General features: G+C 41.9%; 2 protein-coding genes and 1 pseudogene across 5 annotated transcripts; 2 read left to right on the top strand and 1 right to left on the bottom strand.

Moving 5' to 3' along the window:
- Nucleotides 1-20,101: 20,101 nt before the first annotated feature.
- On the top strand, nt 20,102-65,217 carry rufy3 (RUN and FYVE domain containing 3). 4 transcript variants are annotated; one of them, XM_056279303.1, is made up of 18 exons: nt 20,102-20,490; nt 31,494-31,667; nt 32,487-32,604; nt 32,752-32,853; nt 33,039-33,162; nt 37,088-37,152; nt 42,285-42,350; nt 42,460-42,529; nt 42,711-42,803; nt 46,685-46,768; nt 47,725-47,892; nt 51,080-51,177; nt 52,653-52,772; nt 54,645-54,768; nt 54,893-54,969; nt 55,112-55,139; nt 55,610-55,687; nt 64,812-65,217. In XM_056279303.1, the coding sequence occupies exons 1-18, from the start codon at nt 20,247-20,249 to the stop codon at nt 65,172-65,174; spliced, it is 2,196 nt and encodes a 731-aa protein (XP_056135278.1). In that variant the 5' UTR covers nt 20,102-20,246; the 3' UTR covers nt 65,175-65,217. The 4 variants fall into 4 exon arrangements, with proteins under 4 accessions (XP_056135278.1, XP_056135397.1, XP_056135334.1 ...); XM_056279422.1 differs by lacking the exon at nt 64,812-65,217 and adding an exon at nt 60,575-60,852; XM_056279359.1 differs by lacking the exon at nt 64,812-65,217 and adding an exon at nt 55,856-57,199.
- Nucleotides 42,967-43,065, top strand: LOC130127646 (U6 spliceosomal RNA; annotated as a pseudogene).
- On the bottom strand, nt 57,313-71,774 carry grsf1 (G-rich RNA sequence binding factor 1). The gene is made up of 9 exons (XM_056279560.1): nt 71,143-71,774; nt 69,984-70,128; nt 67,165-67,320; nt 66,271-66,405; nt 65,895-66,033; nt 61,079-61,182; nt 60,128-60,213; nt 59,876-60,011; nt 57,313-58,682 (listed from the first exon to the last, which is right to left on the bottom strand). Exons 1-9 carry the CDS (start codon nt 71,395-71,397, stop codon nt 58,630-58,632), a joined length of 1,209 nt encoding a protein of 402 aa, XP_056135535.1. The 5' UTR covers nt 71,398-71,774; the 3' UTR covers nt 57,313-58,629.
- Between the last annotated feature and the right edge of the window lie 315 nt (nt 71,775-72,089).

Genomic DNA, 72,089 nt, shown 5'->3' with positions numbered 1-72,089 from the left:
CGTGGATTCTCTCATTGTGTGACAGGCTAAGTTTGTCTAACTGTTCATTGCCTGCTATCAGGGCTTCATATTTTCGTCCCTCGGCCAGAACCTCTGCTAAGGAATATCCTTTTGGTTTGCTGTATAGATCATTCCTCAGGGCATCATGGGGAGTGCTCGCAATAATAAGCTCAATCATACGCTCGTTAAGCTCTTCGTCTGAAAACTGACATTTCTGTGCTAGTGTTCTGGCTCTGGTCACAAAATCATCAATATTCTCATCTGGTTTCTGTCTGTGTTGCATCAGTTGCAGTCTATGGATTCTGAAATTTACATTCAACTTCAGCTGTTTTTCAAAGAAGTCCCATAGTTTGGCAGGCTTTTTCTTTTCATCATCGGTGAGACCACTGGCGTTCAGTCTTTTTAATCCTTCATCTCCGATTCCACGACATATTTTCCTAGCTTGTTTAGCTGCGCCATTTATTTCTTCATCTTCTAAATACAGAGTCATTTTCTGTTTATACAGTGAAATTGCCTCACCCAGGTCCGGGTCTGACCAATTCATCGTCGGTAGATGCGATGCCATGACGTCTCCTGTTACTAGCTAGCTAGTTAGCTTTGCAGCTAGCTCAGCTCCGGCGCACTCTTGCTTGAATGATGACAGAAATTATCCACGGACAATTTTATCAGTCTATCTTCATTCTTCATAGAGAATACTTTACCGCTGCCACCATGAAGTAATACTTGGGGTAGTATTGGTCGAGGATCAATGACCACACCGGGTTATAGAACCCAGGTTTAATTGTGGCTCAGTAGGCAGACGTAATAACCATACATGGTAGTGGTGTAACCATAATAACAGTCCGGGTAGTACATAACACCTAGTGTAGTTCCAGTGTATATACATGGCGTTATATCACTACAGTTCACACAAGAAAAAAGAAAGAATACCCAAGATGCACTTGGATAACTCGCAGAAAGAGTACCCAAGATGCACTTGGATAACTTGCACTGAGTTACAATAAAAGTCCGCAACACTGCCACTTACTGGTCAAAACATGCAATGACAACCAAAACTATAAAAATACATTCACAATCTGCTTCACAATTTAAATACATCAAATGACATTTTACATGGCTTGACAGTGTAACAATTACATATATTAACAGTTAAACTATACTAAATTTAAGAGGAAAATAATTCAACATATTTAACAGATTTACCACCCGGCTACAACCGTACAAACAATTAAACTTTTGTTGAATACAAACAATTCAACCATACAAAAAATTTAAACCGCGACGGCTTACCTTTGATTTGATAAAGCGAAACTTGTTTTCTTTCAATAATGGATGGTCAAAGCAGTCTTGCACATGTCCATCAACAAAGTAATCTTATGCTTCTAAACATTTGTATGCCTTTATTGATTCTTTCGTAAATATACTTGGTGTGTCTATGAGGTATTCAGTCACGTCCCTCCAGCCGGTGTTTGGCAACTTCGTGATATCACTTGTCCACTGAGCTTCAGTAAGCATTAACGGGTCGGGAAGTTTTTCTCCAGTGCTTAGCGTAAGTTTCGACTCGTAATGCTTTCTGTCTTCCCTTGCTTAGACCTTCAACATATTGTAGCGAATTCGGGGGACAACGCAACCACAGGAACTGCCGCGGCCGGGAAGCGAACCCGTGTCGCCCGCACCGCAGGAGGCATCGCTAACCGCTCGACTAAAGGGTCAGACCCGCGTACTAGCGTGTCTTCTTATCCATGCACGTTACACTACCCCCCCTCCTTCGGGAAGCGCGTCCCCGCGCTTAAGCATATCAGCTCCTTCACGCCTCAGGGCGCCTACGCTTCCGATGGCCTTACGGTCGCTCCATCCCACTTCTGACACCAATGTAGCGAATTCGGGGGGCAACCACAGGAACTGCCGCGAATCCATATCGCCCGCACCGCGGGAGACATCGCTAACCGCTCAACTAAAGGGTCAGACCCGCCAGCCAGCGGTCAGCGTGTCTATTTATCCATGCAGGTTACAATATTCTGAGCTTTCCATTTTCTCAAATTTCTAACTTGTTCCCGTTTAATTTTAAGTTTTATACGTTTTCGTCTGTGAGTTTCATTGGTACGCACGTTGTTTCTTGGCCGTGTTTTGCCACACGTTCTGCGCGCGCATCTTGTTTACAAAGCAGCTTTTACGTGACACGATAAGGGGTCTATACAGTATGTATTCGGGTATGAGTCTTGAAAGTAAACGAGAAGTCGATCGCATTTCACAAGCCAGCAAATGATCACTGCTGATCTCAGCACAGGAGAACTGGAGGAATACTGGATGAACCAAAAACAATTCGCCTTATTCACCTCGGCGCCACGCGGAAGTGCCGTAGTCTCCAGTGTTAAAACTCCGCTATAAAAATACATTTCAAGAGTAGGATTAATCACAGTCACAGCGGGAAATCATCTCAGTAGCTACAATAAAACAGCTCCCATGGCTGAGCTGTTTTCTCGCCGTTTTATGAATGAAAGTCCATCAGCGGAGCAGCCATTCACCGTCATGCATTTATTATCATGAAAACCGCAACGGTTAAACACATTTGATGTCTTTTAATAAGGGCTTGGAAATTATGGTAGCCTGATCTCTGTCATGTCATGTCAAACTTGGTCGCTTTCGTGCGAGGGTCCGTCTAGGAGGCTGCACATCCAGACTGACAGACAAAATGTTTTATTAACCAAATCCCCTCACAATCCACCCCTCTCTCACATCGACTCCTGTCTGTCTGCAGTTAAAGTCTGGATGCAGCAAAACCTCCTCAAACTCAACAGTGACAAAACTGAACTCCTCTTCATTGGCTTCAAGTCCACTCTCAGCCAAATCAACAACCTTGCACTCACCATCGATGGCACTACTGTCTCCACTTCCCCCCAGGCACGCAACCTTGGTGTGATCCTGGATCCCACCTGTTATGTATGCACACATCGACAGTGCTGCATTTGATTTGGTGCTGTTCTATTGTGCTGGGATCGATTGGTGATGCCTGCGGGCTCTGGGTTGTTTGATCGGGTCTGCCTTTGATGCTGTGTCAGTCTAAATAAAGAATGCCACGGAGAGGTTGTGTCGAGCGACAGCGCTGTGTCCTGACGTGATTTCTAAATACAATATTGGCGACGAGGATGGCTGATATCTCTCTCCCACCACCTGCCCCCTTCCTGGCATTACCTGGCGAGCCTCCGGTACCATGGACTCGCTGGCTACATAGTTTTGAAAATTACATCATCGCCTCAGGGCTCGACGACGTGAGCCAGGCTAGGAAGACGGCTCTGTTGCTTCACTGCTTGGGAGCAGAGGGTCATCGTGTGCTCGGGACTCTGGGGAACGTCACAAGCTTTGCCGATGCTGTGGGACTTATGAGCACCCATTTCGCTGCTCCACAGAGTGCCCTCCTTCGGCGATTTATATTCCGTCAGCGACACCAACTGCCTGGTGAGTCTGTGCGGCAGTACGTAGCTAATTTGCGAGGGCTAGCTAGCTCATGCAAGTTTGGCGCGCTTCAGGACGAGATGGTTCGCGACCAGCTAATCGAACACACCAACAACGCAAAGGTGCGTGAGACTCTCCTGCTGGAAAAAGATGATCTGCTGCTGTCCAGAGCAATTACCATCGCACTACAGGTTGAGGGAGCAGCTGAGTATGCTGCTATGCTAAATACACAGCAAGTGGCTACCTCCAGTCAAGCTGCCAACGACTCCTCCCTCTACTCACGGCTGCCCCTCGGGACGCAACCCAGCCAGAGCGAGGCGGGCGCCGACTCCACTGGGGACGTCTTGCAACTGCAACGACGGCGTTCTCGGCCCCGCCCTCAACAGTCCTGTGGTAACTGTGGGTCTCGGTCTCATGTTTCAAGGGCTCAGAACTGCCCTGCCCGTGGCCAGACATGCCGTAGCTGCGGTAAGCACAATCACTTTGCCAACGTCTGTCGATCTTCCCCGGCTGGGTCAGAGGGCCACACCCCCCAGTCTTCAACCGCCGTCATTCACAAGGTGAGCTCTGGGCCAGTGTCATTCAAATCATGCACAGTCAACATTAATGATGTGTGCATCCCCCTGCTGTTGGACACCGGTGCAAGTGTGTCTCTCCTGAATGTTGATACCTACAGTCAATTTTTCGGTTCACTGCCACTGTCCGCACCCTCAGCTGTCCTCTGTGGGTATGGTGACTCCAAAATCGATCTGGTTGGCTCTCTCCAACTGACTGTCCGCTATGGAACCAAGCTGGTGCCCAATGCAGTTTTTCATGTGGCACGCCGTGGGGCCAACCTGATGGGCCTGGACCTGTTCTCCGCTCTGGGGTTTTCCCTCTTAGACACAAGGGGGGCAGCAATCCTGACTGTCGCCACACCTTGGCAGCAGAAGTGGCCATCGCTGTTTATGGGGCTGGGCTGCCTCTCTGCCTTCACCCATCAACCTCTCCTCAACCCTGCTGTGAAATCTGTCATCCAACCACTGCGCCGCATCCCGTTGGCTCTCCGTGATGGGGTCTCCGCCGAGCTGCAACAACTACTGGAAGCTGGCATCATTGAACCGGTGGACGCGTCACCTTGGGTCTCAAACCTCGTGGTGGCTAAGAAGAAGTCGGGGGGCCTGCGTGTCTGCGTCGATCTACGTGCAGTAAATAAGGCAGTGGTCCCTGATAAGTATCCACTGCCCACCTCAGAAGAACTCACTGCTCAGTTCTATGGCTCTGAGGTGTTCTCCAAGCTCGACCTCAGACAGGGGTACTTACAGGTGCCCCTCCACCCCAGCAGCCGAAACCTCACAGCCTTTGTGACACATGCAGGAGTGTTTCGCTACACCAGGATGCCTTTCGGTCTCAGCTCCGCCCCTAGCTGCTTCCAGAAAATCATGGTCTCCGTGCTGGCTGGCATACTGGGCGTGGCCATTTATCTGGACGATATAGTGGTACACGGGCCCACCAGTGAAATCCACGACAAGCGCCTTAACATGGTCTTCGCAGCCCTGTCCAAGCACAAGCTAACTCTCAGTGCTGAGAAATGTGTCCTCTCTGTACCAGCCATCGACTTCGTTGGGTTCCGGCTGTCAGCGAGCGGTGTAACTCCACTACAATCCAACGTGGACGCCATTCAGGCCATCCCTGAGCCCAGCTCGGCCGCCCAGGTCGCCTCCTTCCTGGGTATGACAAGTTACTACCTGAGGTTTCTTCCCCAGTACTCTGCGACCACAGCCCCCCTGCGCCAGCTGCTGCGTAAGGACGAGCCATGGGTGTGGTCAAAGGCATGCAGTGACGCTGTGCGTGATCTTAAGACTCAACTGACTTCACCACCAGTGTTGGCTCACTTCGACATCTCCAGCTCCACCTTTGTGACCTGTGACGCATCAGCCACAGCGATAGGGGCCGTGCTGTCTCAAACCCAGAACGGTGTGGAGAAGCCCATTGCCTTCGCCTCCCGTGCCCTCAACCTGACCGAGCAGCGGTACTCCGTGGGTGAGCGTGAGGCGTTAGCCTGTATCTGGGCTTGTGAAAGGTGGCACCTCTACCTCTATGGCCGCTCCTTCACCCTCAGGACAGATCACCAGGCCCTGACAGCGCTGCTGTCCACATCTGGGACAGGCCACAAACCCCTGAGGCTGCACCGCTGGTCTGACCGCCTCCGCCAGTACAACTTCAGCCTGCAGTTCACCCCAGGCAGAGACAATGTTGTCGCCGACCTGCTCTCTCGCTCTGTCTCCACCCCAGTTCCACAGACGGACACTGACTGTGTGGAAAAGGACATTGTCCAAATGCTACACACACCCCTCCAGGCCACTGTCTCTCTGCAGGAGCTGAGGGCAGCCTCCGAACAGGACCCTGTCCTCTCCCAGCTCCGCACCTACATCCAGAACGGCTGGCCTCACAAGGTCCCAGAGGAGCTGGCTGCGTTCGCCCGAGTCAGACAGGAGCTCTCCTGCTGGAACGACACCTGCGTGGCACGTGGGTTTTGCACAGTGGTCCCAGCTGCTCTCCGTGCACGTGTTTTGAATACGGCGCATGAAGGCCACCTGGGCATTGTGAAACTGAAACAGCGCTGCCGAGACCTGGTGTGGTGGCCGGGGATAGACAGAGATATTGAGGCTCTGGTGAAGGACTGTTCTGCCTGCCTTGTGAGTGGCAAGACTGGCCACCAGGCTCCCCCACCCCTGCAACCTCTCGCCTGGCCCTCTCAGCCCTGGGAACACCTGCAGTTGGACATTTGTGGTGAGATCCATGGAGTTCCCCACCACCAACGCTTCATGGTGGTCGCCTACGATCTACACTCAAAATGGCCTGAACTCACCACTTCCGGCACTGTGACCTCACAGATCATCATCGACTTCCTGGACTCTCTTTTCTCTCGCTGGGGCCTCCCAAAGGCGAGAGAAAAGAGAGTCCGGCCCTCAGCTGGTCTCTGCTGAGTTCACTGCTTATCTCGACAGCAAGGGCATCCGTCATATACGCACTGCGTACTACCACCCCCAGGCCAATGGCGGCGTTGAACGTTTTCACCAGTCACTGAAGAACGGCCTCAGAGCACACATGGCCCAAGGGTGCTCTTTCACGCAGGCCATCCGTCACACTCTGCTGCACTATCGGGCCACACAGCACTCGACCACAGGCGTCTCCCCAGCCTCTCTCATGCTAGGCCGGGAACTGTGCATGCCCCTTGACAGGCTCCGCCCCTCCACACCTCAGGCACCTCCCTCTGGGGTCAGAGCCTCAGTCACTCGTCAGCAGACGCGGATGAAGCAACGGTTTGACCAGTCAAAACGAACCAGGGTGCCAGACATCAATGTGTCAGACTGGGTCAGGGTCCGCAGGCCCCACAGGGACAATAAAATGGCTTCATACTGGTCCTCTCCTCTCCAAGTCACCCGTCAGCTGGGCCCAGCCACTTACCTCCTCAGCGATGGCACTCGGTGGCACTCCAGTCGTCTACGGAAGGTGTCAGCTCCGCCACACACAGCTGGTGACACAACCATAGCCATTCCCTCAGCATGGCGAGACGCCCCGGGGCTTCATGCAGCTCCTACACGGGCCCCAGACATTTCTGGGCCTCAGCTTCCCCTGCCATCTCCCTCCCCACCTCGGCCTGACCAGCCTCAGGCCGCCCCGCGACCTGTTCGCACACGTTTACGCCCTGGCCACCTAGAGGACTTTGTGTCAACCTTTCATGTTTGAAATCCTGCCGGGGGGGGGGGAAATGTTATGTATGCACACATCGACAGTGCTGCATTTGATTTGGTGCTGTTCTATTGTGCTGGGATCGATTGGTGATGCCTGCGGGCTCTGGGTTGTTTGATCGGGTCTGCCTTTGATGCTGTGTCAGTCTAAATAAAGAATGCCACGGAGAGGTTGTGTCGAGCGACAGCGCTGTGTCCTGACGTGATTTCTAAATACAATACCACCCTCTCCCTTGAGCCACATATCCGCCAAATGGTCAAATCCTCCTTCTACCACCTTCGCAACATTGCAAAAATAAGACCCTCTCTCACACGCCCTGCTGCTGAGATTCTGATCCATGCCTTCATCTCCTCCCGCCTCGATTACTGCAACTCACTCCTCTATGGCATCAGAGCTAGGTCTATCAAGAGACTCCAATTGGTTCAGAACGCATCCGCCCGAATTTTAACTTTCACCAAATCCTGGTACCACATCGCCCCAGTCCTAAAAGACCTCAACTGGCTACCCATCTCCCACCGGATCAATTACAAACTCCTGGTTCTTACTTACAAATTTGCTCCCCGATACCTCACCGATCTCCTCTCCCCCTACCAACCCTCTCGGTTCCTCAGATCCACCTCAGCCTCCCTTCTTTCTACCCCCTGTTCCAACCTCCCTGGCTTTGGTGACCGAGCCTTCTCCAGAGCAGCTCCCAGGCTCTGGAACTCACTTCCCCAAATCATTAGAGACTCAGAATCCCTCTCACTCTTCCAATCCCGTCTCAAGACACACCTTTTCTCCATTGCCTTCTCGTGCCCCCCCGTCCGCTCAAAAAAACCCTGGTCTGGGGCAGGCTGGGGACTGAGCGCTTGACCTGCATCTGTGATTTATGATGTTTGTTTTTGTTTCCCTTTATATCTGTCCAAGTCTGAGAGTACTGCTGGCGTCGTCTGTGGCTGCCGCTTCTCCCTCTCGTAGCCCCCCTTCCCATCCACCCCTGTATGTTTGTGTTATGTTCATCTGTCGTCTTGTTTCACTCCATTTATTGTAAAGCGACTTTGAGTACTTGAAAAGCGCTATATAAGGTTGATTTATTATTATTATTATTAGGGTTTTTTTTTTAGCTTGAGCGCTGCATATTAATAACTTTTTCCCCCAACTTTCCCGTTTAATCGACCTGGGCGCTACGCAAAGGTCTTATAATGGCAGAAAAAAACACTGGTTTTCCTGTACATGTTGTGCGTCTATTTCCCTTTTCCCAGTAAGTGAAAAAAGGGTTTGTCACTAAGTCTGAAGGGGCGATACGTACGCCTGGTAGAGATCTGCACTTTATTGAGTGCACTCCTCTAGTAGAATAACGAAATGCTTATTAAATTGATGCTTATTGTATTCATGGTAAATACAGGGGCAGTGCAGTTTAAATTCCAGGACATATCGAAGCCCATTTCCGCCACATGGTAAAAATGAAAACGGCTAGATTGCGAGTTTTTCTCATAATGATGAGCATAAATCTCATAAATTTTGAGTTTATTTCATGCAGTTGTTAGTTTTATCTCAGAGTTCAGAGAAATTGACTCATCAAAGTTTTGAGAAATTACCTCAGATTTCCTTTTTAACTCACAACTGCAGTATTATTCACCCAGAGTTGTGTCATAAGAATTCCCCTGTAGCTCCACTCAGTAATCACAACGAAGTAGGTCTTGGATAGGAACGGGGTTTATTCTTCGGGCCAACCCGTGAGACTCGTCAGCTGCTTAGTATTGAGAGGGGCTAAATTCTTCACTTCGTCTGGTCTCCGTCTGGATTATCTTCTTTCCTCAGGTCTTACAGGTAAGTATACAATTAAATCTTCTTGTTACCTTAAATTGTCTTTCTCTTAATTAGCTTTGTCTTGTGTGCTGCTATTTTCTTGTTGTCGCTGTTAGTGCTATTATTTTTGGCGCTTGATATCGAGTTGCTACATTCTTAAATTGCCGGTAACAATAGAGCCGCGGAAATTAGTTCCGCCCTCCGTACTACAATATACAGGTGAGAAGTAGGAACCAAAATTATAATGCAGAAAACAAAACTAAAAACTTAACTGACACTTGTAACAATAGGAGCTATTGTTAGGAACCATTGTTTAGTTCCTTGTTTACACAGGGGTCGTTTAGGTTGTTGCACCTGGAATAACGGACCGAGCATGATGCATAACCTTACGTGCCGAAGTTATTATTAAAGTTTATAGCCCCGTGGGGTTGAAACGAGTTGTAACGTCTCATTAGTAGAAGGTAACAACACACTTTAACATGGTGGCAGCGGCGGACGACTCGGTTTGAAGTTTGGTGCAGAAAAGTTTCTAGGAGCGGGAGAGCGGTTAGTGTTCCTAAGCAACGTTCAGTATATGTTAGCATTAGCTGCTAGCGTGAGACTGCCGTGTGACATGGATGGGCTTAAACCACCGCAAACGTTATGTCTGGACTCAAGCAACCTTTCGAAGACATGGAAGGCCTGGAGGGACGAGTTTGCTCTGTATGTGGATTTAGCCATGGCTGACGCCGATGACAAACAGAGGGTGAAACTGTTCAGCTATCTTGTCGGGGAGAGCGGCAGGGAACTTATGGACACGTTACTGGGCGACACACCGAAGGATGCATGGACGTTAGATGACGTTATCGAGAAGTTTGATGATCACTGCGACCCCAGCGTTAACGAGACTGTGGAACGTTATCGTTTTTTTTTACAAAAAACCAGGGCACCAGTGAAAATATAGACCATTATGTCATGGAACTGAGAGTGTTGGCAAGAACATGCAACTTTGGGACAGTGAGAGACTCGCTCATTCGGGATCGGATTGTGTGTGGAGGTAACAACACAATCGTAAGAGAAAGACTGCTCCGACAGAAAAACTTGACACTGGACACATGTTTGCAGCTGTGCAGAGCCGCTGAGCTCTCAAAGGACAATGTGAAAACCATCTCGGGATCGATGGTGGAAGAGGTACATGCAGTGCAAGGAGCACAGTATCGGAAACAGACGAGCAACACTGTGGAGTGCAGATATTGTGGAAAAACGCACGAGAAAAGTAAACAAAAGTGCCCAGCGTTTGGGAAGAAGTGCACAAAGTGTGGAAGAGAGAACCACTTTGCAGCAAAATGCAGAGTAAAACCAGAACTAAGGAAAAAGAAATATGTGAGTAAAATAACAACTGAATCTGAGAGTGATGAATATGAAGATATTAGCACCTGTGTAAAAGAAACTGAGAAAATGAAGAAAACTCAGCTTCTCTATGCTGGCATGCTTCTAGGCAAGGACATGATCAAATTCCAAATAGACTGTGGTGCCAGTTGCAATATCATCCCAATTAACCTGCTGAATCCAGATGCCAAATTAGAACACACGAAGAGTGTACTAGTAATGTACAATAAAACCAAATTAAAACCACTGGGAAAATGTAAAGTGAAAATAAGAAACCCGAGAAACAACAAGCTATATCGCTTAGAGTTCCAGGTGGTGAATGCAGCTGGTACAGTGCCTCTGCTGGGTAGGAGAGCCAGTGAGGCCATGAAATTGATAAAAGTGCAATATGAAAACATCATGACAATAGACAGTATTGTCACAACAGAAACAACAACAGGACAGTGGATAATGGGACAAATTAAAGATGAGTATGCTGATGTGTTCATTGGCGATGGCTGCCTCGAGGGAAAATACAAAATAGAGGTGGACAGCACAGTGAAACCAGTACAGCTGCCAAAGAGGCGGGTCCCAGTCGCCATGATGAAACCACTGAAGGACGAGCTACAGGACCTACAGCAAAGAGGGATCATAACACCTGTGGAATGCAGTACAGATTGGATCAGTGCAATGGTGGTGGTACAGAAACCAAGTGGGAAACCAAGAGTGTGTATCGATCCCAAGCCTTTGAACAAAGCTCTAAAGCGCAGTCACTTCCCACTGCCAACCATTGAGGACATTTTACCGGACTTGTCAAAAGCAAAAGTGTTCACAGTGTGTGATGTCAAGAGTGGATTCTGGCATGTGCAGCTGGAAGAGGAGTCCAGCTATTTAACAACATTTGCCACTCCATTCGGACGTTACAGGTGGCTGAGGATGCCAATGGGGATAAGTCCGGCCCCAGAAATCTTTCAGAGAAAGCTCACACAAGCGCTGGACGGTGTACCGGGCTTGTACATTATAGCTGACGATGTACTGATCACAGGCCAAGGGGACACACAGGAGGAAGCTGAGCGTGACCATGATGGAAAACTGAGACTGTTTCTTGAAAGATGCAGACAAAAGAACATCAAGCTGAACAAAGACAAATTCAAGCTGAGACAAAAGGAGACCACATACATTGGACACCGCCTGACGGCTGATGGACTCAGGGCGGATCCAGAGAAAGTGCTTGCCGTTGAGAAGATGCCGGCACCGACTGATGTGAAAGGAGTGCAAAGGCTGCTAGGTATGGTAAATTATCTAGCCAAGTTTTGTCCCCACCTCTCAGACCAGTGCATAGTGTTGAGAGATTTGACACGCAAAAACAGGGAGTGGAACTGGACAGCACAGCATGAGGAGGCTTTCCTCAAATTGAAAGAGACTATAGCAAAGGTCCCAGTACTGAAATATTACGACCCAGATGAGGAACTCACAGTGCAGTGTGACGCTTCAGACACAGGTTTAGGCGCAGCGCTCATGCAGATGGGTAAGCCAATAGCATTTGCAAGCAGAGCACTCACTCAAACAGAGCGTGGGTATGCACAAATAGAAAAGGAGTTCTTAGCAATGGTTTTTAGCATGGAAAGATTTCACCAGTACACATACGGCCGAAAAGTGACGGTGCAAAGTGATCACAAGCCGTTGGAAACAATAGTGAGAAAACCTCTACTAAGTGCACCCAAAAGGCTGCAGGGAATGATGCTGCGCATACAAAAGTATGATCTAGATGTAGTATATGTGCCAGGTAGAGACATGCTGCTAGCAGACACTCTGAGCAGAGCTTATCTTCCTGAGAGTGCACCGGATGCAGAACTAGAGACTGTCAACATGGCACAACACTTACCTATCGCAGCAGACAGGCTACATGATATACGATCTGCCACAAAAGAGGATGAAACACTGCAGCTTCTCATCAAAATGATGCAGCAAGGATGGCCTGACGATAAGTCAAAAACACCAAGGGAAATCAAGCCCTACTTCTCATTCCAAGAGGAGTTAAGCCACCAAGATGGAATAGTGTTCAGGAGTGAGCGCGCGGTCATCCCTGATGCATTGAGGAAAGACATCACTTGCCGCCTACACGCATCACATCTGGGTGTGGAAGGATGCCTACGGAGGGCTAGGGAGTGTGTCTATTGGCAGGGCATGAACGACCAAATAAAATCATATATAGCAAAGTGTGACATCTGCAGATCAATGGACATTAAACAACAAAAAGAAACACTAATGTCACATGATGTGCCAAGCAGGCCGTGGGCAAAGGTGGGCACGGATCTGTTCATGTTTGAAAACAAAGACTACCTCATAATTGTTGATTGTTTCTCAAATTTTTGGGAAATAGATTACCTGGCAGATACCAAGTCAACCACAGTGATACGGAAGCTGAAAGCTCATTTTGCCCGCCAAGGTATCCCAGATATTGTAATCTCGGACAATGGCCCACAGTATTCGTCACAAGAATTCCAGAAGTTCAGTCGACTGTGGGGATTTCAACATAAAACCTCATCACCAGGTTACCCGCAAAGCAACGGCAAAGCTGAGTCAGCCGTTAAGACAGCAAAAAGACTCTTGCTCAAAGCCAAGGCTGCTGGATGGGATCCTTATCTCGCCCTTCTGGACCACCGCAACACACCATCACAGGGTACTGATACCACACCAGCACAGCGGCTGCTCAGTCGCCGTACCAAAACACTACTGCCAACCAAGGCAAGCCTGTTACAGCCGAAAGTTGTGCAGGTGAAACAGGATTTACAAAATAACCAACAACGGCAGAGGGCATACTACGACAGGTCGGCTAAAGACTTGGACACGCTTGCCCCAGGTGAATGTGTGAGAGTTCAGCCTCTCGCACCCCACACTGGCTGGAGAGTGGGCAAGGTGCTGAGGCCGGTCGATAGGAGATCCTATGAGGTCCAGCTGCACACGGGTGGTGTCATCAGGAGAAATCGCAGACACCTCAGGCATGCACCAGGGGCAATCTTCACTGACACTATGGACATGGAGATCAGCAGTCCCAGTCAGCCAGAGAGTGTTGAACCCGGACATTCAGAGAGTGCTCCTTCTCGCAGTGTCTTAGCAGGAAACAAAACCAAGGACACTGGTGACAGGGCCAACCCTGTTACCACCAGATCAGGCCGCTCTGTTGTGCAGCCGCAGCGATACAAAGACTTTGTGACCTCACATAGATGAATGGATCTGTAGCACTAATGGACTTTGGGGGGGGCATGAATGAAAAAGAAAAAAAAGTGAATCACAAATATTGTGCAAATGTATTAAAGGTTCTAAAAAAAAAGAAGAAACTGAAAAGAGAAAGGATGTAACAATAGCAGCTATTGTTAGGAACCATTGTTTAGTTCCTTGTTTACACAGGGGTCGTTTAGGTTGTTGCACCTGGAATAACGGACCGAGCATGATGCATAACCTTACGTGCCGAAGTTATTATTAAAGTTTATAGCCCCGTGGGGTTGAAACGAGTTGTAACGTCTCATTAGTAGAAGGTAACAACACACTTTAACAACACTGTCTGCAGTTACACTCCCACCAAATCATTAGTGATTTCTTAGAACGGCAGACTTTGAAAGACGTCATGTTGCATAGAAACATTAACTTAAAAAATATCGTAGCGGATTCGGGGTACAATGCAATCACAGGAACTGCCGCGGCCGGGATGCGAACCCATATCGCTCGCACCGCAGGAGACATCGCTAACCGCTGGACTAAAGGGTCAGACTCGCGATCCAGCGTGTCTACTTATCCACGCACGTTACACTACCACCCTCCTTCGAGAAGCGCGTTCCCGCGCTTAAGCATATCAGCTCCTTCACGCCTCAGGACGCATACGCTTCCGATGGCCTTACGGTCGCTCCATCCCACTTCTGACACCAATATAGCGAATTCGGGGTACAGCGCAACCACAGGAACTGCCGCGGCCGGGAAGCGAACCTATATCGCCTGCACCACAGGAGACATCGCTAACCGCTCGACTAAATGGTCAGACCCCCCCGCCAGCGGTCAGCGTGTCTTCTTATCCATGCACGTTGCAATATACTATGAACCACATGAACTACTGGAGGAGGGATTGGAGATAAAGACAGCTTTAGAAATGATTATCATACTGTCAACTTAATTCGCAATTCTTATCTTTAATTAAGCTGTTAACTACTAGCTTCTACTGTATTTGTATTAGTCTTTAGATATACTAAAGCCTTCCGTCTACAGCTTCCAACAGTGTAACTGTCTTCTGGATAGGCCTCTCCAGGTGAACTGGCTTGGAGATGCGCTTTCCTTTAGAATCCAGAGTTGAGTCACTGATGAGCAACTTGAGTCTCCTGACTCTTCCATCCTTTCCTGGGTACACTTCGATAACCTTTGCCAACTTCCACTGCCTGGGTGTCATAAACCTGAGCTTTCTTGAGCTCTGGGTCGCCACTTTTAATTTCTCCCACCTTGACTTCTCCACTTGGTAGCTCTTTGTGCCAGAGAAAATATGGGCCTGTGAACCAGTTACAGATTTCTGATTCTGGGACCCTTTCTGCATCTCCGCCTGAGATTGTTTCATACATGGAGGTCTTATAGTCTTTGTTGTATTTTTCATTTTTCCTCAACTTCCTTTCTAGGCATCAGAGACGGTGGATGGCGCACACCTTGTTATCAGGTAAGTTGGGTCTTTCTTTCTTAAATGGCAGTGGCATTTCATAGTGTCCATCATCTTTGAGCCTGATGCCTTTTTCCATTGTTGACAGGAATTGACGATCTTCTTGAGAAAAGTGGTCATCTTCTGACGCTCTTTCGACAAAGTCGGATTCCAGCACTTTGATGACATCCACAGGTGAGTATACCTCCTTGATCTGTGTTCAGACAGCCGAAGCACAATTTCTTCTCCTGAACAAACTTGACTCGCTCAGCGATTGTCTTATCCATAAATCTACGACATTTGTATAGACTGTGACCTGCCTTCTCACAGAAATCACAGGATAAATAGACAACCCTCTCGTCTGAATTGGTTGCCAGCACCTTTGCTCCGGGACTTCTGCTTTTTGAAACCTTGAACCTTTCGCTCTCACTTAGTTTTAGAGCGTGGAGGGATGATACTGGATGACAAGCAATTTTGGCTTCACGTGTGAGGAACTTAACGAACTGGCTGAAGCTTGGGTAGGTATGACTTTGCTGTTCCTCTTTTATGACTTTCCTATTCCATCTTGAGGTCAGCCAGTCTGGAAGTTTAGTGAGTAATTTCTGGTTCTCATTACAGTCATTGAGTACTTCAAGCCCTTTCATCTGAAACATGGCAGTCTCGCAACTGGAAAGGAAATCTGTGAAATCTTGAAGTTCTGTGCTGCCCTTGGTGCTTATCTTGGGCCATGCATCGAGTTTGTCTCTGAATGCTTTAGCAATGAGGAATGGGTTGCCATATCGTTCTTGCAAAACGGCCCATGCTGCATTATAGGCTGACTCTATGCCTAGAAGGAAGTAGTTCTCTATGGCCGCCTTGGCAGGTCCACCCACATACTTTCGCAGATAATATAGCGTTTCTTCAGCTGGTATGCTTTTTCTATCAATGAGTGTCTGATAGGAAGCCCTCCAGTCGTTGAATCTAAGTGGGTCACCATTGAATGTTGTTGGTTCAGGCACAGGAAGTCGATTAGCACTCATAGACTCTGCGAATGCTCTAACAAGAGCTGCTGTGCTGTCTTCTTGCTTTGGCTGTATCACAGCCATTAGGTGTGTCAGCTTGTGGCGAAGGATGGTACTGCGATGCGCTTTTATGCTTGACTTCCTTCCTCAGAGAGACACGATCATGGACCATGTTATATATTTCTTCGTCAGAGCATTCACTCTGCTCATATATTTGGAGTCTAGCCTTGGCAGCATTTAGCTTCTTAATTGTCTCCAGACGCTCTACTTGTCTGCGCTTGGATTCTATCGCTCGTTGTCTTTCTGCATTGTCAGCTTCTTGTTTAGCTCGTACTTGAGCAGCTTCAGCTTGGAGCCTTCCAAGTTCTTCCATATAACGTTCTTGCTCTCGCAGTACCTCTAAAGTGGCTTCATTGGCAGTAATGTCAGCAGCAGCATCTTGTCTCTTGGCAGCAGACAGGCTTGAACGTGAAGATGATGTTTTTGAGGTCTTGCTGCGGTGAGTGTTGATACTTAATTTTTTTAAGTCTTCAGAAGTAAGTGCAGGCGCTATCTCCTTCCTGCCTTGATCATTATCCCCATGACCATCATCCTGTCTTGTGTCCAGATGATCCTTTGAAGTCTCAATTATCTTCCTTGTTATTGCTTCACAGGTGTCTACCCTGCGACGTGTGTCATGGTCAGGACTGTCAATATCCCGTAATTCATCATAGATGAGGAACACATTATTTGATGTGTCGCTTACCCTTCTGATGTGCTCTTGCAGCAGTTAGTTTGAGCATTGTTCATTCAGCGCTTGATTGACGTCTTTGGAGATAGCCTTCCACTTCTTATAGCTCACACTGAAATGGTGTTCAAGTCTTCTTACTTGCTCATCGTGCAGTTCTTGGCCCTTTTCCGTTAACTTGCGGATTCTTTTGCCTCTTTGTGGCTCTTGTGAGGAATCAGGCTCATCAGCTCCTTTGCCTTCAGCTGCTGATGGTTGCGTGTCTGTGAAGTGCTGCAAGTTGTCATCTAAAGGCTTTTTGCTACCCTCACAATAATACTCATTCTCTGACATTTTACTTGACTTATCCTCTTATCTTAGTTTGGTTTAAATTGAGTCTTGTCTTTAACTGTAATTTAACCACATTTACAGTTACATGTTATGTTCTAGTTTAGTTGAATAGCTATCCCCCTTTGATATAACTACTATAACTTACAGCAAATAGCACTATTTTTGACTAATTTGTTATGGCCTTGTAGTCAAACCTTAGTTGAGCAGTTATTTTATTTTGGTAATTAACTACCTTATCTCGAGGCTAATGACACTCAATTGAGTTAATTTTATACCTAATAGACTTATTTCACCTTAAATGACCAATGTAAAAACTTAAATTAACCAAAATGTTCACTGAAGTTAACTTGTGCAATTACTAAATAGCTGCAATTCACCGTTAAATGTACTATTCTTATATGAACATTCACATAACAACCACACACAAATGCAATATCAATTATTAAATGACTTAAATGAACTTCAGGTGAAAAGGTAAGCAAATAAACTTAATTAATTTGGTATAAGAAATGCAAATAAATGTGTTTCCGTCTCTTGTTAGGACTTTAATTTAAGATAAGAGGAGCGCCGATGACAGTCTATGACGGTGAGTGATGGACCTTTCCATCTTGGGTTGATAGCTTGGGCTGTCTGTCATCTATCGGTACTTTGCTGTCCTTTGGCGCAGTCTATTGGTCGAATCCGGACGGTGCAGTAGAGTCTCGCTGTAGCTCCACTCAGTAATCACAACGAAGCAGGTCTTGGATAGGAATGGGGTTTATTCTTCGGGCCAACCCGTGAGACTCGTCAGCTGCTTAGTACTGAGAGGGGCTAAATTCTTCACTTCGTCTGGTCTCCGTCTGGATTATCTTCTTTCCTCAGGTCTTACAGGTAAGTATACAATTAAATCTTCTTGTTACCTTAACTTGTCTTTCTCTTAATTAGCTTTGTCTTGTGTGCTGCTATTTTCTTGTTGTCGCTGTTAGTGCTATTATTTTTGGCGCTTGATGTCGAGGTGCTACATTCTTAAATGGCCGGTAACAATAGAGCCGCGGAGATTAGTTCCGCCCTCCGTACTACAATACAGGTGAGAAGTAGGAACCAAAATTATAATGCAGAAAACAAAACTAAAAACTTAACTGACACTGTCTGCAGTTACATCCCCTTTTCTAACTCTTGTAATTGTTTGACTTCACATAGAGTTCCCAGTTTTTTTCTTCAAGTTTTTGAGTTTAAAGCTATATGATGAGGAGAAGAGGGCCAAATGTAAAATTTTTACTCTTTTCTAAATTACTTTGAATGTGATTTAACCACATTAGTCGTGGTTTCCAATATCAAAGTTACACAAGTAGTATGTTAAAACTGAAATCTCCAATTTTCCTCCATTAGCAATAGTTTATCCATTTGAAATATCATCCAGTGACGATGATGTAGGGATTGTATTGGACAGACAGTCAGTATTCCAGTTGAAGTGTTGTGATATAGCTGGATGTAGGAGGCAGAGAGAAATAAACCTGTTGACACTGATTTTCTGGGACTACAATCAAGGTGTAGCAGCCATTGTGGCTGGTGTACCATCAGCTCAGCAGTAAACAGTTCTCATCCATCCATCCATTATCCAAACCGCTTATCCTGCTCTTAGGGTCGTGGGGATGCTGGAGCCTATCCGAGCAGTTAATGGGCGGCAGTCTGGGAGACACCCTGGGTGGGCCGCCAGGCCATCACAGGGCCACAAACAGTTCCCACTCTTGTAAAAATGGATCCTGTTACCAAAGCTAACACAGACAATATAATATATTACAAACTACATCAAACTATATGGGAACACTGTTGTACACTCATATTGATTGTCATGGCCACATCGACATCAGATTTCAACCTTTTCACTTGCTGGATTTCTTTCCAACATACATGTTTGCTGCTGCACAAATTTTCATCCTACCCAGTCAAGAAATTTCAATTATGATATACAGAGACTGGAGAGAGTCTTCTAACATGATAAAGATGTCAGTTAGTATTATGGAAAATGACTATATGGTCCAGATGGATAAAATAACAATTCATCCATGGAAAAAAAGTCACAGATTTAATCTTTAAGTTGTCATATCATCAAAATCCCCATGAAATGCATAAAGGGCACAATATGGATTTATTTTTGTGAATTCCAATATGGTGTGGCACGGTGGCGCAGTGGTTAGCGCAGTTACCTCACAGCAAGAAGGTCCTGGGTTTGAACCTCAGGTTAGTCCAACCTTGGGGGGCGTCCTCTGTGTGGATTTTGCATGTTCTCTCCGTGTCTGCATGGGTTTCCCCCGGATGCTCTGGTTTCCTCCCACAGTCCAAAAACATGTAGGTCAGGTGAATCGGCCATACCAAATTGTCCCTAGGTGTGAATGTGTTGGCCCTGTGATGGTCTGGTGGCCTGTCCAGGGTGTCTCCCCGCCTGCCGCCCAATGACTGCTGGGATAGGCTCCAGCATCCCGCGACCCTTATCAGGATAAGCGGATTGGATAATGGATGGATGGATGGAATTCCAATATGGCATTTGACTCACTTTTCCCCTTTTATGTTCACAGTGCCGAGCTTTACCCGATTCAGTTAACATCTTATATGTGATGAATGCCATTACACAGCAGTATTTTTCCTGTGGTATCACAAATCTTGAGATTATCACCTTGTTGGAAGAATCTGTTTTAAGTGATTAATACAAAAGCAATAGCAGAATATAGATCAGTGGTACTCAGCCATGTGCCATGGAGGGCCAAGAGTATGCAGGTTTTCATTGCAATCGGACTCCTTAATAGGTGGTTTCACTGTTTGGTCCTCCCCTTTGGTTGGGGGTGTGCTACTCTGCGAAATCAGTTCGTGTGGAGACCGATTGGAAGGAAAACCTGCATACTATCTGCCTGTCATAGCACATGGCTGTGCACCACTGGATGTATGGAACGCTTTAATTCACACTCCGGAGCAGTAGGTGGCGGTGATGCAACTCAAAGTTGGATGTCAACCGCAGTTGAAACACAGGAAGAAGAAGAAGAAAAAAAAGGTGATTTTACAGGAAGAGGCATGGTAGTGCAGAAGAGGGGGATTTCATAGCTTTTGGTCGTGGTTGCTTTAAACACACATGTGGTATGTCCGCGTCCCTCACTAGTCACACGATGCTGTCAGCTGATGCTTGGTGACGTGAACCCGAACCCGTTCAGACCTGAGGATGGCGGAGCGGGATCAGCCGCCGGAGGTCTCACAAACTTTGGACTCCTGCGGAAAGGCATCCCGTCAGGATGAAAACGGACACGGTGACAGTCCGGATGAGACTCTCTCGCCCACCTCGGTGATATACTTTAAAGAGGCTTTAAACTCCTCCAACGTGAGGTTTGCCAACGCAGGACCGTCTTCTCCCGCCCCGCTTCGTCATTATGAGCTCCAGATTGAGAAAACAAGGTCCAAGTCCAAAAGTAAGGGTTTGTAAAAGTTGGCTAACTGAGTACACCTCTGCTAACTATCTACATGCAGTATAACTCTGGATAAGTGTCGGACCGTTTACCAGAATTGATAAACTGGGATTACGTTGTTGAAACACACGTGCCAACTAACCGTCGCTGGCTAGCTAGCAAGTGTTATTAGGTATGTTTTGTAAACGCTCCGACAAGCCCGTCAGCGGAATTTGTTTGCCGCTAGCGTGAAATTAATTTAGTTTGGGTGTTTTAACAGCTACTTGTGTTTTAATGGCGGTTGACATCCAGCTTTGGAAGGTGTATTATTGCCACCACTGCTTCGGATTATCGAAGTGCCGTGGAAGCTTTTTGGATATAAATATACATAATCGTGTTTCCTGTAATTTCCCGTCTGTAAATTGTGTTATATTTCACTGCAGTTTCATGACCACGAACCGAGTAGCGTTCCCTTGCTAGTTTATGTCTTGTTTTAGTTTAGTCGTACGTCTGTTCTCAGTCTAGTTTCCCTTCTGTTTTTCTTCAGCGTATGAACACATGCTCTTCCATCTTTATGAGTAAGCCTACTCTTACGCAGTGCCTGGCGATATCGAAAATACTGTTGTCACGACAACCATTCGGAATTTTACACTATCGATATACTACATCGTGATATCTGCTTACATGTGCCAAAATGCTATATTTAAAAATCCATCTGAGGTTCATCACATTGAGCTGTTTGGTAGCGTAATGTAATATGTCAAATCAAAACTAGTTTTCAAGTTCTCCCTCAGATATTTCAGACCTCATTTTATGAGAGATTTTTGATAATACATTCTTGTTGTCCTTAATTTAGACAACAAATGTGTTGCATAGCAATGTCCGCACTTCATCCTGATTATAATACTACTGAAATATGAGAAATATTGAATTATTGCCCAGCCCTACTCTGAATGACTTGCTCCATCTCTAAATGCTGTCAACGCTACAGAGTACTCTCATTTGTGAAACAGTGCGCTTTATGAATGGTTACCGGAACTACGTCAGTAATCCGCTTGCATTTATTTATAAAGCCAGTTCACTTTTATTTTCTTACAAATCTAAATGAATCTTATGCTGCATTTGATAAACAGCCTCCCATCTTGTGACTAGTTGAGATTACTGTCCGGCTGGTATTGCAGTTTTGTTTAGTTTATTTATTTATTTTTTGTGATATGTATTGCAATGTTAAATGATAATAAAGGAGTTACATAAATTTACCAAATAAAAGCAGTTTTTAACTTCAGTAGCTCCATTTGCAAATAAGGTCATACTCTGGCAGTGATTAGGGTGATTTTAGAGGGGGGGGGTGCCATAAGGCAGTTGTCCAAGCAGTCATTAGTTAAATCAGACTAAAAAACATTATTTATCAGATGCACTAGAATATTTTTCTTCAAGAGTCATCATAAAAAAGTGACCTTGATATGTTTCGTTTTCTATCAAGAAATAAGAGTTTTAGCCAATATGGCCAATGGGCCCAGTTTCCCTTACAATGCATCCTTTGCAGTGTGATTATTGTGTATGTGTAGCTATATTGCAACCTTGATTCTGAAATGATGAATTTACCCTAATATGAAATCTGGTAAGGTTGAACAGCTAAGGGCATCATTTCTTAGTTTCATTAACCTCAAAGGCAATCAACAGTCTGGTTTAACATTTACAAATGAGGACTTTTTGATCAGATTGCTGTTGGACTTGTCTTGCATGTCATGATGTTTTTGATAGACTTTTGTGTTTTTTCTTTGGTTTCCCTTGGGGATAGCCATAGACGGAGGGTTGTGTGTGTTCCTGTTTTTCTCTCTTTTTTTTGTAGTGCGACAACAAAAATAAAATGTGTTCAGTTCTCTCCCTCATATCAAGCTAGCTGTCCATCTCTACATTTTGTGGAGTGTTTTCTTTTGTTTTGAGTCTTGGCCGCTTGAATGGACTGACCAGCACCCGACATTATTATTTGCTACTGAGATTATTGTGTGTGGTTTGAGTCTTTAGCATGGTTTTAGTCTAACAACTTTAAATCTGGAGAAGGCCCATTGTCTGTGAACAGGTTAATGATAACCTACGTCACATGAACAGCACTGCCCGTCATAATGGGCTTAATGGGTAACAGTTTACTAACATGGAAGATGCTATTGCCTTGTTTACCATATGTTTACATGACTAAGGGTTAACAGTCTTGTCTTTAAAATACTGGTGATTTATGTAGATTAGTAGTGATCAAAGTTTAAACTGTCTTCAAATTTTAGTTCACACAGCATATTTCTTACATTATAATACAATGCAATTTCCTTTAAGTGGCAGTGCACAGCTTAAAAGAAGGTAAAAAAAGAAAAGAACATGGAATGGAAAAAGTTATGCAAATAAAAAATAAAGCTTGCTAACATGGAGTGAAGACAATATATAACAAAATAACAAAATGGAATGACATGAATGAAAATATATTGATTAGAACAGACAGAACATGTAATTGATCAACAGCAGATCAAGAGTTCATGAATAAAAGTAGAAGAGGTTACCCTATAGGTGAAAGTAGGATTTTAAAAAGATGTTTTGAGTAAACACTTAAAACGCTTGAAAGTTAATGTTGAAGTAAGTGTCTGTTAAACCCTTTAGGACCAGATCCACAAAACACTGCTTCACCATGAGTCTTAGTTGGTGACTGAAGGATGTTAATGTCACATTTTCACTCCAATGCACTTGAAATGTGTTACTTACATATTTGGCCAAAAGATGTAAAGCTGAATACGCTTGAGTGATTGTTAAGCCACTGGTTGTCTGTATAACTTACATCTTAGAATGTATCAGCACAGTGTAGTACACTTAGTGAAATCACATATTAGTATATGTCAATATGGTAAAACACAAATTAAGGTTTTAATTCAGTAGTGTGACAACAGTTATATTATTCAAGGAAACTATATATGTGTGTTTTGTGAGCTGTAGTGGAGTCCAAACATTGCATTCTGCATTGGTTGCCTGCATCTGTTGGTCTCTGTGAAAAGAAATGCTGATGTCACTGAGCTGCCAGTTCAACCAATGACTTATTGAATAATGGGCTTTTGTTTCAAGGCAGGGAGTGTTGTTGATCCTTCAGAGATGGAGGAGTCCTCTGCTGCATCATTAGCATCAGCGAGGTAGTCTGGGGACCCCCACCTCTATCCCCCTACCCCCCTTCCTTTTTACGCATGCACCATCTGTTCACGTGACATTCGTTCCTCTACCCAGCATATTTGTCAGCCATCTTGGTCAACACCCACCCCAGTGCATTCACTGCGGTGCACAAGCAGTCCAATCAGAAAGAACCAGTGTCAAGCTGACCATAGGAGGGGTTGTGATTTTTTAGCACAGTGCTTTCTTGCGTTTTTGAATCCCCAGGGCCGCACAAAAGAGCAAGCAGAAGGTTGTAAAGGAGGAGTAGAAGGAGGGAGGGCTGGGCACTCTCAAGGCAGCAGCGTTTTTCTCTTGACTCATTTCTATAAGGAAGGAGGAGAACAAGAATGCAGGCATAAAAGGGAAGGAGAGAAAAGAATACAGCATCCTCTCAAGCACCTGCTAGCCATTCCGGTTTCATCTTTTTCTCTTTTTATGTTTTAATTTTTTGTTTGTTTGGATGTTCCTTTTCATCCTCTGCTGTTGGATGAGTTTCTCCTACAATCAGATATAGGATTCTCTGTGTCTCTCCCCCCACCGCTCAAGCCAGATATTTTGGGCCCTTTCTTTGCGCTTGGCTTTTTTTTTTTTTTTTTTTTTGCAACAAAAGCTGCACCCCTCTCGCTCACTCGGCGGTGTTGGCTTTGCCTCGCATCAGCTGAGTCATCATGTCTGACCTGATGCCTCAGAGCGACGCCCCGACCCCCACCACTGACAAGATCACCCAGGCGGCCCGAGAGACCATCTACCTCTGCAACTTCCGCGTGTCTGTTGACGGAGAATGGCTCTGCCTACGCGAGCTGAACGATATCTCCCTAACTCCGGACCCCGAGCCGGCCCACGAAGGTAAACGCCATCGCGTTAGCCCCGGTGTCCATAGTAATGTGTGGCACGCTGGGATTTAAGATTTTAAGCTAGGGCGTGGTGATGGGGGCTGGTCCCCAGAAGCTGCATATCATCCAAATTATGCTACTAATGTATTACATTAAGACTTGTTCAACTGGATTTGAAACAGACATAGCTTGATGTTTTTAGTAGTGGCATCAGAGGAATTGTTGGAAGCTGTTGGTAGGATGACTTGGTGCTTGTAAATAAGGTGCTTCCGGGTAATAAATCTACCCAGGAGAGCAGGACGGTGAAACAACCTCTAATTGGCATGCTCAAAATTTATCCAGGAAACTGATGATCAACTTAGTTTCGTTTTTCAATACGTCATTTTGTTTTCTATTGTTTTCAGCCTATCCTAATGCACCGCGGTCAGCCAATCACCTAGCAAAAATAGGTTTGCACATTGCTGATGTCCACTCCCAGCAGCCTAAACAAGGACAGGCTGTAACCTAATCCAAATATTATACCTGACAACGAACAAGCAATTTGTTTCATATGGGTACATGTTCCAGTTTTAAGTTGGCTTACAGTGTATGATTAGGTGATTTTAAGTTTCCTAGGGGGTGTGACAATGAATGTGTGGTCATTGGCATACAAATTCCTTGTGTGGTATGCCAAACCTGCCGACAGAAGGAGTAAAAAAAAAGAAAAAGAAAAAAAAAGACAATGAATGTGTGATTAAATTATTTTGTTGTCCCCAGTTCTTGCTACTGTTTTTCAGTGCAATTTGAGTTGTAATCCGAATGGATTTTATACTCTGTCATCAGTTTTGGAGGCAAAATATGAGTCTGGACTTCACTCACACCCACTGTTGTAAGACTGAACCACACAAGTCATTTAGCCAACGACTCTCAAAAACAGTTAATGAGTCGTTGTGTTGACATTCAAGATACCGTTGCAGTGCCATGGGCTAATTGTTCTCTTGAATAGTTGATTAATTACAAATCGTTAATGTCATCAATTAATTCGCAGCTGTTTGTTTTACCAACCTGTTTTCTCTGTATTGCTTGACCAGAATAAACCCACTGCATCGTTAATCACTTTAAAGTGTTTGTTTTATGGCAGTCGTGAAGCAGTTTTGGTTGACATTAAGGCAATGGGTGACATGAGCCCTCTAATCTTTTCTCATTTCATTTAAGTGTGGGAGGAGGAGGGCGCAAAAGAAGTAAACACCATATTGATGGTTGATAGATAAACATTCTGTCCTAATTAGGTATATGGTAGATAATTCTTACAACTGCCCTCATTTTTTCAAACCAATGTCACTGAAAGAGTAGCAGCAACTATAGCACAGATATGTGTAAGAAGATTATTCCAAGCCTATGTGAGCAAGTTGATGTCCACACTAAAATTTTTATTATTTAAACACAACGTGCATGAAGAGTCCCTCAAGCATTGTCTGGGTGAAAGGGTTTCATATTTAATGGCCTGATGCTACTTTCAAATCACGCAGATTGACAAAATATTGGAATAGTATATAGGAGATTTCATATCTTCTTTTTAGAAGATTCATCATTATTTTAGAGGTTGGGTGTTTGTTAATCAGAATTTTATGTATTGTCTGGGACAAGCTTGCTAAGTAATTACTAAATATAAAACTATGCTTGTTGTAGTATGTGCACGTGTAATTTTCTTGTTCTTTGACAATAAATGCTTATAGTTGGAAGCTTAGGCCTATCTATGTGTTAAGAGCAACATTCAACAGGGTAAGCTCTCAATACAGTCTGTGTACACATAATATATGTTCCTCAAGCTTTGAACTAATCTTTATTAAAAGTTCATTGGAATTGGCTGTGATGACTATGATGACACGGTGTGATAATATTGAATTGGTGATGTCATCCGGCTTGAGGATCAGGAGACAGCTTCGTTTTCTCTGTCTACAGTTGATTGACCTAGCTTGCTGTGTCTGGTGATTTTCAATGCCACGGAGCGGTCAACATCTCTGGCCTTGGGTGCTCTCTAGTCATTACTGTCTAGTCTAAGTGTAGCTGTTGCACCTAGCCAAGACATTCTGCAGACTTCAAGGGAGGAATTATTTCATAACCCGCAGGCCTTTTCGCTTTTGTTTTAGAAGTGAAGCTGTCGGATAGATGCTTTTTGACATTAGTTTCTCTTGGCAAAGGAGATATTTTTGAACACATTTGTCAGTGCTGTGATCCGTGACAGAGCACTGCAATACGATCCCAACTACACCCCCTCCTAACTGATATCCCTTAATGACTATGCTATTGTTGTTGTGTACCCTATAAGTATTATATGTATTTGTTGGGAACACAGAGCCACCATGCTGTACCGTTAACAAATGCCACCAATCTGGTTGTGTGGTTATAAAGTTTCCGGAATCTTGAATCTTCTTGAATCTTGATCTGACCACTAATGAGTAGACCGAGGAAAGACTGTAAAACATTATAAGAATCGGCACTGGCAAAAATGTTCCTCATCTTAATCGTCTGTTTGCAGTCCGCTGATTTAATTATCTCGGGCTGCTGGTGCCTCGGTGATACCAACAGTAAAAAAGAGAAGCTAGGCCTTGAAAATCAAAGCAACAAGTATTTTTTATGGTTCGCATCCGAACCAGTTGTAAAATTGTAGATGATGGGAGAAAGTGGATGTGAAAATTAACACATCAGAAGCAAAAAGTGTGTGATTAACCTACTCCTGTGGAGATTTTATGTTAATTATATTATATTAGATTGCACCCCACATTTTAGAATCCACAAATAAACAAAAATCAAGATTGTGTTCCCCTTGAAGTTGTGATATGTCTGTGACTGTGTATGTCACTGTTTGTGGTTGGCTGAAATCTTATATAATAAATGAAAAGACATTGGCAACTCGAGAGTTGGCCTAATATGGGATGAGTGCAATAGGCTGTAAGATGGAAGCGATGGACGTGCTCTGTGTCATTTGTGGGAATCGTAGCACATGAAAATATGAGTCCACTGCATCCTTTGAAAATATACATGTTTATTACCAAGAAATAAATACTGTATTAATTGAATATACTTACGTATTAGATTTTTGTTTATGTATCTTCATAAGGGTCTCTTGTCTAAAATGTTCATCATCATGTCTTCTCTACTTTAAACTACTACTACTACTACTTTCAGCTGTTCCCGTTAGGGGTCGCCACAGCGGATCATGCATTTCCATTTCTTTCTGTCCTCTGCATCTTCCTCTGTCACACCAGCCACTTGCATGTCCTCCCTGACCACATCCAAAAACCTCCTCTTTGGCCTTCCTCTTCCCTGGCAGCTCCATATTCAGAATCAGAATACAGCATCCTTCTCCCAATATACCCAGCATCTCTCCTCCACGCATGTCCAAGCCATCTCATTCTTGCCTCTCTTGCTTTGTCTCCAAACCGTCAAACCTGAGTAGTCCCTCTAATATAATCGTTCCTAATCCTGTCCTTCTTCGTCACTCCCAATGAAAATCTTAGCATCTTCAACTCTGCCACCTCCAGCTCCGTCTCCTGTCTTTTTTTCTTCCCCACTTTAAAAAAAAGATGTAATTCATTCTAGAATTTGTCAATATCAACTTTATAATGATCTAGGAAAATTGATCTTTTGTAGTGTTTTGCATACATAATCAAAGTACAGTATGGGGGGAAAAATTGACCACATTCTTAGTTTAGAAGCAAAATAAAATGACAGATAATGTAAGATATTTCTTTATAACTAAATACTTAACCTACTAAACATACAAATGTTGTAATTTCATTTAAAGCTGAAATCCATGATTTCCCCAGTCTGTCCTCCCTCTGGTAGTGAGAAGAACTACAAATAAGGTGTAGCAGCCATTATTGCTTGTGTGCCTTCAGCTCAGCAGTAAACAAATCTTACACTTGTAAAGATGGATCCTTGGACCAAAGCTAACACAGACAATCCAATGTTTTACAAACTACATCAACCTATATGGGAACACTGTTGTACTGTAATATTGATTGTAGAATTGGTAGATTACCTGTCTATACCCATCTAATCTTTTTTCCTGATTAAGTAGGAATGTATTTGCTGCTGCACCAGTGTTCGACCCACCTAAAAACGGTCAGCTCCCAAATAAAAACCACTTCAATTGCGGTATATGGAGAGTGTCTGCAACCATGGTAAAAACGCCAGATAGTATTATGTGACCTGGCTCCATGGTCCAGGTGGGAAAAAAATACTTTATCGAGAACATTCTCAGATTTCAACTTCAATGAAAAGTACACAAAAGTATTTGCAAAACTGGTTTAGGCCAACCGATTTAGTAGGTCATTAAGTAAGCCGTGTCCAGCTGCCGGCAGCAAGCCTCAAGACGTGCCTCAAAATCAAAACATACTCAGCATTTAATAAAATATAACCTTTAGCAGGTGCCTGACCTGCACTATTGGCACCAATAAGTAAATAATAATGGATTACATTTAAATACCGCTTGAAAATAAAAAACATCAATGGGGTTGTCTGGCAGAAACAGGCTAATATGGTATTTTATGCATCCATTAAATCTTTGCCAAGTGTGACAATTTTTTTGTCTTTGAAAAGGTGGGATAAATGAACATGAATTAATTCAGAAACTTTGTTAATCTTTAATTTTACACTTTTACATCAGTTGAGACATCAATTATCGTAAATGGGGTGAATATGAGCTTGGTGGGTATTAAATGATAAGCCTACTCCTACTTTGGACTTATTAGAAATTACCATGCAAGCACTCTAGTGGGTGTGCATGCTCTAAATAGAGCCTAATGATTTTGAGCAGGTCTCAAGCAAATCTCAGTAAATTATACTTTGTCACAGAGATTATATGATACTTTATTAAACACAACTATTCTGGTATGAAATGGAAGAAGTCCATGAATAATAAATTATACAGTTTAACAGGGCCCATGAACATGCCCTGTTTGTTACAGTCCAATAAATTGTTGGATTGTCAAGTTCGCTATGTATGGGTCATTTGAGGAAAGAGAAAATACTTCTCAAAATCAGATGCACAAGCTAACAACCGCTGTCACCACATGTGAGATGGCTGACCCTGAACTGCCTCCAAGGAACACTGGAGGAATACAACTAACCACCTCGTCCGATGACTGTAGCCAAGAAAACTGAAACACAACCTCCCTCTGTCACGGTTTAGAGAGTGGTTTTACAGAATATATTTGTTACCCTTGGTTCCTCATTTGAATTATTTGGAGAGAGAAAAGAAACAAGTAGAACTAGGGCTGGGCATTAATTCAATATTATTGTTTGTCATCTTTCAGTGGTATTTTATGGAATGAAATTTGGATGCTGTCATATTGTGATGCAACATTTTGTCTAAATTAATGATTATGAGAAGTTATTACCTGAAATTTCTCACAGAATGACATCTAAATTATTTGAGGCAGTATTATTTGAAAACTAGTTTTGGTTTGATGTTATACTTTACATTACTAAACATTCCAATGTGATGAACCTCAGTTGGATTCCTAAACATGGTATTTCTGCATAAGGAAGCGGATATTGTGTTGTATACACCGATCAGCCAAAACATTAAAACCACCTGCCTAATATTGTGTAGGTCCCCCTCGTGCCGCCTAAACAACTTTGACCCATCGAGGCATGGGCTCCACAAGACCTCTGAAGGTGTCGTCTGATATCTGGCACCAAGACGTTAGCAGCAGATCCTGTAGGTTGTGAGGTGGGGCCTCCATGGCTCAGACTTGTTTTTCCAGCACATCTCACATATGCTCGATTGGACTGAGATCTGGGGAATTTAGAGGCCAAGGTAACACCTTGAACTCTGTCATGTTCTCAAACTATTCCTGAACAATTTTTGAAGTGTGGCAGGGCGCTTTATCCTGCTGAAAGAGGCCACTGCCATCAGGGAATACCATTGCCATGAAGGAGTGTACTTGGTCTGCAACAATGTTTATGTAGATGGTACATGTCTAAGTAACATCCAAGTGAATGCCAGGATCCAAAGTTTCCCTGCAACACATTGCCCAGAGCATCACACTGCCTCCGCTGGCTTGCCTTGTTCCCATAGTGCATTCTGGTGCCATCTCTTCCCCAGGTAAACGAGGTATCCGGCCGTCCACATGATGTAAAAGAAAATGTGATCAGACCAGGCCAGATCAGACCAGGTCAATGCTCAGGTGCCCATTGTAGGAGCTTTCAGCAGTGGACAGGGGTCCTCATGGGTACTCTGACCAGTCTGCAGCTACACAGCCCCATACACAGCAAGCTGTGATGCACTGTGTTCTGACACCTGTCTATCATAGCCAGCATTAACTTTTTCCACAATTTGAGCTACAGTAGCTTCTGTGGGATCGGATCAGATGGGTTAGCCTTCGCTCCCCGTGTACATCAGTGAGCCTTGGGTGCCCATGACCCTGTTGCCGGTTCACCGGTTGTCCTACCTTCGAATCCTTTTGGTAGGTACAGACTGCTACATACCGGGGACACCCCATAAGACCTGCCATTTTGGAGATGCTCTGACCCAGTTGTTTAGCCATCACAATTCAAAGTCGCTCAGATCCTTACACTTTACCATTTTTCCTGCTTCCAACAGATCAACTTCAAGAACTGACTGTTCACTTGCTGTCTAATATATCCCACCCCTTGACAGGTGCCATTGTAACGAGATAGTTATTCACTTACTTGTCAGTGGCTGATCAGTGTATATCGATATGAGATATTGTGTAAAATATCATGTAATTGTTATGACATTTTCTATATCTCCCAGCACTACCCACCAGTGTCAAAAATCAAGAGTCTCCACTATTTACTGGGATGTTAACCATTCCAAGCGCAACACAGACTGCCCACTGCATCACACATATACACACACACGCAGAGTTTTCAACAAGTTAAAGTCTGATTTGGTGCTGCTGCTAGACTGTTGGCAGAGTTATGGCAATTGAAAATTGTAGGATTATGTTCACCCTAGTGCTAATTTATTTATCTATTTTTCATGTTTCTCTCTAGATCCCAAGGATCCAATTGCAATCGAAAGACTTAATTTGATGAACATGGCCAAATTGAGCATCAAGGGCCTGATCGAGTCAGCTCTCAACCTCGGCCGCACGCTTGACTCTGATTATGCTCCTCTCCAGCAATTCTTTGTTGTGATGGAGCATTGCCTGAAACATGGGTTGAAAAGTATGTACAGCATTCTCCAAGATATTGTCCTGCAAGGAAGTGTTTGATTTACAGTTCTTATGTTGGTCTGTAAAGTTGAAGTGTATGGAAAAGAAATTTCCATTATTTCTAGGTTTGAGAGTGTTTGCTCACTGCTCAAAAAATCTGGAAAAGATATATAGAAACTAGGCATGGCGAAGAATAATTGACCCACCAATGTTTGTCACTGTCTAACCACATCGATCAAATTTAACAAATTAAAGAAGTTACACTGGCATTGTTACCAAACTTGTCTTGAACAAGCTACATTCAAAACATATTCTTGAACATGCTGACGGTTCTAAATAAAAACATAATTTACAGTTTTTGTTTGGTTACCACCAGTGTTGCATTTTATTTGGAGTTGTTTATATTCAATCAGCTGACTCGTGAAGTGATTCTCATTATTTCATTTAAGTTAAACAAGGAAATTGACATTTAGCAATGGTCCAGATACTAAATATGAAGTCTCTCGTGATTTTTTCCCCTCGCGTCTCTGGAATAAATGCAGTTGAGCCCTGCAAACTTGTGCATCCCAAGAAGACACATTTGTTGTTAATTCTCATTGTGGTCTTTGTTGGCTGTGAGAAATAATCTCCAGTTAAAGAAATCATCTACAACAGTTCTGGAAACGTTGATTTTTTTTTTTGTCTTATTGTGAATGTGATAGCCTACATATGGAGAGATTTCAGTTCCCTTCCCAAGAAACCCAACTTTCTATCTGATATGTTGTTGATTCATTGATGCAAACACTGACCCAAAATGTTAATTTTTAATAAACCACTTCCTCTCAATCATCAGCCAAGAAGACATTCCTTGGGCAGAACAAGTCATTTTGGGGGGCATTGGAGCTGGTGGAGAAGCTGACCCCTGAGGCAGGGGAGATCACTGCCAGTGTAAAAGACCTGCCTGGCCTCAAGTAAGTCTATTCCACTCAGTCCGTAGAGAAATTATATCAGATTTCCCCGTACCCAAAAGTTGAGTTGAGTATTAATGAGAACAAATCGCAGATGTTCCCTTCGTAAATGTATTCTAATCAAGGATTCTGTTTTTTTTTCCCACACAGAACACCTCTGGGAAGAGGGCGTGCCTGGCTCCGATTGGCCTTAATGCAGAAGAAACTCTCTGATTACATGAAGACCATCATCAACAGAAAGGACCTCCTTAGGTCTGTTAGCTAAGTCCCGCTGGCTTCTAAAATTTTACCTGAAGCTAATGATTTCTCATCTCATACCTATAATTTAAAATATGTTGTAGGAGATAAGATATGAGACAAGTAACACTTGCCTACACAACTAGGAGTAATTTGCAGACAATGATTTTGTGATTATCACACCTGTCTGCCCTCTACAGTGAATTCTACGAGCCGAATGCCTTGATGATGGAAGAAGAAGGGGCTGTGATCGCTGGGCTGCTTGTTGGACTAAACGTCATTGATGCCAATCTCTGTATGAAAGGAGAAGATTTGGATTCACAGGTCACTTCACTTTGCAATGTGGTTCACTTTTCCATAGGACTGCCAAGAGATCGGGTTTAAGACATGTTCCTCCTGCTTGGCAAAGTGCTTAAAAATTATAGCTCAAAAGCTACACAGAGTTTTGTATTTGGTTAAGCTTCTTTGGATTGTTTTGATCATATTTATGTGAAAAATTTTGCACTTTATTTTATTTAGACTAAATCCTATTGCCCTCATCAATAGCTGCCCTCATCAATAGCCAGCCACCTTCAAACTACTGAGAAACCACTTCTTCATGCTATATTCAGCATGTAGTAGTCGTCTTCGCTAGTAGAGTTTGTTGGTCTTATTATCTTGTCATGAAATGGCATGCAGTGTGATGGCATTGTAAGCTAGTCTTGTAACATAAGAACATGGCTGTATAGCTACTCTAATGAGCACACTTTGGTGATGGAAGCTGAAAAAAGTCTGCTTATCTAAATACATTAAAATAATTGTCCCAAACTTTGGTATTTGACAATATAACTAGACTTGTATTGAAATGCCATGCACATCCTGGATGGGGATGAGGTTATTTTAGTTATGCACACACACAACCCTGGGGCCAAATGTATAAAATTCTGTGTATATTTAGGTGTAAAAATCTGTGTACACACAAAACAGGAAACAGATTCATTTGAATCAGATTCATAAAACCTCACGTACGTCTGTTCCCACGTGTTTTTTCCTCATTCATCTCAATCACCCTGAAATTGTGTGCAAGTGCACAAGCTTTCTGACATTGCCCACAATTTACAGTAAATGGCTTCCAACACACCCCCAATTCCCTGGTTTGCATATGTAAAGGGTCAGCATTTAATTTAATTTTGAGGAGAAATGGCAGAAGCGTTTAAGAAGCAATTGAAGAAGAAGAAGCACAATTTTACCGACTGAACTTGAAATAATGGTTGATCAAATTGACAGAAGAAAACCTGTATTATTTGGAAGCCCAAGCTCTAGCATGACCAACAAAATGAAACAAGTTGAGTGGCAGGAAGTTATTAGAGCAGAGAACGCCGCTAGTTCTGAGCCACGGACCCTGGAGGAGATTGTAAAAAAGTGGTCTGATTTCAAGCGTGAGGCCAAGAAGCGCATTACTGGGCACAGTGTTAGTTTGCGAGCTACTGGAGGAGGAGAAGGGACCCCAGCGCTCTCTCCACTTGATGAGCGCATAGCTTCTACCCTGGGCCAAACTGCCATTACTGGCTTTGTGCCTGATGAGTTAGGAGACACAGATACACCTGCCCAGATGGAACTTGGTAAGTCACCCAGTTTGAATGTTATTGTAATCGGACTTGCAAAAAAGACTTAGTTTGTCCCTTCTTACAATGTAGAATATTTTATTCACAGATTCTGATGAAGAACCTGGTGCCTTCAGCAAAAAGGTTGAGGTTCGGGGGAGAAAATCTGGTGCGAGTGCGCCATAGTCATCGCCTGTCCAGACATGTGCATGTGTCCTCACTGACCGTGTCTTTGGGTCACAAAACGAAATTGTAAATTGTATTGATAATGTTGCCATGGAACTGAGGGAATTGCAAGCGACACTCATGGAATCATTAATGAAATAAGCTGTACACTAAAAGAACTATAGAAAAATAAAAAAGGTATCCATCCTCTACTTGTTTCATAAAACACACACAATGTTCACTTGACTTATCATGCTTACAGTCACTGCATCATATCAAGACTTAGTTGGACTGCTACTGCAACTGGCTGGTGTTCTGCATCGGGTTCAATGGGGGGGGGCAGCAGGTCTGATGTGTTCAGATGGGAAGGGGACTGCATTCCTCACTGCCAGATTGTGCAATACAGCACACACCCTTAGTCTACCACCTACGGCATTCACCTGTGGCACAACCATCTCCCTTTTAAAAGCCCAATGCAACACTACCACAGAGCGCACATGGCTGGGCACCACATTATAGTGCATCTGTTATGCGCTCTGGGGGTTTGTAAATGATGTAAGTAGCCATGGCTTCAATGCATACCCATTGTCACCTGAGGGTATAAAATGTGTGCATTTAATGGTTTAAATTGTGTGAAACGGAAACAGCATAATTATCAAAGCCATGCAGTAATTAATCACATCTTACCAAGAAGCCATCCATTTGGCACTGCTCCAGCTTGAAATCTCCCCACACAGCTTTAAAACAGTATAAATGAATTGTGGCTTGACCAAGGCCATTTGGCAACCACATTTGTAAGCATCATTTTGCACATCACAAAATATCTGGACATTGATGGAGTGAAAATTTTTCTGATTCTTCTTCTTCTTCTTTCGGCTTGTTCCCTGTTTCCCAGGAGTTGCCACAGCAGATTTGATAGTTTCCATCAGTACCTTGTGAAGGCACAGCACCAATGGTGGTCTTGTCAAAAACTGAAAATTTTTCTGATTAACATAAACAAATTAATCCTCCCAAGGTGCCCTTATTGCAAAATGTGTGCAGTCAATAGCTCCGATTAAATTTGGGAAATCCGAAATCGCTGTAAATTGCATTTTGATGTTGGCCTGTTCAGCTGCTGTGTAAGGGAACTTGCATGTATCTATTACTCAATGAAATTATGCCACTCCACACCATGGGTATAACCTGGCTCAGGGCAGATTGGGATATCCCTGATCTGTCTGCAAGCTCCTCCTGAAACGTCACCACTGCCAAAAAGGCAATTGTTGTTAATACCTGTAGATAGATGGGGATAGCATGGTTTCTCTGAGAGTGCTGTTCCAGCACAGGGCCCAGTTCAGCACACAATTCCAAGAAAACAGCTCTTGGAAATTGAAAGCCGTGCATTAGCCAGTCATCATCCGTACAAATCAGTACAGTCTCTTACGACTTGTTCTCACCTAAATTGTGCAATAGCAATAACTTCCAGCAACACCAAAGCAGCCATTGTATCATTTGACACAGCCATTACGCATGGCTACAGCCTTTATAGTGGTGTTTTAAAGACCTGTTAATTGGTCACACCTGAAGGTGTAGGTTATTCTTACTCCCCAATGATACAGAATCTACTACTACTTTCAGCTGCTCCTGTTAGGGGTCGCCAGAGTGGATCATCCGTTTCTGTCTATTCCTGTCCTCTGCATCTTCCTCTGTCACACCAGCCACCTGCATGTCCTGTCTCACCACATCCATAAACCTCCTCATTGGCCTTCCTCTTTTCCTGTTCCCTGGCATCTCCATATTCAGCATCCTTCTTCCAATATACCCAGCAATCTCTCCTCCACACATGTCTAAGCCATCTCAATCTTGCCTCTCTTGCTTTGTCTCCAAATGTCCAACCTGAGCTGTCCCTCTAATATCCTATTTTTAATCCCCAATAATACAGAATAATAATCTTTATTTATATAAAGATCATATATGTGTTTATAATTATTATAATGCATAGTGACAAACATATTTATTCAAGATAGAAAAAAATAGGGCTTGTCAAAAAAAGGCTAGCTACTCACACCACTATGTAATCATAGTGAAGGTTTTTTTTAAATCATAGATTATATCTTAGCACTGTAGTGAAAGAAAAAAGCGCTAAATAAAATTTCACCCAAATTCACACTTTTATTATCTTTTTTTGCCAACTCGCAACATCACACTAATCATATTCAAAAGACTACATGCTGTGAAAGATGTGTGCCGATATGCACATTCTCACCACCTGTGGATTTTTATACATTTGGAAACCTGCATGGAAAGTGGCGTAAGTACACTTTTCGTGTGTACGCATGGTTTATACATTTGGCCCCTGGTGTCATCCAGTAATTACTCACTTTCAGATTTGATTTATTATTAATGGTTATATTTGTAATTTATCAACACTTGTTCTGGTGTTTGTTCATTTTAATGTCGCTGTTCCTCATTGACAATATTTGTCTGAGAAACACATTTGTCCATTGAAAATGCCTCTGCAGGTGGGAGTTATAGACTTTTCGATGTACCTCAAGGATGGAGGACACAGTAGCAAGAGCACAGAAGGGTGAGTACTGCCTTTGTGTGTGTGTGTGTGTGTGTGTGTGTGTGTGTGTGTGTGTGTGTGTGTGTGTATATATATATATATATATATGTATATAAATAAAACTTTGTTAAAAGAAATGTTCAACGGTAGGAGAAGTGCTCAACAAATAAGGAGCAACATTGAAAACCGATGATTGCTTTTGGCATGAAACAGGCTTGTACTGTCTATTAAAGAATTTACTGGAATCACAGGAATACATATTCCTTGACCAAAGTATTGTCATACAGGTTATTCCAGTCCTAAGAATGTCTAGATCCACATCACTTTTTAATTTGTGTTCCACATTTGTCTTGGTGTCAAACAGCATTTGCTGCTTATTTATGATTGGTGATTGGATTCAGGCACTTGTACACAATCTGCTTTCTTTGGATCTATACCAAACACTTGTCTGCTTCATCCTGAATTTTTTCTACCTATGGTATCAGTTTTAGCTCACATCCCATGTCTTACGTTTCCTGTTTCCACACTGACAACCATTTTTGAAAGCTTAAACCTGACACAGCAAGAAGGCTTCCTGCCTGTCAGTGATGGGATGGGCCAGTTGCATGAGACTGGTTTACTTGCTACCACTCATTTAGAATATTTCAACCCTCAAACAGTGGCCTGATAAAGAATCCACCTATCAGTGATGATTTCTTGTTTTGCTGTGTTCTAATATAGAAATTTATTTAAATGTTTTTTTCCCTACTCTTATAGAAGTATTTTGTATTAACAACTTAAATTGGGCCAGGTGTATTCAGTGTTCATGAGCTCACACTAAATGAATATATAAACAAGGTCCACCTACATTGAGTTTGAATCTGTGTGTTCAGTTGCTAGATGACATATTAGCTTTTTGAGGTGTCACAACTAAAACATCAAATCAGTCATGTTGTTAGAGGTCAAAGCTGGAGAAAGATTGGCAGAACTTTGAATTTGCTTCAGGAGCACCTTAAAGCCCATTGTAACAAAATGGAAAATATATGGAAAAACCCATACACCACCAGATACATGAGGGAAATGACCCAAAGCACACAACAGAAACTTAGGAACAACTTAAAAGGAGATTAACATTCAGGAATGGCTCAGCCAAAACCTAGATTTAAATCCTATTGGAAAATCTGTGGCATGACCTGAAAATTGCTGTCTACCCACACAGTGTTAAATTTGGCAGAGGTGGATCAAATTTGCGTAGAGGAACAAGGAAAAAAAGTCGACAATCTCACTACAGATATACTTGAAAAGACTCGCAGCTATAATTGCTGCTAAAGACCTATCTACAAATTATTAAATCTAGGGGTTTAATCCTTATGGTACCGATTTTCAAGAACAAGGGCGATGTGCAGAACTGTAGCAACTACAGAGATATAAAGTTGATCAGCCACAGCACGAAGATATGGGAGGCTAATAGAAGCTAGGTTAAGAGGAGAGGTGACGATTAGCGAGCAGCAGTATGGTTTCATGCCATGAAAGAGCACCACAGATGCGATGTTTGCTTTGAGAATGTTGATTGAGAAGTATAGAGAAGGCCAGAAGGAGTTACATTGTGTCTTTGTAGATTTAGAGAAAGCATATGACAGGGTGCTGAGAGAGGAGGTGTGGTATTGTATGAGGAAGTCGGGAGTTGCAGAGAAGTATGTAGGAATGGTGCAGGATATGTATGAGGGAAGTGTGACAATGGTGAGGTGTGCGGTTGGAATGATGGATGGGTTCAAGGTGGAGGTGGGATTACATCAAGGATCAGCTCTGAGCCCTTTCTTGTTTGCAATGGTGATGGACAGGTTGACGGATGAGATCAGGCAGGAGTCTCCGTAGACTATGATGTTTGCGGATGACATTGTGATCTGTAGCGAGAGTAGGGTGTAGGTTGAGGAGAGCCTGGAGAGGTGGAAGTATGCACTGGAGAGAAGAGGAATGAAAGTCAGTAGGAGCAAGACGGAATACCTATGCGTGAATGAGAGGGAGGACAGTGGAATGGCAAGGATGCAAGTAGTAGCGGTGACGAACGCGTATGAGTTTAAATACTTGGGTTCAACTGTCCAAAGTAATGGGGAGTGCAGAAGAGAGTGCGGGCAGGGTGGAGTGGGTGAAGAAGAGTGTCAAGAGTGATTTGTGACAGAAGGGTACCAGCAAGAGTTAAAGGGAAGGTTTACAAGATGGCCGTGAGACCAGCTATGTTATATGGTTTGGAGACAGTGGCACTGATGAAAAGACAGGAAGCAGAGCTGGAGGTGGCAGAGTTGAAGATGCTAAGATTTTCATTGGGAGTGACGGAGAAGGACAGGATTAGGAATGATTATATTAGAGGGACCGCTCAAGTTGGACCGTTTGGAGACAAAGCAAGAGAGGCAAGATGGAGATGGCTTGGACATGTGTGGAGGAGAGATGCTGGGTATATTGGGAGAAGGATGCTGAATATGGAGCTGCCAGGAAAGAGGAAAAGAGGAAGGCTAAGGAGGAGGTTTATGGATGTGGTGAGGGAAGACATGCAGGTGGCTGGTGTGACAGAGGACGATGCAGAAGACAGGAAGAGACCGAAACGGATGATCCGCATAAATATCCAACCCCCAATTCCAAAAAAGTTGGAACAGTATGGAAAATTCAAATAAAACCAAAAAGGAGTGATTTGTAAATTTACTTTGATTTGTATTCAAACAAAAACAGCATAAAACAAATTGTTACATGTTTCGCGTTATCAACTACATTGTTTTTTGAAGATATATGTTTATTCTGAAATTGATGCCTGCAACATGTTCCAAAAAAGTTGGGACAGGGGCAGTTTAGGACTAATAATGATGTGACAAGTTGAAATAACAAGGTGATGTGAAACATTGATGTTAAACAGGTGAGGCAATCGTGTTATAGTATGTAAGGAGCCTCCAAAAAAGGCAGAGTCTTTCAAGAGCAAGGATGGGTCATGGATCACCGATTTGCGAACAGATGCGCCAGTGAATAAACCAGCACTTTGAGAACAATGTTCCCCAAAGACAAATCGGTAGGATTTTGGGCTTTTCACCCTCCACAGTGCACAATATGATTAAAAGATTCAAGGAATCCGGTCAAATCTCTGCATAAACGGCAAGGCCGAAAGCCACTTCTGAATGCATGTGATCTGTGATCCCTCAGACGTCACCATTTTAAAAACCGTCATGCATCTGTAATGGATATCATAACATGGGCTCGGGAACACTTCGGTAAACCTTTTGTCCATCATGCTGCTGCATCCACAGATTTAAGTTAAGGCTTTACTAAGCAAAAGCCATACATCAACATTGTCCAGAAGCGCCACCAACTTCTCTGTGCTCAGTCTCATCTGACATGGTAAGAAGCACAGTGGAATCGTGTTTTATGGTCTGACGAGTCAACATTTCAGATATTTTTTGGAAAAAACGACTGTCGTGTTATCCGGGCCAAAGAGGAAAAGGACCATCCAAGCTGTTGTCAGCGTCAGGTCCAAAAGCCAGCATCTGTCGTGGTATTGGGGCGTGTCAGTGGCCATGGCACAGGTAATTTGCACATCTGTGAGGGCACCATTAATACAGAAAGAAATGTACAAGTTTTGGAGCAACATATGCTGCCATCTAGATGCTGTCTTTTACAGGGACGTCCCTGCATTTTCCAACAGGACAATGCCAAATCACATACTGCCCAGATTAAAAGTGCATGGCTGTGTAAACAGAGTGCAGATTCTAGATTTGCCTGGCTGTAGTCCTGACCCGTCTCCGATTGAGAATGTGTGGCGCATTGTGAAGCACAAAATTTGACAACGATGGCCCCATATACTTGCACAGCTGAAGACCTGCACAATGGATGAATAGGGGAAAATTCATTCCACTTGCTAAACTTAACCAACTGGTGTCTTCAGTGCCCAAAACGCTTAATATATTTTGATAATGTGAATGGCTATGTAAGCTGATAATCATCCATCCATCCATCCATCCATTATCCAAACCACTTATCCTGCTCTCAGGGCTGCGGGGATGCTGGAGCCTATCCCAGCAGTCATTGGGCGGCAGGTGGGGAGACACCCTGGACAGGTCACCAGGCCATCACGGGACCGACACACACACACACACATTCACACCCAGGGACAATTTAGTACGGCCGTTTTATTTATAACTTTATAAGTTAGAAACTTTATAACTATTAGAAATGTAGAACTCGGATTTCTTGGTCAATGTAGCACGCACTGAGGAAGATATTGCTTCGAGTGACTACACTTATTAACACTGATCATCAACATAAAAAGTGGCAAAGTTTACCTTTAACACTAGCCAGTCACTTAATGCGGGTAAATGTTGTCTTTGGCAAGCAAATTAAACCAAGCAAATTAGTTTGTTGTCACTTGCCTTGACTTGAGCAATTTGACTCAAATTTGAATTGACTTGAGCAAAACTTGAGCAGTTGTATAAAAATAAACTACAGTAAGAGTATGGAGAAAAAATAGGAATAAACTATTAAAATGTAAATAAGATATAAAGTGTATAAAAAGAATATAGTCTATGTATGTAAAGTGAACTCTAGTATGTACAGAAAAGTGACAAGTGAAATGCACGTATGTGTCAGTCCTGGTTGAATAGCAGCGGTCTGTGGAATAATGCATGTGGTATGCATACACATACCTTTTGCATACTGACATTGTGCATGCTAAAGTCTGCATACTATTAGTAATGTGGTGTGAACAGTGTGGACAATTGGCAGATGCTTACAATGTTAGTGTTGTAGGATGAACGCCATTTCCTTCTCCTGCCCTGTACTACTTTCTGTCTCTGTTGCCAAGCCTGTGAAACTCGGAGGTTTACTGTAAAAAGTTAGCTTGATTAACCGATATCTGAAAAAGACCTATTAGAAACACAGAAAAATAGACATTTTCAATTTCTTCTTCATAAAATAACTGATAAACATGATTTGTGAAATCCTTCAACAGAAAATGTCCAATGTTGTTTAATTTTTGCAATTAGTAGATGATCACAAAGGTATACAACCCGTTATGACATGATGTCAGTAATCAGTGAAAGCACTTTGTTGCTTGCTTGTATGATGAATCACATTGATCATGACAATTACTGTTTCCTCACTGTTTAACACTTGTGTTTCCTTTTCTTGTGCCACAGTGATGGCCAGATCACAGCAATTCTTGACCAGAAGAATTATGTTGAGGAGCTGAACAGACATTTAAGGTATGTTAGAAAACCCTCCTAAATGTACCCGCCACACACACTCTTCAGCAGCAGTCATTGTAGGGCTTGACAGCAAATGATATATTCAGTTGTCTGTGTCTATCCATAGTGCATCAGTAAATAACCTCCAAGCCAAGGTGGATGCTTTGGAAAAGTCTAATACAAAGCTAACAGAGGAGGTGAGTCTTGCTGAGTTTAAGATTTTTCCACCCAAGGGTTTATTCAAGCATTTCATCCCATTGAGAAACTGTCTTCCAATTATATCAGCCCCTCCATTTCTGTGCATGCGTGCTGATACCATTTGTTTATGCAAAGTCTGTTTTCTTTTTGTTTGTTTTTTTTAAATCTTATTTTTCGAAGCTTGCAGTGGCAAACAACAGGATCATTACCCTACAAGAAGATGTGGAGAGAGTAAAGGAGGAGAGCTCTTACCAACTGGAGTCCAGTAGGAAGGTGAGTACATTATGAGCTTGACTTTTACTCATGATTATGCTGTTTTTTCATGTTTAATAATGGATATCAATAATGGATATATGGGAGGGGAAAAAAAGGAAGGAGTTAACTGACAGTAGCTAGGAGCTATATGCTAGTCTGTTCGTATATGATTGAAGGATAATAAATGGTAGAGTTTAAAAAACAGTTGGAATGATAGAGAAGATTAGCATGGCCCCTGTGCAAGGATGACAGGCAAATCCGTGGAGTGTTCCTCATTTTCATGTCTAAAATCATTTTTCATCATTTTGATAGTATTTGGTATAATGATGTAATAAAGACCTCTAGTGGTGAGTTGTGTAATAAAGTACCAATTAATTATGCTAGCCTGAAACAAACTGACCATAAAATGCCATTGAAAAACCCAGTTTACTATGTTTGAGTGTTTTGAAGGATGTTAGAGGCCGTGCATCTATTTTGGTTTATCAAAGTGTTTAAAGCATTTTTGGATGGTTATATCACCTAATAGGCTTAAGTGGATGTAAACACCATGAAACTGTAACATAGCATTTCCAGCACTGTTTTTATCCTACGTAAGAGTTTCAAAGTGTTTTGTTTTCAATAAAATATGTAAACACTAAATAATAATAATAATAATAGATATCAAGTATTGGACTCATGTGGGGCTCACTATCCAGTGCATCTTGATGTAGTTAATGTGTTACTCGGTGATGGAAGTTTATTTGTCTTGACTCAACTGGGTATTGCTGCATCCTGATGCAGATGCACTGCGTTATGATGAGGCGATCATAGTACATGTAGTCTTTACCCATTTTGCAGAATGAATAAATTACGCATGTGGGAAAGAAAAGGAATGTTGTTTTGCCTGACTTTTTATTTGCTTCATTGGAGATTTTTCTTATAACAGGTTTAACACTTTTTCCTCGCAAATGGCATGCAGATTTTTAACACTGCTGTTCAATACAACATTGTGACAGGTAGAACAGATATTCTAAATTGTCTGCTTAGCCAGGCAGTAGTTATTTCTTTGAAATTCAGAACAAAGTGTAATTTCCCCAAGAAGAAGTTAATGTCCTAGATTATGTGAATGCCATTTAATGCCAACATTCAAATGTTATTCCTTTGCCTTGGGACAGTTCAATCTGTATCGGTGAGCATTAATTACTGTCTCCCATAGACAGAAATGAGAAAGAAGAGGTTTTCCTGTTTCTTTTAGTGATGATGCCATACTGATGTTCAGTATGTGATATGGTAATTATGTATGGCTATGCATGCATTTTAGGTTGACAACCGATGATACTGTTAAGAAAAGACCGATATGGTTTGTTCCATTCCAGAGTATTCCATTCGTAGAGGATGTGTCTATCACATCACTTCATTTGTGCATGTTGCAGTGTGTATATTCATGGATACTGTGCTATGAACAAAAGCGTGAAGCAACAAATCAAGTTTGCATTACTTTATTTGTATTTAGTCTTTCGCCTGTTTTCCCTGACAGAAACTTTTCACCTGGAAGTACATATTTTATAGAGCATTTTTCCATCCATCCATTATCCAAGCCGCTTATTCAAATCCGGGTCATGGGATGTCACGGGATGCTGGAGCCTATCCCAGCAGCCATTGGGCATACATATGTATACTATATCCATCCATCCATTATCCAAGCCGCTTATCCGGATTCAGGTATATATATGGAAAAAAGTATTGGGACACCTGGCCATTACAACTACAGGAGCTTTTATGACATCCAATTCTAAATCCATAGGCATTAATATGGAGTTGGTCCCCCTTTGCAGCTACATATAACGGCTTCCACCCTTCTGGGAGGGCTCTCCACAAGATTTTGGAGTGTGTCTGTGGGAATTTTTTCCCATTCATCCAGAAGAGCATTTGTAAGGTCAGGCACTGATGTTGGACAAGAAGACCTGGCTTGCAATCTTCCATTCTTCTTCATCCCAAAGGTGTTCAATGAGGTTGAGGTCAGGGCTCTGTGTGGGCCAGTCAAGTTCTTCCACACCAAACTCACCCAACGATGTCTTAATGCACCTTGCTTTGTGCACTGAGGCACAGTCAAGCTGGAACAGAAAAGGGCCCTCCCCAAACTGTTCCCACAAAGTTGGAAGCATGGAATTGTCCAAAATGTCTTGGTATGCTGAAGCATTAAGCTTTCCCTTCACTGGAACTAAGGGGCCTAGCCCAACCCCTGAAAAACAACCTCATACCATTATCCCTCCTCTACCAAACTATAGAGTTGGCACAATGCAGTCAGGCAGGTAACGTTCTCCTGGCATTCGCCAAACCCAGACTCGTCCATCAGACTGCCAGACAGAGAAGTGTGATTCGTCACTCCACAGAACATGTTTCCACTGCTCCAGAGTCCAGTGGCAGTGTGCTTTACACCACACCATCCGAGGCCTGGCATTGTGCTTGGTGAAGTAAGGCTTGCATGCAGCTGCTCGGCCATGGAAACCCACTCCATGAAGCTCCTGGTGCACAGTTTTAGTGCTGATGTTAATGCCAGAGGAAGGTTGGAACTCTGCAGTTATTGAGTCAACAGAGCATTGGCGACTTTTACGTACTATGTGCCTCAGCACTCGGGGATCCCGCTGTGTGACTTTATGTGGTCTGCCACTTCGTAGCTGAGTTGCTGTTGTTGCTAAACGCTTCCACTTTTCAATAATACCACTTACAGTTGGCCGTAATTTCACGAACTGACTTATTGCAAAGGTGGCATTCTATGACAGTACCACACTTGAATTCACTGAGCTCTTCAGAAGGACCCATTCTTTCACAAATGTTTGTAAATGCAGACTGCATGGCTAGTGGCTTGATTTTATACACCTGTGGCAATGGGTCTGAATGAAACACCTGAATTCAATGATTAAGAGGTATGTCCCAATACTTTTTTCCATATAGTGTGTGTGTGTGTGTGTGTGTGTGTGTGTGTGTGTGTGTGTGTGTGTGTGTGTGTGTGTGTGTGTGTGTGTGTGTGGAGAGGGAGAAAGAGCGTTTTTTGTTTTTCCCCGAAACCGTCAACGGTGTTGAAGTGCTCAACTAATGAGGAGTGGAATATCAATACAGATGCAGGAAAAAACGTTTTAATACATAGCAGTACAAGCCTGTTTCATGCGTTGCGCATTCATCAGCTGCTAATGACTCGTCCATCCATTAGCAGCTGATGAATGCACGACACACGAAACAGGCTTGTACTGCTATGTATTAAAACTTTTTTCCCTGCATCTGTATTAATTTATATATATATACATATATATATATAGCTTACGGCATGAAACAGGGTTGTACTGTTTCATAAAGAATTTACTTGACTCACTGGATTATATATAAAATCCAGTTATTACTAGTCCATCATCCCTATAGAGTCCAACATTGATGTCCAGGTCCTGTAGTTGAGACAACAAATACATTCCAACTTAGTTTACAAGTTTCCGCCCCGTCAAAGCTGCCCATGGTTACATCAGATTTACTACTACCTTTTTTCTGCCAGGGGTTTCCATTGTGGTACAAAAGTGAGTCCTTCGCTTGGTATATAATGTCTCTGTCTTGCTCGGATATCACTGTGTGTTTTGCGGCAAAATCAATGGCTTTGGATAGTAACTCTTTGCTTATGGAGGGGTAGAACTCACAGATCAAAACATATGAATTATATATATATATATATATCATCATTATGGAAGACATGCAGATGGCTGGTGTGACAGAGGAAGACGCAGAAGACGGGAAGAAATGGAAACGGATGATCAGCTGTGGCGAACCCTAACGGGAGCAGCCGAAAGTAGTAGTAGTAGATATATATATATCATCATTAATGCAAAACATGATCTGTGCGTTTCTTTACCTAATAGGTTTTTCTGTTTTCTCAGGCACTTAAAAGCGATTCCTCAGCGGATGGACAAGTGCTGGTTGAAACGCGCAAGCAGCTCAAAGAGGAGACTCTGCTTCGACTGGTCAGTTAATGGGCTATTTTATATTCTTCTGTAATTCACACTGTAGCTAAATTATCGGGCCAGTAATAGAGGTCATCAGGATTAACATTTTACAGTAAGTGGAAAAAGTATTAGGACATCTATGTGTGTTTCCAATCATAACATGATAATGGCATCAGTGTTGACCCTCACCTATTAATTCTGCTCACATATTTTACTTAATGAATTAAGACACTTGTTGCTTGTTCTCTCGTAGATTTACATTAAAATAAAGGTTAGGATCAATTACCTTTTTAAGTGAAAAACGATTTAGTAGCTCAGTTCTTGATCACACACTCCTTATACACATGCTGCGTAAAGAGTGATCTACTCTATGACCACTCGGTATCATCAGACTTAATGTCCTTTTGATTAGCTTTTGGATACTGCATCTTTCTGTAAGAGCAAAATTAAAAAAAAAAAGTCCTTTACCTTAATTAAAGCATATGGAGAGATGAGAGCATATAGATATTAAAGAGTAAATGTTATCAATAAGGGAATAAAAGGAAATCTGCTTATTTCTCTGTTGGATGTGTGTGTAAAGTTACACTCAAAATTGTTTCTTAAACAACTTGACGTATGCTATATTTTGTTTTGCGTGAAATAACATTGAACCAATTTATCCAGATTTCTTAGCCTGAGATCTGCACAAAACACATAACACAGGTAAAGGAAAATTAAAAGTTGTCGAAAATTCTGATGAGCCTGAAAGTAATTTGACCTAAATTGCATCACTGGCAAATAATTTTTAGCATTCAGTTTGTAGTTTTTGGGCTTGAACGGTAATTTCCAGTTAAATTAATTAGAAAGGCTCTAATTCAGCCCATTTTTGTCATCAAAGCTCCTTGTAAGTTGTTATGGATGTAATAGAAGTTCAAGCCATGCCATTTTTATTTCATTTTTTTATTGTTGTTTGACTCGGTGTTGTCTTTCTCCAGGACGTGGAGAAGGAGCTTGAGGTGCAGATTGGTATGAAGCAGGAGATGGAGTTGTCCATGAAAATGCTGGAGAAAGACATCTGCGAGAAGCAAGATGCTCTGGTGGAACTCAGACAGCAGCTGGAGGATCTTCGTGGCATCAACCAGCAGCTCACCCACAAGTCACAGGTGACGCTCCAGTACTATTGGTTGTGACTGACCTAAGTCAAAATTGCGCTTATCTGGGTTATTGTTTTAGATGTTTTTTTTTTGTACCTTTACTTCCCCTACACAGCGTCTTGTCGAGTTTTCATCATCTACTTTTGAGAGCAGTGACGAAGGAACAGGCCAGGTGAACACTGAGTTAGCATTGCATTGTGGGATTAGCTTAGATAGTTCATTTATTTCTGGCTTTTGAAATATGAGAGGACAGAGCCACAGTGAGGGCTGTGTATTGGCAAGAATTTGGTGATAAGATCCGTATCACAACATAATTGTCACAAATCAGTGTATTGTGATATAATACTAAAAAACACTGTGATATATTGTCTTTATACATGCTCAATAATCCAGTTAAGAAAATCACAAAGTTGAATCAGTTCATCTGGACACCACATTTATTGACAGAAACGTATCATCCCTCATCTACGTGACCTCTTCAGTCTAAACTGACTGCAGGTACCCTCATCCTTATAAACAATACAGTGGCATAACGACCGAAAACAACAATCGGTTTCATATGCAGTCGTTATGCCACTGTATTGTTTATAAGGGTGGGGATACCTGCAGTCAGTTGAGACTGAAGAGGTCACTTAGATGAGTGATGAAACGTTTCTCTCAATAAACATTGTGTCCAGATGAACTGATTCAACTTTCTGACTGTGATATATTGCAACATTTTGTCAAAATATTAGAAAAATGTCAAAGAAAACACCTTAAGATGCATAAAATCATAGTAGTCAGTTGTTGCTATTGTGTTTCATCCAGGATTCATTTGGGAGTCATTGTCAAATGTCAGGGGATCAATTAAAAAAAGAGCAAAAAAAAAAAAACCAAAACAAACAAACATTGTGTGTAACCTTAAAAATTGAGTGTAATGATATTTGCTTATACTGCAAACTGTCAGTCCAAAACAGATTTTATAGATGTTATTAGATCTTCACACCCAAATACTGCTCATCATCACCATTCTGTGTTGTATTGAGGCAAGGGGGGCCATCATAAACATTTTGAGGTACTGACTACAGATTCTCATCTGCGTTCCCACCCAGTCAGTTGCAGCATTTCACTTGTGAGCAACTTCCATTCAGGTAATATCAAGACTTCCTCAGAGCTCCTGTAAGGTTTCATGTTGCTTGCATCCCTTTTTCAGTATTGTGATCAAAGGGCCATCTAATGGTGGAATTCTTGTTAAACAAGTTCATTTGCATAATAGAAAGTAAAGTCATACTCGGTTCCATTTTTGGCTGGACCGGCCAGCGCGTCAGCCCTACAAACGCGAATATCGCTTACTGACTGAGTGATCAAGTTACATGATTGGGAGGCTAGATCAGGTGACCAACAATGTTGCACTCTCGGCATGAGGAGGGATAACAGTCACTGACAAAACACTCACTGGCAAATTCACAGAAGGATTGCGTGGCTTTTGCAACCACTAGACCTGCACAAATAAGAAAAAAAAGAAACTAATAATCAAAGCACCCCTAACTGTGCTGCCAAGCAAATAGCATCTCGGTGCTCCAGTGCTATTTGCATGTATTTAAATGAGGTAATATGCATATGTTTGGTGCTAAATTGTCCCTTTATGCAAATGAGCCTTATTACAAAAAAAGTCCAATTCACAAACACCAGCGCTAATAGCCACACACAGTGAAAATTATTTGCGTCTTCAGAGAGTTGGTGGTAACTGAAGCGCATTTATAAGGGGTGTCACGCTCAGACTTTCCAGTGATCATGGCAGCAGTGATTGTAGCGAGGAGAAGGCATTGTCATGCCAGGCATGGTCATGAGCAGATATTTCGAAGGAGACTATCACTTTTTGATTTACCTGAGACTGAAATCATTTGCAGATACAGGTTGCCAGGTCAGTTATTGCTATACTTGATGACATCAAGGATGAGCAGCCACAATCCATTCTTTGTGAATTCACTTGTCAATACAGAGTGATTCTTGGAAAACGAGACATCCGCAGATAGAAACAGATGAAATAGGAGGGGGAGTTAACAGATAATTAGAATAAGTAGCCTATACTTACAATTGAGTTCTCTTTCAAATCAAACATCCCAAGAGATGAGTGGAAAATATTGCTCTCGACTGTAGCTTAACTATGTCATGTGATGTCTGTGAATGTTCTCATTCATCCAGGTCATGGTTATCCAAAGGAGTTGAATCAAGTGCAACTGGACTTGGTATATATCCGTGAAGACGTTTCGCCTCTCATCCAAGAGGCTTCCTCAGTTCGTGCCGTTCTGGTGGAGGGTTTAGCTTGGTCTAGTCAGAAAGGCACGAACTGAGGAAGCCTCTTGGATGAGAGGCGAAACGTCTTCACGGATATATACCAAGTCCAGTTGCACTTGATTCAACTCCTTTGGATATGTCATGTGATGCTACTTCAGTACACTTTAACAACAAATATGACTGGGACCACTACAGAAAATTGCAGATGAAAATTTAAAATCCAGGAATTCACATTATAGAGACTACCACCAACTATCCCTGTAACAAACTGACCACAACTTCGAATGTAATGTTTGAATATAAAGTTTAATGGCTCTAGATAGACAATGATGGAAGTCAGTGGAGAAATATTGCAGGCACTGATGGAGATGTACTGGTATCACTTTTTCATGGCTGATACCAATTAAGAGCACAAATCTCCAAGTATCTGCTGATACAGAATATCGATCTGATCCATTACTTTTGCTGAACAGTGCAGACTTAGACCATTAGTAGGTGGTTAATGGGCAAAATAATTGAGATAGAATCAGTTTTTTTTCACCATTAAAAGAAACAATGGCTTCCATTGAGCTTTTGACCCATTCTACTGCCAATGTTTGTCTATAGAGACTGCATGGCCATATGCTTGATTTTATGCACTTGTTGGCAATGGGTTTCATGAAATAGTCAAACCCACGAATTGGAAGGGGTGTCCCCATGCTTTTGGCCATGTAGTGTATTACATATTTGTGGAAAGATCCATCGCTTCAACCTAAATTTGAGGGCACACATTTAAATCGACCAGTGTTTAAAAAAAAAACTGCTGAGCACAGTCACAAGTCATTTATTGTTTGTTTGCACGTCTTCTGATATCAGACCTGGATTGCTTTCAAAGATAAAACGGTAATCAGGAGAATTAACTTTGGGACGTTTTCCTCAGGGCACAGAGGCCAGCTCCAAACAGAAGAGTGAAATCATCAGTCGCTTGGAGGAGAAAATAAACCAGATGGCAGGGACCATTAAACAGCTGGAGACCAGGTGAGGTCCACACCACCCATCCACAATCATACTATCTAAACACACAGTCAGTACACAAGTTTCAATTATTTTATCAAGGTACTAGCAAGTCTTTACATTAAATCTTCAGAACTGAAAGGTATGTAACCAATTGGAGAAATGAAGCCAAGTAATTCAAATGACGCTCATTGTCACAACATTTAACATTATTCAGATAGGCTTGTTTCGAGTTTGTAAATTTCCAAGTCAACTAGTATTACACAGTATTAAGTCAGGTGTCGTGGTTACTTGTTTTATTAGATGTGCACTCTGCTTCCCACTTCTCCACGGTGGCGGTTCTCAACATTAATTTCTCTTTTTGTCTTCTGTCTTTTTTCTCCTCTCTTCATTGTCATTATTCATTTTCCATCATTCTGTCTTCATTTTTGTTAAATTATTTAAACAGTGATAAACATATGGCAAAGCAGGCCAGAACCTTAAACACAGCAGCAGGGAAGCTGTTTCAGCCATAAGCGGGAGCCTCAATATTTCATAGTTTGATACTTGAGGATTCTGAATAGAACCATAAAATCCTGCCTAATATAGAAATAACCACACTAGGATGTTTTTCTTTCTTTTCTTCCTGTACGATGCTACTCGTGTCAAGCAAACCACTTTTCCTGCAATGGCTCTCCGGTGTCGGCTTTGAGTAGTGTGGACCGAACCGATCCTTTAAAGCAAACCCTTGTCCTTGTTTTTCTGGTCACATCTGATTTACATTTATGCTGTTACGCCTTTCTTTAAGACAACCCTGCCGAAGGTTTTTATGAAGGTGAGAAAAGTAGATAGCATGATGTCGACGCGTCTGTTGTGGATGGTGTTTGGAGATAAGCTGCTGATGGAGTGATTTTAAATATGGAGTGAAAGTTCGCCGCTGTTGAGTAAAGGCATTCAGAATATTTGGAAAAATTATTTTCCCTTACCCAACAAAAAAGCCCCATTTTAAACCGAGCTATCTTTAAACAGTAGTTACTTGAAAGCTTTTGGCCACACCAAGAATTTGTGCTCAATCTTATTTTATTTTTTTCTTTTCCTGATCATTGACAAAATAGAGGACTGGATCAAAACTCATTTCAAGTGTTCATGTCCTGGCAACTTTATTGTCATTCAAATATTGCATCTAAATATAAAACCGCCAGGTCAGGCACATACATAGACCAAGTTGGGCATAATGAGTTTAATAATTTGAACTTGTATGTGAACATAACATCGGTGTAAACTGTAGTAATTACTAAGCTAATAAAATAAATCAACCAAACTGCTTGCTTCATCTTCTTTTGACTGTTTTGTTTTGTTTTTTTCCCAGTGACATCCTTCGTGAGTTTTCACCATCTCAAAACTCACAGATCTCATCACCCTTCTTTTTTTATTGTCAGTCACAAGATCGCTCTCTGATCACAGTTCCTTTGTCATTATGAGTTTTTATTTTACCATAAGTTTATGTGGCTTCAACCCAGATCCAAACAGGCTGAGCGAGAGAGGGATCTGGCGGAAGAGGCCAACCGGCTCTTTAAGCAGGAGTTTGGCGACAAGATCGAAAGTCTACAGGTGGAGGTGGAACAGCTGAGAAAACAGAGGTGAAGTCTTAAAGGGCCTTCATCAGGGGCCAATAAGTTCAGTCATCATTATGTCAACTTGTTCAGTGAAAGATAACTTAAATCATAGAAAGTTGAATCAGTTAATCTGGACACAACGTTTATTAAGAGAAACATTTCATCACTCGCCTATTCCGTAATCCTCTCTGAATAGTACATTGCCATTGAAATGCTAGTTAATGGTCATGGCAATTTGCATGTCAATCAATCAACCAACCAAATCTTACTTTATTCAGACACATAGGTCCATATTAAAACAACAAAAGTACATCATAGGACAACACAAAAATATAGCTAAAACAGCAGTTCACAAGTCCACAATGATTAAAACCTATAGACATTTGTTCCAAAGTTTCCAGAAACAAGAGGAGCAGCTTGTGTCACTTTGTGTAGGCTCAGTTAAGAGCATTATAATTACATTATTGGAATCAATGAATCGGCACATAAATTTGTACATAAAATTCTTCAACACGGCTTGAAAGGTGCGAACGTTATTAGTCACAAACATGACTTGCACTTGTCCATCTCTAAAGCTTGAGCAAGATTCTGAATGCATCATTATATGTTACCTGCAGCTTTTTCGTTTTTGCTTTGATATAATTGCACCACAAGTGGGCTGTATAGAGTGGAGTACAGTAGGCCCTAAAAAGAACAGTTTTAACATCATCTGTACACATATGAAATTTGCGTGCCAGCATATTGGCTTGTGCGTACAATTTGCAACACTGGATATATATGGATAATGGATGGACGGATGGATAAAATATAAACAAACATGTAAATACAATGTATTTATATTTATTTAGATATAAATAAGATCTGACCACTGATGGTCAGAGAAAGTTAACAGCTCTGTTTATAACCAGGAAATGCCTAAGCGAGTCTTATGAAACTTGTATTATAGTTGATAATCTAGCTATGTAAAAAAAATATTTGTTGTCAGCGAATCTCTTAGTTACACTAATATTGTTCATGTGAAGCACAAGTTTAGAGTTGGTCTTGTTGATTTTTTTTTTAAAATAAAACACTCGTGTGGGGCACTGGTTGACAAGGGAGGAAAAACTAGTCAACACGCCCACAAATGACCAGTGGGGCTTTGCCGTGAGGGGGTACTATCTGTAGTGGGGGAAAAAAATCCCAAAAAATAAAGCAAGTGAGTTGAGGCAGTGCTATGCAGTGGAAAAGGGGCATTAGATGAGTGATGAAACATTGAACTGATTCAACTTGGTGTTTTCTTTACCTGGATTATTTAGCATGCATAAAGACATAACTTAAACGTTTATTTAAGTGAGTATCTTCCAGATAGTTACTCTGGGGGAAAAAGATTTTCACCATTGTCTCTTCATATATATGCTGTAGAGATAACACTCTATCAGCAGCCATAATAATGAGCAGTCTGTGTCCGAAACAGCCGAATTTGTGTCACCGGTGGACAATCCATGCCGCTAGTCGGCAAACCAGGAATAAGTTTTCACATTCACGGATTGTCCGTCGGTAACAAGAACTTTTTTTTTTTTTTTTACTAATGCAGCCTGTTAGCAAACCAGGAAGTAGGTTTTCACATTCACGGATAGAAAATTCTCATTTTCTGACCCAATACAGCCCGTCGACTAACCGGGAAGTAAGTTTTTACATTCATGGATTGTCTACCGGTGACATCAGTAGCAGCTCAGTACCTTTCAGAATTTTCACAAGAATTCCAGCTTTTGCTGTGTACATTTATATGAACTCTAAACTACCACGTGTTTGTGCCTCAGTCGTACCAAAAGAACCATGCTAAATACTTGATTACCAGATGTGATTTCACGCTGTCTCATTTTTTTTTTTTTTCATGGTCTCCCATTGTTGTTTTAGATACAAGTTGGACTTGGAGCTGAGGAAGGAAAGAGGAAGAAGGAATGAGCCTCATCCAGACTTGCTGTCCAGAGGACCCAACACACCGCAAGGGGAAAGAAAACACACACAAGCCATTAAAAAAGTATAAACGCTGCGTTTAACTGGAAACATCTGTCTCAAATGGATTAACTGCTATTCGCATTTTGACAACTTAAGGCATAACTTAGCAAAACAAAAGTGGTAACGCAGCAACACTGTTCCTACAGGAAGTGGAGGCGGTCAGAAAGGAGAATGACCAGTTGCGTGCGGCGTCTGAGGACAAAATAAGCCTTGACTCCAGCACGTAAGTACATAAGAACCTGCAGCTTTTGTTGGATGTTAATTATTTCAAACAAATATTTCATGCAAGTTGTACCATTGTTTAATTGCATGCAAGTAACAGTATATTGTGGAATACTCATGACCCCCCCCTTTCTTTTTCAAAGGTCCTTATCCCAACACGAGGATGATCAGGTGAGGTCCAAGATATGAAATTAAAACTTTAACCTTATATAAAGCTTTACATACCTTACAACCTTATCTACTACTACTTCTTTTGGCTGCTCCCGTTAGGGGTCGCCCCAGCGGATCATCAGTTTCCATTTCTTCCTGTCCTCTGCATCTTCCTCTGTCAAACCAGCCACCTGCATGTCCTCCCTCACCACATCCATAAACCACTTCTTTAGGTTTATTTTTAAGAGGGATTGTATGTTATATTTATATGCCATACATCACAATACAGCCTGTTTATGCCAATATGCAAGTTGTCATGAAATGCATTAATCTCCTTAACATGACTGTTTTCCTATGTTGTCTACACACTGACAAGCTTAATTGCCTTGTAAATTACAGCCACTGGTTCAAACCAGTCTTAGTTTATACCTACACATGCAGAGCCAGATAGGACTAAAGATACAGTATTTTAATTTCTTCTCCTGTTGCAGGATGACTCTTTCGTTGAAATCAGCATGCCTTCCGTCTGTACAATGTGTGAACATGAGGACTCCATTCAGAAGATGAAGGTACACTATCGGATGTGGGTTAAAGACCCTCTCTCTTTAAAAGCTGACATATTTGATGTCAAAATGAGATTAAAAAAAATCAATACCTTTTGCTTCACATTCGGCAAAAAGAGCAATTTTTACGGAGTTCTTATAATGAACCCTGTTTCCCCCCCCCCCCCTTTATAGAGACAATGTAAGAACTGCAGTGGTGTTTTCTGTGAAAGCTGTCTGGCCAACGAGCTGCCGTTGCCTTCATCAATTCACCCAGAGAATGTGTGTGACAGCTGCTATTCTCTGTTACTGCAGCAGTACGCTTCAACCCCTTCCTGAAACACTCCCCATCTGTCTCAAGAAAACCAAGACCAACAATTACTGCACAATATGATGAAACCTGATAGTGAAATTCTCTACAACACCAAAAGCATTGATTTCTTTATTGTTGTCAATATATCCGCACTGCAAGAATGCACTTTTTTGACCTCGTATCTAAAAAAAACCAACAAAAAAACAAACCCTCTTTGCTATAGGTTCTTTCTTGTTCAGTAAACCCTTGGAATTCAGGGTTCAAAGGGCATATTCTTTTAGACACTTTAAATGAACATCTCATCTTGTTAAGAGACACACTTAAAACTAACGATGATGTCCACTAAGTGGATTTATTATGGGTCAACTGCCATTTTTAAACTCAATTTTAAAACATAGTTCAGAAAAATTTTGATGCATTGGCAAGACTCACTATTTGAAGCCACCATTTTGCTCCATCATGACATAATGGCCACTTAATTCTGACATTGAGGTGATTGAAAATTGTCTTCAGTTTCATTGTGAAATATGCCTTCATGGCGGCATGTTCATTTCTATTCTCATTCACTCGTAAATGAACTCATGTAGGATGACAGTTGAATCCACACATTGACAATTAAAACTGGTTAAATTTCAAAAGGTGTGCTCTTTTCATGGTTAGTTACAGCTTTTTTGGATTTCTGTAAATAAGCTGCTCTAACCATACAAGATTTCCTCTGTGCTTGGCTTTTGTGCTGTGTATAAAGAATTGGTTTGAGCCAATTTGCAAAAAAGACAATCATCTCAAGTTGTGTTACGTTAACTTTGCATTTCTCATGTTTTTTATTATGGTGAACTAGCTGTAATGGGATTTATCCCACTTACTGCAACTTATTCATATCAACAATGAAACAATGATTCAAATCCATTCTTTTAATGGACTGTTTGTTCACTTTTTCAGCCACAAGCATTCAAACTCATTTTCTGGGCGATACAACATAATCTTGCACTACCGCTTTTAAATAGGATTCTGTGCCAGTGTAGATTCAAAGTAGACATAACCTATAGCAGCTCAATACTTGTCTTGTGTCTTTAGACTGCTGTTTTTACAGTTAAACAGTCTGAGGAAATGGTAGCTCTAATTGAATGATATAAACCTTTTGAACTTTTATGTAGAGAAAATTAGCATATGTGAGATTTATATGCTTATCTGATCAATAAAGTTTTATCAAGTTTTACAGACAGCAACATTTTTTGGTCAGTATTTCATTGCTTACCCTGCGTGCCAATGAGCCAGATAGGTGAGAAATGGGAGCTGGCTACTTCTGAAGTTGTTCAGTTGATGCCAACAAAATTCCAATTATCCTGAAAGCCAGTGAGGCAGTTTTCAATAGACAGGATCAGAACCATCCAACACCTATTTATCTCTAGAAAACCAGTTTGAATGTTGGGGGGACATGGGGTGAAAGTGGGTTCTGTGGTGGCATGGTGGCCCAGTGGTTAGCACTGTTGCCTCACAGCAAGAAGGTCCTGGGTTCGAGTCCCAGGTCCTTTCTGTGTGGAGTTTGCATGTTCTGCGTGGGTATCAACCCAGAAGAAAAAAAAAAGTGGGTTCTCTGTTTTTTAGGTAGTTGTGACTTTCCTCACTATCTGGCTTCTTGAACTTAAGGGGCTGTAATGTATGTTTTGGCTTTCCCTGAAACATTACACACCTCTGCCATTCCCTCAGTCTCAACATTCAAAATCAGATGTAAGGCCTGCATGATTTTCTCTTTTGGGTCATCAAACTGCAAGCAAATGGAAATGGGACATTTTACATGTCTGGCCTTGTGGGTTTTTTGTAACATATATAAAGGGACCAACAACCATCCTCCTTCAGGTTTAGAAAACTGATGGAGGGACTATGCAGATTCGTAGAGTTTTCCTCAGTTGTGGAATTAATTGTGAATGCTGCTGGAATGCTGATGGGCAAACTGACAATTTCTCAAGTTAATGAAAAAGTCAATGTGTCTGACTTCTGAGATAACGAATGGTAGACGCTGTGGACTTGAGACAAACAACAAGCTACAAACCTCGCTTGGAGGTGTTGACAAAGAAACTGCTGACTGTCTAAAAGCAAAGTTCAGACCAGATTAACCTGTATAACATCTTCCTCCTAACCCTTCATAGTAACCACTTGAAAATGACTTACAACTGAATTAAAAATCCTTAAAACATGTCTCATCTAAACAAACTCGCTCCTCTCAAGATGGAGACGGTTTACACCATTTTGTTTTACATCGGTAATGTTTATTGCTGGATTTCCACTTGTCAGTACACAGAAAATACATAATTCCTGAATAGGTATTTGGGATCAGCAGCTCAGTATTTACCTGCAGATGACAAAAGCCTATTTACCAAACCCCTCTCTGCAGTAGTAGCAATCTCAGTCAATGACACTTAAAACAATCTCATAAGTACAGTTTTTTGAAAGGAGAGCAAATAATATGGTAAAGATGGAAACAGGAACATGGCAAACAGGAATGTGGCAAAGAGCTGGCTTCTTGTACATTTACTGCTTTAAGCAAGTCAGTTTACCAGGCAAATGAGTGTGTTTAGAAAACAATCATGTTTCTAAAAAGCAATTATTTATACCTTAATACTATTGTTCACCAGCACAAAGTCTACAGACTAATTCTTTACCCTTCGTTTGTCACTTCAGAGTTCAGGAACAACTCAATGTATCTCTCTCCTAAAAAGATGGGAGAACACAAATTTCAAGTTATTACAAAAAGTAGATTGGCAGCTTGAAAATGCAAGGCAATTCCTTAACCCTAGCTTAATAGCATCTTTCAATTTGCAAGATGACAAACTTTCTGGACAAGCTGACGAGAGGCTTTTAATTGAAAATCAGAATCTGTTGATCCAGAACACTACTGTCAAAAGAGGTGTATGTGCAAATAAAGTACTGCCAAATATGAGAAATAATGCACATTATGTGAATTAATGTACTGTGTCAATCCACAGTCCAGCAACGATCCAGTTGATTGTAATTGCACCCAAGTTTAAATATCAATCATATCTCAAAGTATAGCACATCATTTCATTAACACCAAGCATTTCAATTTCTTTTAAAAATCCCTAAATCAAACGGTGGTGGTGCTTCCATAATCACCATGGGAAAATTAAGGAAAAATTTAAAGCATAAAAAGTGGAAAAAGCAAGTAATACGTATAATAATATTAATAAATGAGTCCACAGTTTCTGTTATATATATACCCACATCCGGCTTCCCACCCACTGACACTGCGAATTGTGTCTGTAGGGATGCCCGACCAAGCTGGAGGTAACACAGGGATTTGAACTGGCGATTCCCATGTTGGTAGACCGCTACACTACCCGGACACCCAAAATAATTTAACTATGCTGATGTGATTTCCAATTTGTCTTCAAGATATTGTGACTTCAAATCAGTCTAAATCTTTTTTGACATACTAAGTACTGGTTATCAGCTTAAAACCTGCAATGGCAAACATGGTACCGCAGAGACACGAAGCTGATAAGGTCGCAGGTTCAAATCCCGCTCATGAGCCTTGTTGTGTCTCATCCCTACATTTCAATCAATCAAGTTGCATTTTATATAGCGCTTTTCTAGCTGCAACAGCCACTCAAAGCGCTTTACATTTCTAGTCAAATCTCAACAAAGAAAATAATTGAAAATACATTTCTCCAGCTGCTGCCAAAGATAATGTTAAAACTGTGATGACTGATATGATTATACCCCAGGCATGACAACATGCACAAGTACAAACACACACCAACTCAGTGGAAGGTTACCATGATATCACAAACTAATCTTGCGACATTCCCTAACCTGACAACAGCAATTTCCTTGTACCATTCCTGAATTCCCTAAAAAAAAAGTATTAAAAACTTAAGACTTACCCATATGCATTTTGTCTCTGGACATGGCTGAAACCGCATCTTGGTGGCTTCTAAAATAGACATCAGCTTCTCCACTGGGCTTCCCATTTGGTCTGTACTCAATAAGAATCTTAGACAGAGCTAAAGGAGAGAAGAACTGAAAAACAAAAAAACAGATTTTGTTCAACACATCTGCTCAAACAACCAACTCTGACCTGACGTATCTCAATATTGTAAATCTTTGATCAAGTCAGTTGATAAATGTCGCTTTACTTGTACGATGTCGTGTCCATTAGCTTTGAAGGGCAAACCCCTGATATGAACATGATATAGAGGCCTTGAAGCTCTGTGTAGGGAACCTGTTGGAGGAGGAAAGAGGATTTCAATTTCAAGTAATTACAACCACAAATTGGTTCATTCGGTGCGAATGTTTCAAATAGATATGATGTGAGTGAGAAACACATTTAACCAAAGACTTGTTGAGTCTGAGTCCATTGTAGAGGGTTGAGTAACAGAAATGAAGGGAATCTCTTTGTCTTGTCTTCTTTGTTTACGATAGATTTTGTGATAATTTATTAAGTTTCCTTTATTAATCACCTTGGGGAAATTCAGTTACTGCAAATTAACCCATCCTAGCTGTGATCTGTGTAGCTAGGAGCAGTGGGCTGCCGCCTTCATGTTACGTCCAGGGACCAACTCCAGTTCTTTTCCCTTGGTCAGGGGCAGACAGGAGTATAAACTCTAACATGCATATCTGGGGGAAATCGGAGCACCCGGAGAAAACCCACCGCAGACACAGGGAGAACATGAAACCTCAACACAGAGGATGACCTGGGATGACCCCAAGGTTGAACAACCCTGGGATTTGAACCCAAGACCTTCTTGCTGTGAGGCCACAGCACTAACCACTGGGCCACCATGCTGCCAAGGTTATGCAAGGTTATCTATCAGATATCAGAAATGTCATTTCTCACTCTGTATTCTTCAATAAAACGATTAAACAGAAGTCTGAGTCGATTTTAATTGAGTCCATTTACATGGACAACAACACCCACAAGCCGTTTCGCAGGCCACAACAACATATTAATACTGTACAGGATAAGAATAAAACAATTTGATATCTACTGAGCGCTTTAAGTCAAAACTCAAGACAAGAAGACCCCCATTATCGATAACACAGGTAGTCGCATAACGTTTTCCTAAGAAAAACAAAAAACAACTCACTGGTTTCAAGGCTTGGCTGTGAGGCGACGACGTTGTTCGGGGGGGAAAGAGGATTGGCTGGAGAGCAGCTCTCACTACTTCTGCTAGGGAACACCTCAATATACCTGGAAATGTTGAAGAAAAAAAAGCATGTTGCAAGGTGAAGCAAGCAATATTGGATATGCCTGTAAAAAAATATAAAAACTCCCACACTGCACGGAAGTGTATTCTAAGAGATCAAAAATAAAGAGTTTTCATTTATTTCGAGACTTGAACGCAATTGAGAATACGCTTTTGGGATTCAAGAGGCAGTTCTTGGAAATTTGGACCTGTTTCCGAGTCAGAGTCAGTCCTTGACTAACCAACCTCGTTTTTAACCCTGGTAATGTTTTAGTAATTTGTAACCCACAAGAAAAGCAGAGTTGCCAACTTTGATAACTTGGCCGGGGTGAGATTTTGCACACGTGTGGGCTTTCATTCATTGCTTTCATTCTTTTCTGCCGTGCACTTGTTAACGTAAGCTAGCTGGCTCTTTACAGAGCATTTATTCAACATGGACATAAGCGTCACGCACCAATCACATAGATGCATCGCTGTGGAAACACCCACATTAAAGACCTAGTTTTTGAAAATTCGGCTGTCTTCTACAGTCAAAGTCGTTCACTTGGCTTAACATTTACTATACCGGAAAAACTTTTACGTTCGCCTGTTCATCTCTGTTGCCGTCGCAGTGCTTTGGCGTGAGATTTGCCTTGGTGTCGTGACAGCGTGAGACAGCCTGAAAGCGTGAGACTCACGTCAGAGTTGCGTGAGAGTTGTTAACCCCGAATAAAGTAATTCCCATCATGATGTCATGCTTCACTGTAGAACATAAATTAGTAGAGTGATTTCTAATCCTGGCTCATTGGACAGACTAGTAATACTGGCTTTATATTTTACCAGGTAATAAATTCACTAGGATGTCTGGAATATCTGACATAACAGAAAACCAGCAGTAACAGGGAAGCTTGATGACCGGGGTTGGGAACAACTGAATTAGTACACTCCAAAGCCCATTCGAAACAGCTGTCATTCGCAACTATTTAAAACTTTTTTTATGACCGAATATGAATTCACATTTCAAAACTTTACAATTTTAGCACATCTCCAATGAGCAGGTATGAAAGACAGACAGCACAGTATATTAATGTCTGGTTATGTGTGAGCCACCATTTGTAGAATCCAATCCTTAGGTAACAATTTAGAGAGGTATGTAGGTTATCTTATTGTCATACAAGAGATTTATTACCACAGCCTACACAACAAAATACAAATTCACCTCCAAACATCTAAATACAACTTCATCACATCAGAGAACAAGTTCACCTTCATACATGCTTATACATACAGTACTGGCTTGAATATAAGAGGCGCTGTTTCTGTAAATTACATTTGAAAACGTCATTACATATTCACAACAGCAGATGGTGCCAGTTACGTGTATCTACAAGGCAGACCTGCTGGTTAATACACAGTGAAATGCAATACATGTTTTTTTCCACTATGAATTTTCATTTTTTTATAATCAAGGATATATACAGTGGGGGTCTAAAAGTCGGAGACCACTAGTGAAAATGCTTATATTCTGTATTCTTTTTGAATTTAATACCACATTTTTCATTTCAAATTATAACATCAGCTTAAATTGACCATATCATGTTCAATCCCAGCTCTATATTTTTAATCGGGAGCTCCATTAGAGTAGCTTTGCATGATTTGCAGTTTAAAAAATCCTTATTTATCTTATACTGGCCCTTTATGCAGCTCCTCAATTCATCCGATGTCTCAGCCACACGTATACATGGGTATTTTTGAAAAGGTAGCCTTTTCTTTGCATTTTGGCCTTTCAACCACATGCAAACTGTGTTTTAGGTCACTGAAAATGGACCTTCTGGAAAACTCCTTCCAGGGTGAAGATTTTCAGACACTCCGTTTTCAGTGTTAAGTTTTCGGCTTGTTGGCTTCTTTTTCTTCTTTTTTTTAGGCTTCAGGTTGGCCAACATGGTTTTAGGGTAGTTATATCATGGCCTGTTGGTTTGGCATGCTCTTGATATCACATTCATTGTGTTGAGTAGCATGTGTTTTTGTGTTTTCATTTGGACAAAGATTTTTTTTAAACCATGCTTCTGTGGACAGGAGGAAAAACCCTGTTTTCAAAAATACCCGTATACATGTGGACTACACATGAAACAAGCAGTTTTAACTTGTTTTAGCTGTCTCTTTGATGCCCCCCTCCCTGAAAGCCCACTGGTTTCATCAGATTGGCCAACTTCTGGAAGCCTGCCATGGGGAAGCAGGTAAACAGAGCTCGATGGGGGAACAGAGTTCAATACAACACCAGTGTGGGAGGTTCCGTAAGCCAACTATAAACCTACTAAATAACATAATTTCTCATTCTTGATTGGAAATGGCAACTACTAAAATCCATCCGTAAATGTTTGAGCCCGAATACGATCTGGAACACGAGAGTGGACAGCACGAACATCCACAGCAACAAAGATTACAGCAGGACGTCTCTGGTAGATATTACACTCATTATTGTGTGACCTAATGGTGGATTTAGTCTTTGAATCACAAGCTGTATATAAAAGTGCTTCTTTAAATGCCCATTAATCAGTGTATGTGTGGGAAATGCACGTAAGTGCCGACTGAGGGGAAAACGTCTGCTGTCAGGAAATAAAGGTTACGTAGCTAGTAAAATGTTATTCTGCTGTCGCTCACCAACTGTATAGTATCCCCCTGCATTGTCCGTTTTTTGTATGCTGGAGTACTTTAAATCAGAATCAGAATCATGTTCACTGGCAATGTAGGTTTGCACATACATGGAATTTGACTCCGGTTTCGTGGCTCTCTCAGTGAACTTGACATAGAATAACAACACTACAACACAACAATCAATCTTCAGATACATACAATCTTCAGATATATGGAGCCTATAATACTACTCAAGTAGACTGTTTTGCAAGAACGTGTACATACATTTACCAAAGAGACTGTAGTTTGAGGACTGTATCTTTGTTTGAGCAAAATTATAGTTGACTGCTTATTACTTGAAAAAAATCATGTTTGGGTATGGTGACGTTTATCCTCAGCGGTTGTGAAAATAATGCCACGATTTTGAGTGCATATGGTTGAAATAAAGGCATGTATCTGCCTGCTCGATGCACAGCTTTATTTTTTTGAGCAAAATGCCATTACCTCCCCAAATAACTGTAGATTCATTGTACATATATGCCCATTATCTGCACTGAAATTGTATTTACAAGCTGCCTGGTCCGATTATCAGTACAAGACAAACATTTCAGCAATATAATGTTACTTACAGCTTGGGCTCCTGACTCCTCAACAGGGCCCATTACAGATGGAACAGCCTCATCTTTTAGCACCAGCCTAGCTGAAAATCCGGCGTGAACAAACACGTTGACAGATGGCTGTTGTTGGCCCGAAAAAAGAAACTATCCAATTTGTCTGGTGCTTTCTTTCTTCTTTAGGACAGGCAAACAAATTGAAAACTGCCTGTTTCAGGGAGCACTACTTGGTGAAATGAAGGGGACATAAAAGGTTGGGGTTGTATTGTTGAGGAATTGTGGTAAAAATTAATTTTAACATCTAACTTTGGAAATCCATACAAAGGGAATTTGCCTTCGCACCGAAGAAAACGGCATCTTCTCGACATTGCGAAACATGCTAACCAATCTCTTCCTCTCTGTTTCAGCTGACAGCCAGTGGAGTGCCTTTCATAGATGAGGCAACTCTTCAGATGGAAGTCTTGGAAATGGGAACATCTAATTTGCTCAAAAAACAACACAAGGACGTTGGGATGAGTAGCTTTTGGATCAACTTGGTTCCCCAAGCTAGATTCAAAAACATGAGCACTATTGCAATGCTCCTACTCAAAATTTCCCCCTCCACGTACATATGTGAGTCATTGTTTTCTTCAATGAACTCGATCAAGAACCAGGAAAGAAACAGACTCTCCAATGCACATCTTGGCCAGTACCTCAGGCTTGCCACAACAGAATACAGGCCCGACATCAGAAGGATTGCCTCATGCTGTCACTCTCACTTCTCTCACTGATTGGTGAATGAACATCAATTTACTTTTGTCCATTTGTCCATAATTAAATGGTTGGTTTTGGACTTTTGTTTCAAGAGTGCATTTTGTGTGTGTGTGTGTGTGTGTGTGAGACCCTCAACACAGGCTTCAAGAATCTCAGGCTTAAATTATTACTACTATCACCACCACCACTACCACTACTATTAAAAATAATAATCATAATAGCAGCAACAACAACATCTGCACATAAAACAACTTTTATTGGTGGAATGGGGAACCCCCCCCCCCCAGATGTTTTGGCCCTTGGCTTGGTATGCATGACAAAATTTGGCCCTTGGGGAAAACTAATTGGTCAACCCTGATTTACTTAAACAAGCCCCTGAAGAGTAGATCAAATCTACCTGAGTGTCATCTGAATGCCTGCTTCAATGGAAGGGATAAAACTCAAGGAGATCTGACCTTTTGTAGAACAGCGTTAAACATGGTCAATGCCATAAATTTGCTTACATTTTATTGCTGACCTGGAAGTAGTGCAGAATTTTATATATTTCTTCTTCATTTATGTCATAACTTTTTGTGTTTTTAAATGTTTCTAAATCCTAAAAAGATTTTCGATGTGTTCTCAGACTTTTGGACCCCACATACTACCACATACTCCATACAAACATGCATGACATTACAAAGCTTAAATATAATTAGCATTATCTGCTGTGACAGCCAGGGTTTCATGGGTGAGCCTACCTGTTGCCTATGACCTCTCTGTCTCTCTGAAGGGCTTCATCAGCCATGACCTGAGAGGCAAACTGTACATAAGCCTCTCCAGAGTTTCTCCCTCTATGATTCAGGATGATGGTGACTCCATTCTCCACTATATCCAAGCCTTGGGAAAAAGCAGTATAAGATTTTGGTTCTACTTTTCTTGGCTCGATGTCTCACAGGGTCTCAATTTGCATCGTGTGTGCATATTTGAATACTGGTGAACCCTCTTCTGCTTACCATTTATAATTTGGAAACAAGAAAATCAACTGCACCAGTCCACAAAATAAGGACTTGATCACAGGACCGTGGCTATATGTGTATTGTGTCTACAGACAAGAGAGGGCAAAGCTACTTTTACCTGAAAAGAACTGAATGATATCGTCCTCTGTGCAGCTGAAAGGAATTCCTCGGAGTCGCACCATCCCGTCACTGGCTTGAGTATGGAGAAAATTCTTCAGAATGTTTTCAGCATCACTGTTTGTCACTTCATACACTGAAATTACAATGAAAATGATGCCCAATTACATCCTAAATTCCTTTTACTTCCTTTGCCAACACTTGATTTTTTTTGTTCTTTCACATTTGTTTCATGTGAGCTACTCATTAAATCAAATTCGATGTAGACATAAACCTACTTGGCTAATAAAAAGTGATGCTGAACTACGCAGGAATTTCTACATGAATAAAAACTGTCTAAAATGGAGGTCTAATGTGTCTAATCAGGTGTTCTTTCTTATAACCAATATCTACCTAATGACTAATATATGCAAAAATAGTATATTTCATAAGTCAACCGCAGTTCATCAACTGTTTGGTAAAGTATAACATAGTTTTCAAATACTATTCCTCAAATATTTAAGACCTCATTTTGTAAGAAATGTTAGTTATAAGTTTCTCATTAGCATTCATTTAGACAACAAAATTGTGTATCATGTGACAAAAGCTGAATTTCATGCTGAAATACCACCAATGCAAGACAACCAATATTTAATTATTGCCCAGCCTTTAGATTGGCGGGGTAAACAGCAGCCCCCTATACTTATAGCTGCTCTGTAATATTTCAACTTTCAGCATTCAAAAACAGTAAATGTCTTGTTTACCTGCTAACATTCTATTGGAAGTGTCACTTGCTTTGACTTGTTGTCATTTACATTCCTGAACATTGTAGGTCGGAATACAAGTAAAATTGTATGCAGAACTTGTGAAATCAAATGCGTTAGTAAATATTGGCTTAACAGTCAAAATGACATACCTTCAACATATCGTTGCCCGAGGTACTGTCTGTGCTTCTCCAAAGCTTTACGGACATCCTCTTCATGCTCCATCTCAATGAAGGCAAGCCCATTCGGCTTCCCCTGTCTGTTTGTGGTGAAATGGATCCCTTTAACACCATCCCGGATCCTGCAGTCTAAACGGGGTATCATATCATTAACCCACTCATGCACACAGAATACACAACAGGAAATCTAAAATGCTAAATATCTCAAAGCAAGAGGGAAACAAGGAACTCTTCAACATTTCACTGAAGGTTAAGTGCCTGTAAGAACGAGATCTAAAAACAAAGTCCTAAGTAAAAAAAAAAAAAAACGAAATATGCCTGAGAGCAGATCCCGGGGGGGGGGGGGTTGGGGTGTCGGAGGGGACATGCCTCCTCCAACTTCTGAAAAACATGAACTAGGCGCGCCTTGATGTCCCACCTGGTAAAGCACGCACCACATAAGGCTGAGTCCTTACCTCAGCGGCCCTTTGCTGAATGTCATCCCCTGCCTTTCCTCTCTCTCTCTCTCTCTCTCTCTCTCTCTCTCTCTCTCTCTCTCTCTCTCTCTCTCTCTCTCTCTCTCTCTCTCTCTCTCTCTCTCTCGACTATCACTATCAAATAAAGGCAGAAAATGCCAAAAAATAATCTTTAAAAAAACAAACAAACATGAAGTTGGCCCCCCTTATTTCTAAATGAATTATGTAATTGAAAATATGCATTTAATAGAAGCTGACTCCATTTTTGAAATGATTCATACATAAACACAACAGTTTTTGAAGGGTTTGTTTATGTCCTCCCCTATGTATCCTGCTCAGTGGTCTGTGTTGCAAGTGGGGATTTGGGAAATGAATTTAACAGTTTACTTCATCCTGATACCTTTGCTTGCTATTGGACTACAATTCCCAGATTCCATCTCTGTAGTATGTCAGAGTTGTGTCTTCAGTGAGTGAGCCTAGTGGCTGGTGTGATTGATGACTGCTGGGATCGTAGGCTAGTCCTGTGAGAGATGCCTTGTAAGTGATTTTGTTCAAACAAAGGTAGTCTACCCGTCAGCAGAATAAAAGGTTTAAAAATGTAACCAGACTGTGTTTACCACCTCAAGTGATTTAACCTATCCCAGCCAGATCCATATTCAAGCTAGCTTGCTTGCAAATATTACATAGATCATACCTGTTAAACTTCCAATAATAGCCCGGGCGTGTATTTGTTTGAACAGCATAGCACACCCGGCCTTTATTAGTAACAAGCCATTATTTGAGACAGGCATTTACATTGTAGTTATTAATTTAAAAATTCAGAGGCTCATTCTGGTTACTGATGCCGAGTGTTGAAGTGGATGTGGAGGAGCTGCATCTTAGCTGCGTGGTAACAATCATCTAGCTAACATAAACCATGACTTAGCTATTTAATTGTGTTCCAGTTCACATTAGCTAGCTACTGTGAACTTGTGCTAATGCTATAGCATCCAAGTAGCCCAAATGAACACCCATTGCTCATTATGGCATACATCAGCATTATATTAGAGTTAAGCTAAAGTATATTAATTTCTTCCATAATCAACCTGCATCCTGTGTGTGTGTGTGTGTGTGTGTGTCAGCTAGGTAAGGGTTTAGCAAATAGCACAGAGAAGAGAAAAAAGGTGGACATCAGGACATTTTTTGTAGGCTCAAAACGCCACTGTGTAAGTATGAAGACCCCTGTAATATTGCAAATACTAGTTGATAAAGTCCCCACAGAAAATGAATAAAGGGCTAATACATCCATCCATTATCCAAACCGCGTACCCTGCTCTCAGAGTCACGAGGACGCTGGAGCCTATCCCAGCAGACATTGGGCAGCAGGCAAGGCGACACCCTGGACAGGCCGCCAGGGCCCACACACACACACACCTAGGGACAATTTAGTACAGCCGATTCACCTGACCTACGTCTTTGGACTATAGGAGGAAACCGGAGCACTTGGAGGAAACCCATGCAGACATGGGGAGAATATGCAAACTCCACACAGAGGACGACCTGGGACGACCCCCCAAGGTTGGACTAATACGGGGCTCTAACCCATGACCTTCTTGCTGTGAGGTGACCGCGCTAACCATTGTGCCACTGTGCTGCTAATACAAATGTTCAATAATTGTGCCATTAGACAACAACAGTAAAACAATCTGTGGAGGGCAGCAGCAGCAACAGAGTGACAGACGGGGAGTCTCAGGTAAGGCTTCAGCTTTAGTAAGGCACTTTAGTGAGTAAAGCCTTTGAGAAAACTCCATCTGTGTGTCCTTGCCCCCCCCCCCCCCCCAGGTGGTAATGAGATTTGTGCCCTTGCATATATTAAACCTACCAGGGTAAAGGTTGGTTTATCTCAACCTACATCTTACCCCAAAACAGTGAAACAAGCAAGTGTACCATTATCCTGTTCTGTGAAGCACTTTGTAACCTTGTTTAGAAAAATGCTATATAAATAAAGTTTATATTGTGGAGGATGAAAGAAAGGAGACGAGACCACTTCTCCTTTTGACCACACAACCGTGGGGTCGTTTATTTCCTCCAACAAACTTCAAGTAAACAGTTTTCAATTCTCAAAACCACAGCCTCCTGTCTACCCACAATCCCCCTGGTTAACCCCTGAACCCACTGTCTTAAAGGGACCATCTCTTCCACATGGTGAATATCTCACCTGCAAGTAGGTCACTACAATATCATCATTATTATTTGTAACACCTCTAAAGCTGAACGTACACATTTTGATACTTTACTTAACAATTTTCAAACTTTCTCAGGACCTGTAGAGATCCTGTGCAAGTAGTTGATGCTCACCAGAAAAAAACTGCAGGACATCCTCAGCTGTGCAGGACCACGGCAGACCTTTAGCTTGGATAATGTAAAAGTCCTTTTTCTCTGGTTCAGGATCTGCATTATAGGCTGGCAGAGGTGGATATTCATCTTCATAGGGGGCATCTGCCTGAAAGGTAGTACATGCAAAGCCACACTAGTGCTGGGCGATTTGGAAATACTATACTATAAATATAACTCGAGGCTGGGTAATAACTCAAAATTATTGTTCATCATATTTCAACGCTATTGTATTGGGATGAAATCCATATGTTGTCATATTGTGATAGTTTTGTTGTCTAAATTAATGATTAATGAGAATCCACTGTCTAACAATTCTTACAAAATGAGGTGAGAATTATTTGAGGGAGTACTATTTAAAAACAAGTTTTGGTTTAATATTACACTTTACGTTATCAGACAGTTCAATGTGATGAACCTCAGTTGGATGCTTAAACATGATATATTTGCATAGTAACAGGATCAATATTGTGTAAAATTCCTTGTGATTGTGATATTTTCTGTATTGCCAACACTAACGATAATCGTTGGAAATGCTACACAATATTGATAAATCACGATAACTGTTTACATGTGCAAATATACCATCTTTAAGGATCCAACTGAGGCTCATCACATTGAATTGTTCGGTAATATAGAGTTAATGTAAATAATCACGTTCCTACAGTGAGTCAGTCTACCCGGTCGTCTACCGAGTCCGTGTCGAACATCCGAACAAACAGCACAACAATAAAAACACGAACACATCATTTAAACACATAAATCAACAATCTCAACAAACATTAACAGTCCCATGGGCCATCAGAGCCGCTAACAGTCGGAGCGACCAAACCAAAACCAGTTTTCAATACTCCCTCAAATATTTGAGATTTGATTTTTTTAGAAATGTTGTCGTTGATTGGACGACAAAAAAAAAGTGTACCACCGTATGGCAACATCCGAATTTCATTCCGATTCAATACCGCTGGAAGACGATAGACAATACTACAGTGCCATAGCCCTTAGCTGCATCGTAGTTACCTTTTAGAATCTTGCAATACATTGGACCTGATTTCACAGCATGAATTTAAGGAAACTATAAGGGTGATGATGGTAGAAGGAATTTTTAAGCAATCTCACTAACCTTTGTACAGAATCTTTGTTGGATGATTTTCAATGCAGATTGGTGTTTGAAGTCACTCTGAAGACATGGTGTCATTTTGAATGTCCATTTATGATACTGGTGATTCCCAATAAATCCACGTTTTCCAGTACCGAGGACAGCCAACTGGTTCCCTCTCGATTTTATCCCTTCCCAAGTATTTGTCCATAAGGTTGTTTGTCTTGAGGTCAGACAGCGTTGCAGTAACGACGACAAGGATTTACAGTTGCCGGACATTGTAGCGTTGTGATCGGCGAGTCGCGCCTGACAGCCCGCTTATGAAATGCGTGACAAATCGGTTACTATCCTAAACTAAAGACAATCTCATCAAAACTAGCTGTTTGGAGTCACTTTATTCAAAATTCGGTAAACTAAGCCAGCGCGAACTAACTCACGTGGGTAGAGTCAAGGGCAAACTACCGCTGCCGCTTCTTCTTCTTCTGCTGCTTCCTCTTCTTCTTCTGCTGCTTCCTCTTCTTCTTCTTCCTGTGCTTCTTCTTCTTCTTCGTCTGCTTCGTCTGCTTCTTCTTCTTCCTGTGCTTCTTCTTCCTGTGCTGCTTCTTCCTCTTCTTCTTCTTCTTCTTCTTCTTCTTCTTCTTCTTCTTCTTCTTCTTCTTCTTCTTCTTCTTCTTCTTCATCTTCTTCGTCTTCTTCTTCATCTTCTTGGTGTTTAATGGCGGTTGGCAAACAACAAATTGCTGCATTACCGCCACCATCTGGTATGGAGTGTGGATCAGAATGCTTATTAGTTACACTAACCCCCCCGCCCAAAAACCCTCAAATCTTCTCAATTAAATTATTTACTTTAAGAAACTGAAATAAGATTTTATAACGCTCAGTGGAATTCTTCTGTAGAATATCTACTAAATCAAATTGTACTTTTATTTTCTTGAGATTTTGAGTCGTACGCCTTCTTTCTGCCTCATATT

The sequence above is a fragment of the Lampris incognitus genome, chromosome 1, assembly GCF_029633865.1.
Source record: "Lampris incognitus isolate fLamInc1 chromosome 1, fLamInc1.hap2, whole genome shotgun sequence".
Classification (NCBI taxonomy): domain Eukaryota; kingdom Metazoa; phylum Chordata; class Actinopteri; order Lampriformes; family Lampridae; genus Lampris; species Lampris incognitus.
The sequence above is the reverse complement of the archived record's forward strand: the minus strand, read 5'-3'. Positions and strand labels throughout refer to the sequence as shown.

Bases quoted from the DNA above. Each gene is read 5' to 3' on its own strand.
- rufy3 (XM_056279303.1), top strand. From the start codon at position 20,247: ATGGCGGAGCGGGATCAGCCGCCGGAGGTCTCACAAACTTTGGACTCC. The intron at 47,893-51,079 runs GTGACGCTCCAG...CGTTTTCCTCAG, and splicing joins AGCTCACCCACAAGTCACAG to GGCACAGAGGCCAGCTCCAA. The intron at 55,140-55,609 runs GTGAGGTCCAAG...CTCCTGTTGCAG, and splicing joins CCCAACACGAGGATGATCAG to GATGACTCTTTCGTTGAAAT.
- grsf1 (XM_056279560.1), bottom strand. From the start codon at position 71,397: ATGTCCGGCAACTGTAAATCCTTGTCGTCGTTACTGCAACGCTGTCTG. The intron at 70,129-71,142 runs GTTAGTGAGATT...ACTACCTTTCAG, and splicing joins AACAAAGATTCTGTACAAAG to GCAGATGCCCCCTATGAAGA. The intron at 66,034-66,270 runs GTAAAAGTAGCT...CTTTTTCCCAAG, and splicing joins TATCATTCAGTTCTTTTCAG to GCTTGGATATAGTGGAGAAT.